The sequence below is a fragment of the Schistocerca nitens genome, chromosome 3, assembly GCF_023898315.1.
Source record: "Schistocerca nitens isolate TAMUIC-IGC-003100 chromosome 3, iqSchNite1.1, whole genome shotgun sequence".
Lineage (NCBI taxonomy): Eukaryota > Metazoa > Arthropoda > Insecta > Orthoptera > Acrididae > Schistocerca > Schistocerca nitens.
The window spans coordinates 31,657,760-31,729,848 of record NC_064616.1 but is presented as its reverse complement, the minus strand read 5'-3'; the positions used below and the strand labels follow the sequence as shown (position 1 = coordinate 31,729,848).

The 72,089-nt window shown below is 46.3% G+C and overlaps 1 pseudogene; it reads left to right on the top strand.

Annotated features, from left to right (window-relative positions):
* Positions 1-45,982: 45,982 nt before the first annotated feature.
* Positions 45,983-46,100, top strand: LOC126250125 (5S ribosomal RNA; annotated as a pseudogene).
* The last annotated feature ends 25,989 nt before the right edge of the window (positions 46,101-72,089 follow it).

The following is a 72,089-nucleotide window of genomic DNA, read 5'->3' as shown; positions in this document are numbered from 1 at the left end:
CGTATATAATTTTTGCCGCTATCTGGAATGTTATTATTCTGACTGTGGTGTCACCGCCAGACACCACACTTGCTAGGTGGTAGCCTTTAAATCGGCCGCGGTCCATTAGTATACGTCGGACCCGCGTGTCGCCACTGTCAGTGATTGCAGACCGAGCGCCGCCACACGGCAGGTCTAGAGAGAGACGTCTTAGCACTCGCCCCAGTTGTACAGCCGACTTTGCTAGCAATGGTTCAGTGACAAATTACGCTCTCATTAGCCGAGACGATAGTTAGCATAGCCTTCAGCTACGTCATTTGCTGCGACCTAGCAAGGCGCCATTGTCAATTCCTATTTATCTTGTGATGCATGTACAGTCAGACCGATGTTCACCAATTATGGATTAAAGTTAAGTATTCCTGAAGCTACGTACTTTTCTTGATAGTATAATTACTTTACCTGTTCCAGACCTCACGACAGCCTGCGTGAGCTTAAACGCGTGCCTTTCGGCTTCCTCCAAGCCCCGTGAATTGGCTCCTGCCAATTCACAACATATGGCGACGAGCTAAATCGCGTTTGTACCAAATTTGCCCTGATTTATTTGTATCATGGCTTCGCCACAATCTCCAGATGTACTGTCCGACTTTTATCGCTTACAGAACCAGCAGACGCAGGCCTTGCTGGATGCCCCTGGACAGCTCGTCCAGGGCCAACGTGCAATGCAAACCGATGTGGCGGCAGCCGTTCCACCGCTACCGCAGCCACACCACGCAGTTGCACCACCTTTTCGTCCTTTTGATGCTGCACTGGAAAGCTGGACGGAGTGGTCACGCCAATTTGGATTCCATCTCGCCGCCTACAGAGTTCAAGGTATTGAGCGGCAGCCTTTTTTGCTTTCTTGTGTAGGAGTGTCCACCTACCGTGTGATAGTGAAATTGTTTCCCCGACGCGACGTAGCAACTCTGTCCTACGACGAAATTTTGTCTGCATTAGATGCATATTTCAAAGAATCAGTCAATGTCGTTGCAAAAACGTATACGTTCTTTCGTACAAAACGTACGGCCGGTCAAACTAATCGGGAGTGGGTTGCAACTTTGCAAGACCTTACTAGGGATTGTGCTTTTGAGTGTGAATGTGGCCTCCCTTATTCAGATACTATGGTACGTGATGCAATTGCACAGAACGTTTCTGATGTTCGTATAAGGGATCAGATTTTGAAACTAGTCAATCCCTCCCTTCAACAAGTGATAGACATATTGGATCGGCAGGACACACTTGACTTTGCTCAGGAATCATTTGACACTTCGCCAGTTGTGTGTCACATTAACCAGCCCGCCGGGCGCGCTGCAGAGAACAGTGAACAGTAAACAGCCCTCGCGCCCGTCTGCGCAACTGCCGCCAAGCTCTCCGCTACGTGTGCCGCGCAAGCAAGCAAATGCGGTGCTAAAATCATGTCCGCGGTGTGCAACTAGACATTCACGTGAGAATTGCCCGTCACGCCAGGCTATTTGCTTTTTCTGTAATAAAAAAGGACATGTTCAGAGTGTTTGCCAGAAAAAGCTTCGATCGGACACTCACAACCATTCCAGGCCCTTTGCTTCGTGCCGGAATCGAACCAAGAATACTCAGGCTCGTGAACCTTCGCCCATGGACATTCATGTAGTTAATTCCATTCCGCCCAGTGCCACTCTCTCTACCAGTGACTGTGTTCGTCCCACAAATAGTGTGCGTCGACATCGCAGGAAATCCCATCACGTAGCAAGTGCTTCTGTACCAGTGTCTGTTCACGTTGCACGAGACAGTCGCTCTTGTCGTCAGCAGGACAATAAACGTTTTGTAGATTTGGACATTCATGGCACTGTGATACCATGCCAGCTCGATACCGGAGCTGCAGTTTCATTGATCAATAAAGACACGTACACACAACTGGGCACACCTCTGTTGCATGCCGCAAGTGTTAAGTTACACAGTTATTCAGGACAAGCTATCCCTGTGTTAGGACAGTGCAGCCTTCTTGCAACATACAAGGGACAAACAAAACTTGTGTCATTTTACGTACTTCGTTCTTCTTCTGCAGTGAACTTGTTTGGTTTCGATTTATTTCAGTTGTTTAACCTGTCTATAGTCAATCAGGTCCTCTCAGTGAACCAGACTGTGCCTTCAGCCAGTGTTTCTCGTGTATGTGAAGAGTTTGCAGACATTTTTGCACTGGGCCTTGGTTGCGCTAAGAACTATAAAGCACATTTGGAACTGAAAGTCAACGCGCAACCGAAATTTTTCAGAGCGCGCAATGTTCCCCACGCATTGCGTGATGAGGTCGCAAGAACATTACACGAATTGGAATCACAAGGTGTAATTGAACGTGTGCAGGCTTCTCTCTCGGCCTCACCCTTAGTAATTTTGCCAAAACCTTCCGGAAAATTGAGACTTTGTGTGGACTTCAAGGCCACAGTGAATCCACAACTAGTGATTGCAACTTTTCCTTTACCCCGCCCGGAAGATCTTTTTGACAAACTGTGCCCGGGTAAATATTTTTCGAAGTTGGACCTCGCAGATGCGTACTTGCAACTACCGGTGGACGAAGACTCCCAGCGCGTTTTGGTGGTTAACACGCATCTTGGTTTGTATCGATTCAAAAGACTGCCATTCGGGTGTGCATCCGCCCCTACATTGTTTCAGCAATATCTGCAAACTGTTTGTGCCTCGGTCCATACTGCAGCAAACTATCTGGACGATATTGTGATCTCCGGAAAGACGGAAGAAGAACATTTAGCCAATCTCAGAACATTATTTCAGGTCTTGCGACAAAGTGGTCTTCGCTTGCGGAAGGACAAATGTGTGTTTTTGCTCGGGACTTAATGTGGTGTCACCGCCAGACACCACACTTGCTAGGTGGTAGCTTAAATCGGCCGCGGTCCATTAGTACATGTCGGACCCGCGTGTCGCCACTGTCAGGATCGCAGACCGAGCGCCACCACAAGGCAGGTCTCGAGAGACGTACTAGCACTCGCCCCAGTTGTACGACGACTTTGCTAGCGACTACACTGACGAAGCCTTTCTCTCATTTGCCGAGAGACAGTTAGAATAGCCTTCAGCTAAGTTAATGGCTACGACCTAGCAAGGCGCCATTTGTACCATTGCATGTATCTCAAGATAGTCTCACTTGTATCATCAAGAATGCTGTATACCAAAGGACAATATAAAAGTTAAGTGTTCTAGTAGCTACGTTCTTTTCTTTATCACATTCATTACGAATCCTGTTCCAGACTTAACGCCAGACGGCGTGAGTTGACGCGTGCCCTTTCGGCTACTTCACTGTGGACTGGCTGCCTTGTCAGTCCACTACACTTACCATACCTGGGCCATGTACTCAATACCCAAGGCATACATCCGAGTCCAGAGCAACTCCGTGCCATACAGGACTTGCCTTCGCCGCAGAATTTGAAGCAGCTACAGAGTGTGCTGGGAAAAATCAATTACTATAACAGATATGTGCGCCACGCCTCTTCCATTTCAGCTCCGCTTCATCGCTTACGCCGTAAAGGTGTTCCGTTCGTCTGGACGACGGAATGCGAACGCGCCTTTCGCCAGTTGAAATCGGCGTTGCTTTCCACTACTTGCCTTACGCCATTCGATCCCCAGAAACCCCTTTTGTTGATGGTAGATGCATCGGATTTCGGGATCGGTGCTGTGCTTGCGCACAAAGATTGATCGCATGATCGCCCTATTGCCTTTGCGTCCAAATTGCTCTCGTCTGCGCAAAGAAATTATTCCCAGATCGAGAAAGAAGCCTTGGCTCTCGTATTTGGTGTTACTAAGTTTCATGATTTCTTGTATGGTCGTCACTTTACCATCATCACAGACCACAAACCTTTGACATCGCTTTTTCACACGAACAAGCCAGTACCTCCACGTACAGCGCAGAAATTCATTCGCTGGTCACTTTTCCTCTCGCAGTACCGCTACAATATCCTGTATCGGTCCACTTCTCAGCGCGGAAACGCCGATGCGTTGTCCCGTTTGCCTGTTGCTGAGGATAGAGCATTCGATTCCTCCGAACTTGCTTGCATGTTCATTGATGCGGAAACCGATGACGTGGTCGAATCGTTTCCGATTGATTTTCGTCGTGTAGCTACAGCCACAGCTGCTGACCCTGTCCTTGCTACCGTTTTGCGTTTTGTTGCTAAGCAATGGCCCTTGTCACAGTCACGGATCGAGGATCCGTTGGTTCGCCGATTTTTTGCTCACAAGGAGAGACTGTTTGTTCGACGTGGTGTTTTGCTGTTACGTTCTGATAATGATCAGTCCCGGGTCGTGGTCCCACGTTCGTTACAGTCCTCTGTCTTACGGCTTCTCCACCAAGGACATTGGGGTATAGTGCGAACGAAACAACTTGCTCGTCAGCACTGTACTTGGTTCGGAATCGATGCTGCGATTACGAATATGTGCTCTTCTTGCATGGCGTGTGCCGAACAACAATCCGCACCGCCGCGGAAATTCTTTGCATGGCCAAAGGCCACTTCCCCTTGGCAACGCTTACATATCGATTTTGCTGGTCCATTCTGGAATGCTCGATGGTTGGTTGTGGTAGATTCATTCAGTAATTTTCCTTTTGTTGTCCGGATGTCTTCCACGACGTCATCTGCCACCATCCAAGCGTTATCCGCTACCTTTTGTATTGAAGGTCTTCCATAGACTATTGTTTCCGACAATGGTCCACAATTCATGTCCGCAGAATTTCAGTCATTCTGCAAGGCCAATGGTATTCAACATCTGACGTCCGCGCCGTTTTCGCCTCAGTCAAACGGTGCCGCTGAACGATTGGTCCGCACTTTCAAGTCACAGATGTTGAAACTGAAAGAGTCGCATTCTCGGGAGGACGCGTTATTGCTCTTCTTGTCCTCGTATCGCTCTCAGCCCCGAGATGGTCGCTCGCCGGCTGAGTTGTTGCACGGTCGTCCTCTTCGAACCTTGATGTCTTTGCTACATCCGCCGCATCAGGTTCCTGTGAAGCGGCAGCCACCTGCTTTTGCTCCAGGCGACGTTGTATACTATCGCAACTATCGCGGTTCACGGCGTTGGCTCGCAAGCGCATTCTTCGCTGCCTCGGCCGCGCTATGTATCTGGTTTTGGGGGCCTCTGGTGAGGTGCGTCGGCATCTCAATCAGCTGCGCCTCTGTCGTCGCACGGGTTCTGCCGCTCCCCGTCTGCTTTCAGCGACGGTGCCGTCCGGTCAGCGCCCTGGGGACCCATCTACTGGCTCGCCTCAGCCCCAGGTGTTACCGACGCTGCCTTCCATTTTGCCCCATGGCGACGCGCCGCCGCCGCCGCCTGTTCTCTCGCCGGCGACGCCCGCAGTGGACGCGTCGCTGCAACCGCCGGGTGCCTCCCTGGGTCACGCGCCGCCGATCGCTTCCCGTGATCAGCTGTCCTCCGTCATGGAACTCTCGCCCGTTCCGGACCAGATGTCGTCTTCGCCCGTCGGGTGCACCGCTCCGATGGAGGTCGACTCTTCGGCCCCTCCTGTCTCTCTACGGGCGCATACACCGCATGTTGGCGTGCACCCTGGACTAGGTTTTCAGGCGTTTCCTAGCTCCCCTCGGACCGAATGGCAGGGTGCGGGTGGCACAGCCTCGCCTGTTGTTAGGCTCCCCACCTCGTCGCATACGTCAACATGGTGTCCTCCCCACGGCGGGCGGAAGCCTTATAACACAACCGTACGCCGATTTGCGGGGGAGGAATGTGGTGTCACCGCCAGACACCACACTTGCTAGGTGGTAGCCTTTAAATCGGCCGTGGTCCATTAGTATACGTCGGATCCGCGTGTCGCCACTGTCAGTGATTGCAGACCGAGCGCCACCACACGGCAGGTCTAGAGAGACGTCCTAGCACTCGCCCCAGTTGTACAGCCGACTTTGCTAGCGATGCTACACTGACAAATACGCTCTCATTTGCCGAGACGATAGTTAGCATAGCCTTCAGTTACGTCATTTGCTACGACCTAGCAAGGCGCCATTACCAGTTTATATTGAGATTGTTATTAATGTATCAACAAGAGCGATGTTCTCCTATTATGGATTAAAGTTAAGTATTACATCAACTACGTACTTTATTTGCTACTATAAATTCCCTTAACTGTTCCAGACCTCACGCCAGGCTGCGTGAGCTTAAACGCGTGCCTTTCGGCTACCTCCGAGTGGCTTGGCTGTCTTGCCAAGTCACAACAAGTTTGGCGACGAGGATGGGACTCTTGCCCGCTCCGGACCAGATGTCGTCTTCGCCCGTCCGGTGCACCGCCCCGATGGAGGTCGACCCTTCGGCCCCTCCTGTCTCTCTAAGGGCGCATACACCGCATGTTGGCGTGCACCCTGGACTAGGTTTTCAGGCGTTTCCTAGCTCCCCTCGGGCCGAATGGCAGGGTGCGGGTGGCACAGCCTCGCCTGTTGTTAGGCTCCCCACCTCGTCGCATACGTCAACATGGGATCCTCCCCATGGCGGGCGGAAGCCTTATAACACAACCGTTCGCCGATTTGCGGGGGAGGAATGTGGTGTCACCGCCAGACACCACACTTGCTAGGTGGTAGCCTTTAAATCGGCCGCGGTCCGTTAGTATACGTCGGACCCGCGTGTCGTCACTGTCAGTGATTGCAGACCGAGCGCCGCCACACGGCAGGTCTAGAGAGAGACGTCCTAGCACTCGCCCCAGTTGTACAGCCGACTTTGCTAGCAATGGTTCAGTGACAAATTACGCTCTCATTAGCCGAGACGATAGTTAGCACAGCCTTCAGCTACGTCATTTGCTACGACCTAGCAAGGCGCCATTGTCAATTCCTATTTATCTTGTGATGCATGTACAGTCAGACCGATGTTCACCAATTATGGATTAAAGTTAAGTATTCCTGAAGCTACGTACTTTTCTTGATAGTATAATTACTTTACCTGTTCCAGACCTCACGACAGCCTGCGTGAGCTTAAACGCGTGCCTTTCGGCATCCTCCAAACCCCGTGAATTGGCTCCTGCCAATTCACAACACTGACTATTGTTGGTTGGTTGGAGGGAGGGGACCATACAGCGAGGTTATCGGTTCCATCAGATTAAGGAAGAATGGGAAAGGAAATCGGCCTTGCCCTTTCAAATGAGCCCTCCCGGCATTTGCCGTAAATGATTTAGGGAAATCTCGGAAAACCTCAATCAGGATGGCCGGACGCGTGTTTGCACCGTCGTCTTCCCGAATGCGAGTCCAGTGTGCTAACCACTGCGCCACTTCGCTCGGTCTGACTGTTGTCCTTCAGACTATTGTTCTCGTTACGATCATCTTGAAACTACTACAGTTCTATAAATATATTGTATTGTATCAGAAGAAATAAAAGTGCTCATCTCAGCTAATTAATAGGTGAGACCCGAAATTAATTATTCTTCTACAGTTACACATTCATAAATATCTAGAGAGTACCAGATATCTACGCTGACGTGCATTTGGAGAGACGCTGGAGTCGTGGCGAACGAACCTGCAATTACGCGGCGATTCTTTACAGACTCAAGAACTCGCAGTTAAATAGCGTTAACAGCGCTTTACCAAGATTTCTTCGCTCAACATATTACGCAAAAGACGAATTTAGTTAACAGTACATCACTTGAAAGCCAACAGTACAAACCAAAATCTCGTCCAAATAATATTGAAACACAACACAAAACATCACGACGAATAAAATAATATTACACAAGGTACGTGCCGTGAGTGCACGACCGTACTCAACCGAGTGAACAGCTTCTCTGACCTCTTGCGTGCTAGTTGCATGGGGACACTGAGATCCTGCATGATGTTGAGTTTTAACACATCATCTTACAGGTAATGTAAGGGACTTCCTAAGTCTCACTCTCCTGGTTCTTTTGAAAACCAACTGTAGTGTCACCGCCAGACACCACACTTGCTAGGTGGTAGCCTTTAAATCGGCCGCGGTCCGTTAGTATACGTCGGACCCGCGTGTCGCCACTGTCAGGATCGCAGACCGAGCGCCACCACACGGCAAGTCTAGAGAGACTTCCTAGAACTCGCCCCAGTTGTACAGCCGACTTTGCTAGCGATGGTTCACTGACAAATTACGCTCTCATTTGCCGAGACGATAGTTAGCATAGCCTTCAGCTACGTCATTTGCTACGACCTAGCAAGGCGCCATTATCATTTGCTATTTATCTTGTGATGCATGTACCGTCAGACCGATGTTCACCAATTATGGATTAAAGTTAAGTATTCCAGAAACTACGTACCTTTTTTTTACTAGACTCAACTCCTTTAACTGTTCCAGACCTCACGCCAGCCTGCGTGAGTTTAAACGCGTGCCTTTCGGCTTCCTCCTAGTGGCTTGGCTGTCTTCCAAGTCACAACACCAACAACTGCGTGGCTTGTGAAGAATAGGGTCCAGTTGCAGTATCCGGGCTATACTAAATGGTTCAAGGTCGTGAGACCTAAAATCAATCTTTTGGGGATATTTGAAGTCCTCAATATAAGGTTGAGTGAGTGACAAGGAGGAAATACTTCAAGATCATGAATTCTGGTGAAACCATTTGCTATCAGCTTGTGATTTTCGAAAGAGCGCAAGATTTCGTATACAATGAAACCGGTTTTGAACATTTTATGTGATTCATTGCCATAGTTGAATAGATGTTTTGTTCTGATGGTAAGTGCTCTGTACATAATTTTAAAACTCTGTTACATTGTTGCTATTGCACGTTCTTACATCTAGCTGGTAAACCACACACTTCTGGACATATGTTTAAATAATATTTCCTCATTGGCTTCATGTGAACAAGGTATTCTCAGTATCTGTACAGATACACATTTTTTTCTGATTTTCACAGTATATTGGAAAGATGGATTGAATACCAATGGTAGTGGTGTATTTACTGTCACACAAACACCGACTCTATTGTGTCCCTTTGCACCACAGGCACCAACTATACAGTTGTGTACTGCGGTTGCCACAACTTAAGCCCACTAACGACACTTCCTCTGAAAATCAGACAAAAACAATCTACATGTCAGGTTCTTGTCAACCGAACCTCCAGAAGCCACAAAAATTTTGTGTGGCGCCATACACGCCGCCACAGACATAAGCATCACTACAAACAGCGCTGCCATCATGGCACTACATCGCTTTCACGAGGCACATGCCTCTACCAGTATCCTTCCAAAGGGCGAGTGTTTAGGTTGTCGCCCCAGTGCTCTGTAACCAATTCACAGTCGGGCTTATGTTCGCTGTGCCTAGCAGACCCTCAAACAGAGTTCACATCACAGAGCCAGCAAACAATATTTCACGGCAGCTGCCACTTACTTCAACCATCCTCGAGCTGCTGCATCGCTGGACCTCATCCCAATTGTACTTTAGCTACTGCCTTGCTAGAACACATTTCAACTGTCCTTGTGATACCACCTGGCTGGACCTCAGCTTCACCATTCTCGAGCTCACCGCCTTGGACTATCTTGAGCAGTCTGCAGTCTACCACTGTCTGCCGACCACAGTCTCATAGATTTCGTTTGTGTAAGAACATGCCAGTGCAGCATAAATGATTGAATTTCAGAAAGTAGGGCTGGCGGACATCTCAAGGAAACTGTTATTGTATTCCGTTCCTTAGACTTAGTAAATGTACAATTGCTCTTTGCTATCTGGACGCCTGAAATGGAGGCGTTGTTTCCCGCAGTCATGAACACAACAATGGCGATGAGGATCATTCACTTAGGGACTACATCCCAATAGTGAGTAGCGTGCAGACTGTCAGATTTTTCGTCATCTTGTATTTGCCCTGTGTACCCTTCCACCCCTATGCAGTAATTCGGACTGTTGCTGATTACTCGCCACAGGCGTGTGTTTTCAGTGCCCACTGTCTCCTTTCAGTACAGCACCACAGCCCTCACATGTATCGACACAGGTCCTTCTTCACTTACAGTGCTTACAACACAATTCCCAGCTTCTCTTATAGAAGTTAACCCAACCACAAGTTGCCTTCACCCCAACACTGATGATGCTGTCATTGATACCCCAGGAATTCAATGAGGAGTTCGTGCCATGGCCTGTCTTCCCCACATGGTTGGAACAGTGTTTCAAGACCTCTGTGATTCACGATAACGTTCAGACATTAATGTTTTCCTCCTCACCTACTTAGATGCTCCTATCTATCGTGCTCTTCGGTTCCTTAACCAAGGTGCAGATCTTTCTACCCTGTCCTATGTCCACTTACAGAACCAACTCACACCCAGTATGACAATTTCTGTGCTTCAATGCACACTCACCATTTCAAGGCGTATCCCTCAATGCCATATAAAACAGATATCGTTCCTTGTACTGCCTATGTGTCCACTTCTCTGTATTTTTTGACAAACAAAACACTCTGCATCCCACTCTGCGCCACCCCTTGGCTCCCTGCCTGTCCATAGTCCTTAGGCACACACCAGCAGTTCCTCCACAGCTGGCCCAACTGCGGCTGGCTCCATTTCAACTAGTACAACGGCGGCCAGCGCCACCACAACCGACCCCACCACAGCTGACCATCAGCTTCCAGCTGTTCCTCGTCTTCACACACACGTCGGGCGACCAGCTGGACTTTGCACTGCTTCCAGTAGTGTATTCCTGGAAACTTCGACACAACCTCGGCCACACAGGGTCCTGCCTCCGTAGCTGCCTTCAGTGGACCGATTGACCTTCCACAACAATGGCGTCGCGGCTCTGTCTCTGCTCCCGGCCGCCAGGTCTACCTTCCCAGACAGTGACACTGTACATTTCTCTTTTTCCAGTCCACTCCCGACTGTCTTCGTCCAGGTCACACCCATTTAATGTGGCTGTGTCAGAGCCTCCTGCCTTAGGCCACTGCTCCCTGGGTCCAGACCTCAGCTGTCACTATCTCACATCCCAGGGCCCACCTACCCGATTCCGGGCTGCTTTCTCCCTTCTTCGAGATGGTTACACTATTTCTCCCTCAGTGGGGAAGTATTGCTGTGTCCCCCGGCTGCCACCTGCATCACAGTCACCAACCATAAAGTTGTGTATCGTGGGTGCAACTCAGGCCCACTGAAGACACTTCTTCTGGAGAGTAGGTAAAAACAGTCTACATCAACAGATATGTCGGGCTGTTTTCAACTGAAACTCCAGCAGCTGTTTCACGAGTCTCGCCACCAGAGGCATAAGCATTGCTGCAGACGGCGCTGCCACACGGCATTACCCCGCTTCTATGAGTCAGGTGTCTCCGCCGGTATCCTTCCGCCGAGCGAGTATTTGGGTTTGTTGCTGACCACTCAGCCAGTTCACGCTCGAGGCTTATGCTCGTCAATCATCCTCGAGCTACTGCCCCTCTGGAACCATTTTCACTGTCCTCGAGCTCACCGCCTCACTGGACTACACTCCTGGAAATGGAAAAAAGAACACATTGACACCGGTGTGTCAGACCCACCATACTTGCGAGAGGGCTGTACAAGCAATGATCACACGCACGGCACAGCGGACACACCAGGAACCACGGTGTTGGCCGTCGAATGGCGCCAGCTGCGCAGCATTTGTGCACCGCCGCCGTCAGTGTCAGCCAGTTTGCCGTGGCATACGGAGCTCCATCGCAGTCTTTAACACTGGTAGCATGCCGCGACAGCGTGGACGTGAACCGTATGTGCAGTTGACGGACTTTGAGCGAGGGCGTATAGTGGGCATGCGGGAGGCCGGGTGGACGTACCGCCGAATTGCTCAACACGTGGGGCGTGAGGTCTCCACAGTACATCGATGTTGTCGCCAGTGGTCGGCGGAAGGTGCACGTGCCCGTCGACCTGGGACCGGACCGCAGCGACGCACGGATGCACGCCAAGACCGTAGGATCCTACGCAGTGCCGTAGGGGACCGCACCGCCACTTCCCAGCAAATTAGGGACACTGTTGCTCCTCGGGTATCGGCGAGGACCATTCGCAACCGTCTCCATGAAGCTGGGCTACGGTCCCGCACACCGTTAGGCCGTCTTCCGCTCACGCCCCAACATCGTGCAGCCCGCCTCCAGTGGTGTCGCGACAGGCGTGAATGGAGGGACGAATGGAGACGTGTCGTCTTCAGCGATGAGAGTCGCTTCTGCCTCGGTGCCAATGATGGTCGTATGCGTGTTTGGCGCCGTGCAGGTGAGCGCCACAATCAGGACTGCATACGACCGAGGCACACAGGGCCAACACCCGGCATCATGGTGTGGGGAGCGATCACCTACACTGGCCGTACACCACTGGTGATCGTCGAGGGGACACTGAATAGTGCACGGTACATCCAAACCGTCATCGAACCCATCGTTCTACCATTCCTAGACCGGCAAGGGAACTTGCTGTTCCAATAGGACAATGCACGTCCGCATGTATCCCGTGCCACCCAACGTGCTCTAGAAGGTGTAAGTCAACTACCCTGGCCAGCAAGATCTCCGGATCTGTCCCCCATTGAGCATGTTTGGGACTGGATGAAGCGTCGTCTCACGCGGTCTGCACGTCCAGCACGAACGCTGGTCCAACTGAGGCGCCAGGTGGAAATGGCATGGCAAGCCGTTCCACAGGACTACATCCAGCATCTGTACGATCGTCTCCATGGGAGAATAGCAGCCTGCATTGCTGCGAAAGGTGGATATACACTGTACTAGTGCCGACATTGTGCATGCTCTGTTGCCTGTGTCTATGTGCCTGTGGTTCTGTCAGTGTGATCATGTGATGTATCTGACCCCAGGAATGTGTCAATAAAGTTTCCCCTTCCTGGGACAATGAATTCACGGTGTTCTTATCTCAATTTCGAGGAGTGTATATCTTCAACCTGTCCTTATTCTGCTCTCAGCCGACCACAGCCTCACGGACTTCGTTTGTGTAAGTATATTCCGTGCAACATAAGTGATTGACTTTCAGCGTGAATCAAGTAGCGTTGACTGACGTCCCAAGGAAACTCTGTATTGCATTCTGTTCCTTAGATTTAATAAATGCACGTTTGTTCCTTTCTACCTGCAGTTGTCAACTGTAGTGCGCTGTTCCGCTCAGTCGCGAACACTACAGACTCAGAATGCTAAATAACTGACAAGCACATAAAGCAACACAAAAATAGTAACTCAGTTAATTTTATCGGTTACTGATATTGTAGAACATCACAGTTGCATGTTGATACATACAGGGTGCGTCAAAAAAATGTATACACACTTTGAACTGTCATAGACAATTTATTTCCCGTTCTACAAGGTTAAATATCTGTGAGAAAGTAATGTTATGTTTCTTCAACAGGTGGCAGCAATGGCAAGAAAGTAACTGCAACATGGCGGACGTGCGTTTGAGCTTTGAAGCGCGGAAGCAGATAATTAAGTGGTACTGGAAGTTTGAGAATGTAGCTGCGGTTCGAAGACAGTGGAGTAGTGAGTATGGTACATAACCACCTTCTAGGTTAACAATTACACGTCTACGAGACAAATTCGAAATTCGTGGAACAGTGTGTGATGTGCATAAAGGTCTATCAGGGCGACCTCATACAGCTACAAGTGATGATTCCACAACTGCAGTCTTGAAAGTGTTTCAGCATTCGCCTTAAAAATCTTCAAGGTAAGCGGCACGTGAGAGTAATGTAAGTGCTAGTAGTGTGCTACACATTGTGAAGAAAGGCAAGTTTCGTGTGTACATTCCAAGGCTGGTGCAACAGCTAAGTGACGACGAACCAGATCGAAGGTTAGAATTTTGTGAATGGATTCAGGAGATGGTGAGACGTGAACCGGGATTTATGGCTAGCATAATTTGTTCGGATGAAGCCCAATTCAAACTCAATGGAACTGTCAATAGGCACAATTGTGTGTACTGGGCTGAAGATAATCCTCACATTACAGTTGAAAAGGCTGTGAATTTGCCTGGTGTAAATGTGTGGTGTGGTTTGTCTGCAAGGGGACTCATTGGGCCTTTCCGCTTTGAAGGTACTGTTATTGGAGAAAAGTACCTAACAATGCTTGCTGACTCCATATTCCCTGCCATTCGTGCATTATACGGTAATGATGAGTTTTATTCCCAACAAGATGGCGCCCCACCGCACTATCATAGGGACGTACGAGCATACCTGGATCACAATGTGCCAGACCAGTGGATAGGATGCAGGGGACCAATCGAGTTTCCTGTACGCTCTCCAGACATCACGCCGCTGGCTTTCTTCTTATGGGGCACAGTAAAAGATGAAGTGTACAAAAGTAAACCACATAACCTGGACACACTTTGGAATGAGATTCAGGCGGTGTGCCCAGAAATCTCATTGGACACTTTGGTACGATGTACGGAATCAGTGGTGACTCGTACTCAGAAATGTATTGATGCTGAAGGCCACCGGTTTGAACATAAATCACATTTGCAAAGTACATTTATTTTTACAATTGGACTTTAAGCTTTCCATTTCCAGAAATTTAACATTGTGGAACGGGGAATAAATTTTCTATGACGTTGCAAAGTGTGTATACGTTTTTTTGACGCACCCTGTATAACTGCAAGCAGTCACTCACGAAAAGTTTATTTATTACACGAAGTATTTTTCGAGCATTTTCAAGCTTATCTTCAGATGAAGCATGCAGAACGTTTCGTATTCACGGCTTTAGGATTCTGCTGCGTACTGGAGGTTACTTCACAGACATAAGAAGATACGAAACACCGTAATGTACCATCCTAAACGTTAGTTATTAGGTAAGTTGTGTTGAAAAACGAATTTTACGAACGATGTGGTTGTTACCATCAACTGGGCAATGAAACTGGAAGCTGCTATGTGGGTGCTAACACCAACACCGGTCATACTGCTGCAATATTAAGTAAGGAAATTCGTTTTTCGACAGAACAATGTTTTGTAGACTCGCATACGAGCCGAGCTGAGGGCGATTCACCAGGAGCACAAACAGACCTTCTTCGATTGCATGGCGCGACATTTACAGTTTATCATTACACAACGTAGAGGCACGATGCCACACTGAATTCTCAAAGACAGATGTCATGTAGACTTTCGTAACGTTAACAATTTATGTGTTGTTATGTACCTAATCTGTAGCATAAAGTTCATTTCAGTCACAAAGACCCTTCCTACGTTTCAAAATTTATAGTAATTTATGTGTAAACACGAGCCATCATTGTGAAGAATATAAAATAATCGTCTATCTACTTATATTTTATTAATTCAGCATTCATACATATTTAAAGACGATATTTTCTCACTCAGATTGTAATAATTATTACGACCGTAATTGTACCGTTATTTTGTAAACTGTCACAAACTGTACCACAGCGCATGAATTCGCTGTTCCTTTCGTGTGTCTGGCACATCGCTGTCGAGTATGTTGATGTGTGCTGGTATGTAAGTACCGCAGCAGCTGAGCATAACCGTTACTCGTGTTTTCTGACGCCCATTTGTGCTGTAGGAACGACTGTCTGGTGAAAAGGATGTGGACACCTGTAGTGGACGTTAATGTCGGATGAGTCCACCGTTAGCCTATATGACGGCTCCAACTTTGCTGGGGACACTTTCAATGAGGTGTCTCAATGTCTGTGGGGGAATAGCAGGCCATTATTCTTCGAGACCAGAGAAGGTAGTCACGCTGGACCCTGGTGTCTGGGGCAAAGTTGACGTTCTCAGGCATCCCAAAGCTGTTCTATTGGTTCAGGTCGGGACTGTGGACAGGTCAATCCATTTCAGGAATGTTATGTCCACAAAGCATTGCCTCATATATGCTGCTTTATGACAGGGTGCGTTGTCATGCTGATACAAGCAGTCGTCATCTCTGAACTGTTCCCCTATTGTACGCAGTACACAATGCTGTAAATGTATTGATATGCTTCTGCACTAAGGGGACCACTAAGAAAATCACCTCCATACTGTATTTTACTGCTGACATTATTAGTGTTGGCAGGTAACGTTCTCCAGGCACTCGGCAAAGCCAAACACTTCCATCGGATTGCCATAGGGTGTAGCTTGATTCATCGCTCCAAATTTGTTTCCAGTCATCCACTGTCCATCCCTACGCTCACTCATTGTGCTAGCTGGGCTGCTGATAGCACTTTGGAACTCACGGGTAATTCCTTCCACCGATTTGACGCGAGTTTTTGCAACCATCCTCGTCAATACTCGGCGGTCCTTGTCCGTCAGAACATGATTCCGTGTAGCCGTCGTTTAGGTGTGGTTGTTCCTTCGCTTTTTCACTTCACAGTCGTATCACAAACTGTCCGCCAGAGCAGCTTTAGAAATATTAAAATTCCCCTGGCGTATTTGTTACTCAACCGACATCCACGTACGAAGTCGCTGAGCTCATTCTGGTGTTAATGCTTCTCTACTTTTGTACTGGCGGCTCCGCCTCTCGTCACAAATGCATTATACAGGGGTGGCCTCATACTACTGTTCACATTGTGTATATGACGTAACCGAGAAGAGCTCGTAGTAAATATTAGAGACTGAGTAGAAAATGTCGATTACATTCGATAAATTTTTGGTTGTGGTGCCCACCAGGAGGAATGTTCGTGTTTTATGATAACAGCATCAGCCTTTCCGTGCGTAAGGTCATTATCAATACGGAGGCGCTGGGATGCGGAGGCTGCTACTTGCAAGCACGATACTGGAAGAAACTGATCGGTACGGGTTGGAGGCTTGTTAACGCGCTGTTCGCGAGCACACGTTCGTGCGAAATCACCCTGGATTAAATTGGAAACCTCTTCACAGCGACTTATAGGATAAGGCAATAATACACTGTTAATGATATTTCGTTAGTCGGGTGCGGACATTAAATTCGGCGACCTATTTCGTGTTGTTCGAGAACAGAAAACTGTGTGCAAGGACAGGGTTCCGCCCTTTCCTTCGTAATCGATGACATAAATAATACAACAACCGTATATGCACTTACCACAAACATCTACGCTAAACAGACACGCCTAAGATATAATATTCACAAACCTTGAAGTGAAATGCCAATGTTCCCGAAGGAAGAAATCCGTTTTATTCGGGGGAGTCAACATTCTCTAGTAGTGAGGGTACAGTGCCACGCAACTTTTTCTTTTCTGTTCATTTTTTTGTGACGTTGTACATGTGACGACGTGCAAGTATATTGTTAAAAGTTGTTATAAAGCACGGTGCGTTAAAATCACAACAGTTTTACACTGAACTACTGTGGAAGTAAGCGAACTGCAATGATCGTAGCACTGGCTCGTATTCGGTGTTATCGAGTTTTATATATCCGTTGAGCCATCGAGATTTACGTTTTCCGTGGTTTCCTCAAGTCACTCCACGTGAATGTTGGGATGGCCCCACTGAATAGGTCACAACATATTTCCTTTCCCAAATTTGTCCTAATGATCAACCGTAGTTAATAAAATGTATACTTGGAAGGATTGAGAATGATGTTATGACTGCTCTGGATAGTCGGACAGCGATGCTCAAATGTCAGTCTAAAAAAGTGGAAGTAATGACGATTGGTGCCTTATCCGAAACCAGATTGGTTTGAAAATTAAAAAAAAAATATAATTGTTTTTGTTATTTTTTCACTATCTGTTCCTGTGGACGGCTGTGTCTTATGCTATTGCCAATTACGGTGCACAGCAGAGTAGTCGCGAACAGAAATGTTGAAAGCTATGAACGGAATAATCTGGTGGGTTTTATCCTGTTCTTTATTAGCAAGTGCGTGAGACTTTTTACAACATAAAGCTGCACAACCACTCGTCGTAGATATTCACACGATGCAGTTCTAAAAGTCAACCGCAGCAATGATCAACTATCTGTGCCCCAGCACGACGTGGCATGGTTTCGACTAATGTCTGAAGTAGTGCTGGAGGGAACCGACACCATGAATCCTGCAGCGCTGAGCATAAGTCCGTAAGAGTACGAGGGGGTGGAGATCTCTTCTGAACAGCACGTTGCAAGACATCCCAGATGCGCTCAATAATATTCATCTCTGGGAAGTACGATGGCCAGCGGAAGTGTTTAAACTCAGAAGAGTGTTCCTGGAGCCACTCTGTAGCACTTTTTGACGTGTGGGGTGTTGCATTGTCCTGCCGGAATGCCCAAGTCCCTAGGAATGCTCAATGGACATGAGTGGATGCAGGTGATCAGACAGGATGCTTACGTACGTGTCACCGCTCAAAGTCGTATCTAGACGTATCGGGGGTGCCATACCACTCCAACTGCGAACTCCCTACGCCATTGCAGAGCCTGCACCAACTAGAACAGTCCCCTGCTGACATGCAGGGTCCATTGATTCATGAGGTTGTCTTCATACCCGTACACGCCCATCCGCTCGATAATGTAAAACGAGGCTCATCCGACCTGGCAACACGTTTCTAGACATCAACAGTCAAATGTCGGTGTTGACGGGCCCAGACGAGGCGTATAAAAAGCTTTGTGTCGTGCAGTCATCAAGGGTACAGAAGTGGGCCTTCGGCTCTGAAAGCCCATATCGATGATGTTTCGTTGAATGATTCGCAGGCTGACACTTGTTGATGGCTCAGTATTGCAATCTGCAGAAATTTACGGAAGGGTGGCACTTCTGTCACGTTGAACAATTCTCTTCAGTCGTCGTTGGTCCCGTTCTTGCAGGATCTTTTTCCGGCCGCAGCGATGTCGGAGATTTGATCTTTTATCTGATTCCTGATATTCACGGTACACTCGTGAAATGGTCGTACGGGAAAATCCACACTTCGTCGCTACCTCGAAGGTGGCTCGTTCACCAACTACAACACCATCTTCAAACTCACTTAATTCTTGATAACCTGTCATTGTAGCAGCAGTAACCCATCGAACAACTGCGTCACGCACTTTTTCTCTCATATAGGCGTTGCCGACCGCAGCGCCGTATTCTGCCTGTTTGCATATCTCTGTATTTGAATACGCATGTCTATACCAGTTTCTTTGGCGCTTCAGTATATGTGAATATTGCGTTTATATTCTAATTTCGCCGATGACTATATAATTTATAGTAGATTGTAACACAAAAATCAGTGAATACTAAGGCACCATATTTTCACTTTTAATTTCCACTTCCCTAATTTCGTCGTTGTCCTTGTGGTAGCACGTACCACAGCTTTATGCATCAATCTCTGCTGGAATACCTAAATCTATATCTACAGCTACACCCATACTCTGCAGACCACTGTGAAGTGCATGGTAAATGGTACTTCCCAACTTGATCAGTTATTAGTCCTTTTTCCCGTTTCATTCACGCTGAAGAATGATTGTTTAAACGCCTCTGTGCGAGCTGTAGTTAGTATAATCTTGTCTTCCGATTCCTACACGAGTTATACGTGGGCGGTTGTAGTCTACTCCTGGATCAATCACTTTAAGTTCGTTCTTGAAATTTACTAAGTAGGCTTTCACGGGATACCCAATTCCTTCGGCGTTTGTGTGGTGTATGAGGTATGATTCCTATGTTTAATACGTTCGGTGCCCCCGCCCCGTCAGTCGTGGAAGCAATTCCCCGAGATACCACGCCGGGCGGGGCGGGGCACCGAACGTGTTAAAGTAGCTCATTGGTATTGTACGAACACATGAAATACAACACTGTCTCTGTGTTAGTTCTGTCAGTTCAGCATATTTATTTATATACCACAATTGCTTCACGTGTAAGTTGATATTGCTACTGGGAAGCACGACGTCTGAGAGACATGCGCAGCGTTAGATTCATCTAGGAGTGTTATGTCGGACAATTTGCTTATGAACAATCTGATATTATACTCTGGGCCCAATACTTTTTGTTTTGTTCGTCCTCTAGTACTTTATGAGTATGTTTATCATCAGAAATGTATTACGGGTTCGGTACTAGTTCCTGGTGCACCTTATTTGGAACTGAGGTGAGACTCATCTCATTTTTTGTTCTTGTCATACTTCTGCAGATGGCTCTTACGCGCTGTATCACTTTTCCAGTAGTGCAGCGATATAAACAGATGTTGGTAAACCCTAGATTACGAAACCGTAGCAAAATTTACAAATGCAGTCAGTACCAATTTGCGATTCCCTCCAATCTGGCACTGCCAGTATAGAATGTAAAACGGAACATTTTGTACCTATTTTGCATGTGACACACAATCGGAGACCTTATAACTACTGTGTAATTAACTAGTGCCTAAACTATAAATTATGACTTCCTTTGAATAAAATATGAATTAGTAAAATTTACGGTGGCTTAGTAACAGTGTAACATTTAACTCCCCTTAGTGTTCTATGGTTAAAATAACTATTTTAACTGATGTGAGGATACTGTTATCTTTGTACTGCAACAGGAATTTGAATCAAACAGGCAGGTATTTCTTACAACGCCATTTTTAAATCTGCGGTTGCATTGCGAAGGCCGTAGTCTCAAGATGGAACTTGTACCTTAAGAAAGTAATCGCGACTTTCTGTTTCGAAAGTAAGACCGCTGAAAAACCGTAATCTTTATACGGAAGAGGAGGCGAGAACGCTTAGCAGATTCGTGACCTGTGGTTTGTGATGAAATTTCCCTATCCGCTCGCAAATAGCGCGCAGAATTGCAATTAGTCGTAGCTATGCGTTAACAGAAAGACGAGAAAGTTGATGATTATGACATTTGTGACCTAACCGCAGAGTACTAAATGGTGCTAGTGCTCTATGAGGGACGCGCACTACAGCGTTCAGAATAAAGACACCTCTATTGTCACAATTTTATCAGTAAACCGTCGAAGTATTCGTAATCAAGTTCCCGAATTTTCTGCCCTCCAGGAAAGTCTCGCGCTCAAATTATTCTTGGGACTGAGAGTTCATTGAAACCTGAAGTGGAAAGCCCTGAGATATTTAGCGAGCCGTGGAATGTGTATCGGAAAGACAGATTAGAGCCCTTAGGAGGGAGAGTATTCATTGCAGTGAAGTTATCTGGTCATGTGTAACACGTGTAGGTAAAATTGATTGTTGGATGTTTTTATCGGCCACCCGATTCTGCTATGGAAAATGTAAGTTAATGGCGATGAGTAGTAAGATCAAACCTGTAATGTTCGGATACAGTATTACTAGTGTCGTGATTGACACAGTCAAGTCGTTTAAATATCTGGGCATAATGTTGCAAAGCGATATGAGATGGAACTAGCACGTGAGAACTGTAGGAGGGAAGGCGAATGGTCGACTTCGGTATATTGGGAGAACCTTAGGAAAGAGCGGTTCACTTGTGAAGGACACCGCATTTAGACGCTCGTGCGACCTAGTTTTGAGTATTGCTCGAATGTCTGGGATCCGTACCAGGTCGGATTGAAGGAAGACATGGAAGCAGTTCCGAGGCATGCTGCTAGATATGTTACCGGTGGGTTTTAACAACACGTAAGTGTTACAGGTATGCTTCGGAAACACAAAGGGCAATCCATGGAGGGAGGGCGACGTTCATTTCGAGAAACACTATTGAGAAAATTTAGAGAATCGGCAATTGAAGCTGACTGCCGAACAATTCTACTGCCACCAACATACAATGCGCGTAAGGACCACGAAGATAAGATACGAGAAATTAGAGGTCATATGAAGGCATACAGATAGTTATTTTTCCCTCGCAAAGTTTAAGCAGAAATGACAAGTAGTTGTACAGGTACCCTCCGCCATGAACCGTACGGTGGCTTGCGGAGTAGCAAAGGGAAGGGTATGTCAAGTCATAAGAACGGTACAGATATTTCTATTTCCAGAGCCACAGCCGCCAGCAGGGTGTATTTCCGATACTTTGCTCATTGTCGAATGTCATCCAACTTGCTACGGTCGCAGGTTCGAATCCTGCCTCGGGCATGGGTGTGTGTGATGTCCTTAGGTTAGTTAGGTTTAAGTAGTTCTAAGTTCTAGGGGACTTATGACCTAAGATGTTGAGTCCCATAGTGCTCAGAGCCATTTTTTTGTCATCCAACTGAGACAGCGATCGTAATATTTAATTGCAAGTACAAGAATAAAATATATGTGAGGCCGGTTTTTTTCCTCGGACGATTATGTATATGCGTGCTTGGCATGCAGCACCGGAGACCTGTGGCGGGATTCACGTTTCCAACTAACGGTAGGGGCTCTCCAAATGGAGAGGCCTGTTGGGGTGTAGGAATGTAGCTGACAACCGTGTCGTCCTGTAGATGACGGAATAGCGAACTAATACTTAGTATATGTTGGATAACTTTCGTGATCGCGTGGAAATTTGAGGAGATTCAATATGAACTTCTCTTTCAATGCATTGTTATTCCCTCCCATGTAAATTGTTTGGTTGACTTCTTCTGCACATTTCGCGCCTTTATTTGGTTGAGGGAACACCGATTGTGGTGTGTGCATCTAGCAGGTGAAAGACGGGTGGAAAACAAGGGCACCTTAGTTGACTTTGTAAATTATAGGGATAATTTAGAATCTGTTACATCACCGACATCGGTATTCGCGAGTGGAAATATCAGTTTCCTCTATTTTTTAGAGGTCTAAAATAAAGGTTTTCGCACACAGGGTAAGTTTCTAGTTGCTCTGTGCTTTACAGCATGCTCCACCTAGCTAAAGTTTCGGGTTTGTAGGGAAATAATTTCCAGTCTATATCTTCGGAATTATGTTGTGTGAGCGACTGGTAAGATACTGCTATGTGCTTGATATCGAGAAGTATCACGTAAATGGTATAATATTATAGCAAACCATGTGTAAATACATGTGTTTTTTTAATCCCAGAGTCTGGAGATGTGTTTTCAAAAGCAAGCAATCAAGCAGATCAGGTCCAGGAACAGTACCGCGTTTGTGTCGAGGGGAGCAAACCCCGAATTTGTAGAAAAGTTCTGAGAGTGACTTCGGTCCACTGAGGGCGCTCTGGTCATGCATCGTGAGTGGATGACTTGTGACCTTCGGCTATGGGGAAATACACTCCTGGAAATGGAAAAAAGAACACACTGACACCGGTGTGTCAGACCCACCATACTTGCTCCGGACACTGCGAGAGGGCTGTACAAGCAATGATCACACGCACGGCACGGAGGACACACCAGGACCCGCGGTGTTGGCCGTCGAATGGCGCTAGCTGCGCAGCATTTGTGCACCGCCGCCGTCAGTGTCAGCCAGTTTGCCGTGGCATACGGAGCTCCATCGCAGTCTTTAACACTGGTAGCATGCCGCGACAGCGTGGACGTGAACCGTATGTGCAGTTGACGGACTTTGAGCGAGGGCGTATAGTGGGCATGCGGGAGGCCGGGTGGACGTACCGCCGAATTGCTCAACACGTGGGGCGTGAGGTCTCCACAGTACATCGATGTTGTCGCCAGTGGTCGGCGGAAGGTGCACGTGCCCGTCGACCTGGGACCGGACCGCAGCGACGCACGGATGCACACCAAGACCGTAGGATCCTACGCAGTGCCGTAGGGGACCGCACCGCCACTTCCCAGCAAATTAGGGACACTGTTGCTCCTGGGCTATCGGCGAGGACCATTCGCAACCGTCTCCATGAAGCTGGGCTACGGTCCCGCACACCGTTAGGCCGTCTTCCGCTCACGCCCCAACATCGTGCAGCCCGCCTCCAGTGGTGTCGCGACAGGCGTGAATGGAGGGACGAATGGAGACGTGTCGTCTTCAGCGATGAGACTCGCTTCTGCCTTGTTGCCAATGATGCTCGTATGCGTGTTTGGCGCCGTGCAGGTGAGCGCCACAATCAGGACTGCATACCACCGAGGCACACAGGGCCAACACCCGGCATCATGGTGTGGGGAGCGATCTCCTACACTGGCCGTACACCACTGGTGATCGTCGAGGGGACACTGAATAGTGCACGGTACATCCAAACCGTCATCGAACTCATCGTTCTACCATTCCTAGACCGGCAAGGGAACTTGCTGTTCCAATAGGACAATGCACGTCCGCATGTATCCCGTGCCACCCAACGTGCTCTAGAAGGTGTAAGTCAACTACCCTGGCCAGCAAGATCTCCGGATCTGTCCCCCATTGAGCATGTTTGGGACTGGATGAAGCGTCGTCTCACGCGGTCTGCACGTCCAGCACGAACGCTGGTCCAACTGAGGCGCCAGGTGGAAATGGCATGGCAAGCCGTTCCACAGGACTACATCCAGCATCTCTACGATCGTCTCCATGGGAGAATAGCAGCCTGCATTGCTGTGAAAGGTGGATATACACTGTACTAGTGCCGACATTGTGCATGCTCTGTTGCCTGTGTCTATGTGCCTGTGGTTCTGTCAGTGTGATCATGTGATGTATCTGACCCCAGGAATGTGTCAATAAAGTTTCCCCTTCCTGGGACAATGAATTCACGGTGTTCTTATTTCAATTTCCAGGAGTGTATATAGTCCTGCGAGGAGTATATGCTGTGCTGTCTGCCTTCTTGGTATATGTACGAGCGTTGGTGGTCGATATCTATACGAGTGATGTAAAAGGGACGGTATTGTACGATGTAGGATACGAATTGTATGTTTACTACATCGACATGGTACTCGGTGATATATATTGCCTAGTTGGAGATCGTTTTTACGGTCTAATATTCAAGCTTCCGCCCTCAGTGGCAGAGCTGTGTAACTGAGTAAGCGTCTTTCCATATTTGACAATCTGTAGGCCACTTTGCAGGGTTTAATTGTCGGTGCAATATGGTAATCTGCAGAAAATAGTTTTTGCCGCTGAAACTCTCGTCTGCAGAAAGAAATAAAGGCTGACAGTGATTCCACGTCACTCATCCGCTACTGTGGCATTAGGACATCTCCAGACCAGTAGCTGTAGGATACCAAAAATTCCCGCCATTTTTCTCTTCTGTAGGACAGTGCTTCGAATTCTGTTTGCATAATTGTTCTGATTTGCACCCAGTCTGCGCTTAGACAGTGCTCTCTTACCAAACAACAAGAATGCTTTTATGATTAATAGCGTTTTATTGAGCGTGCATAGACATGATGAAGGGTTTTAACAGTGAGAGCGGTTGACGTTTCTGAGACATATGTTGACAGCAGGACGTCACGATTTCCAGGAAGGGAACACGTGGTGCCTAGTTAGGACCATCGGGAGTAATGCAAATGGTGTTATTCTGGGCTATTTACGTAAACAGGTCCTGGTCGCTGTGCGAACAATTCGTGGGAATGCGTCAGCCATGCTGGGCAGGTAAGCACTCCTGCACGGCTAGACACATCTCGCATGTCCAGTTAGGATCGTGATGGAGAAAGCAGTCCATTTTATTCTGGGAAGCAATGGAATGGATTTCTGCAGTGTCTGTGAGTGTGAGTCGCTCGGCAATTAGTTCTTCGCTGGACCGCAGAAAGAGGGAGGGATCACGCCAGCAGCGGTGAACACGTGACCGTGGTCCAGAGGGTGACTTGGGGCTTGTTTACTTAGAGATGTGACGTCATTATAACATTTGAGGAACTGTAACTGTAGATGCAACTTTCACCTGCCGTTGGCAGCAACACAACAGCAAATGGCTAGCGTTCCGATGCTGGCTTGCGTCCGACTGGCCCTGCAAAATGTGTGAGCGCATTGGAATCTGTGATAGTTGCTGTTGATTATAGTTCGAAAGTGTTTTTTATGTGCACTGAGTATTTATGCACTTAATTACTTTCGGCTGATTAAGCGTTGTGAGCGTGTTTACATACATGCATTATCTTTTGACAATATATGGGTTGTTTTGGTTTCTGTTGCATTATTTTGTGAACAGGTGTGCAGTGCATGATTTTGACAGTTGACAATTAGCAAGCGTGTTTGCAGAGTCTTTTAGATGCATTATTTTGACAATTTACGAGTTGTTTGCCTCTCTGCACATCAATGTACTGCATTATTTCGGTGATTTACGAGTAGTTTGCATGTCTGTAGGCTATTTACTTACACCCTAAGCACGCTGGGGTGAGTGTTTTGTAACAATGTAACAAATAAACTACGTGAAATCCAACCCTAAATAAATTGTATGCATTATTCCGACAGTTGACGAGTTGTTTTCGTGTCTGTACATCTGTGTACTGCATTATTTCGGTGATTTCCTAGTAGTGTGCAGGTCTGTATGCTCTGTACTGCATTTTTTTCGGGAATTTACGAGTTGTTTGCGTGTCTGTACATCAGTGTACAGCATTATTTCGATGATGCCCAAGCAGTTTGCAGCTCTGTGTGCTGTGTAGTGTGATCCTGAGCTCGTCAGAGCAAGAGTTTTGTGTCAGTGTAATAAATATACTATGTCAAATTCGTCCATAAGTAAATTGTTCCAAAAATAAATTAAGTACACTCCTTCCTCTCTCCTGCAGCCCAGTGCAGGCTGCGTCATTTTCCCACCATTTTCCCCCTCGAGATCGCTATTTTGGATTACGTCATGGGAGGGATGACAGTGCCCTCTGGTGGCAGTACTGTGTACTAAAGTGCGCGTCATTTATGTTGGCGGCCGAGTTTAGGTTCGTTCTGCGCATCTGACTTCACAAAACACAGTCAGCCAATGAACAGAGAACGACGTTGCCAGATCTCGACTGCAGAGCAGAGCACGGACGAGTGTCTTCAGTTTTAGAAACGTTCAGTCATAAATAAAGTAATGGAACAAAAGCAATGTCTTGATAGCAGACTTTCTTCTATAGAAAGTTTGGAAAAAGCATTCTTTATACCAATTGCTTCATATTCTATTAATTAGTTAAACCAAACAAGCAATAAGACTCCTAATTCAGGCGATAGCAAGGAAAGGTGTTTATATCAATCTCACGAACCGCTTTTTCGCAATAAAGAACAGCGGTAATTGTTTATTTCCTATTGTACTTCGACGAAGTCTGAGTAATTCATAGTCATACCAACAGTGTTTGTCAGTATTTTGCGTGACCTGTTAGAGCCCTCATGGAGTTACATTATGAGACGAGCTACGTTAGCGTAACGCTTAAATCGGTTCCGCTTGGGACGCGACAGCGATCGGACGTGTCGGTACTTCCGCGTAGTCGTAGCGCCGCAAGTCGTGTTTATAATAATTCTTGGATTGTGACCTGTGATATTCTCAGTGCTTCTTCACTACCGTCGTACACAAGCTTCTTAATTTACTCACAGCGGTCCCGACCGCTCATATAGTGCAGTTATGGCTCCCAGTGTACCTCGTAAGAATACCTTGTGTTTTGCATTTGAGAAATCTTCCAGGAATGTGCAACCGAGTTCTCTAGAAATCCATGACTGGATAGTAGATATTATTGGCATCACATCCGATCAGGTCCACACAGCATATTATGACATGGCGGAATACTGTTTCTTTGTGAAGTTTTTAGACCAGATACAACTGGAGAAAATTTTGGTGAATACTGCTGGGAAAGTAGATTTCCGACATCGTGATCAGTCGGTGAGTACAGTTTCAATAACTAACATTGAGTATAAACAAGTGCGAGTGTTCAATTTGCCACCTGAGATTGAGAATTGTTTTCTTACAAGGGAACCTCCCCATCGCACCCCCCTCAGAATTAGTTATAAGTTGGCACAGCGGATAGGCCTTGAAAAACTGAACACACATCAATCGAGAAAACAGGAAGAAGTTGTATGGAACTATGAAAAAATAAGCAAAATATACAAACTGAGTAGTCCATGTGTAAGATAGGCAACATCCAGGGGGGTGTAAACACATGAGCGCCGTGGTCCCGTGGTTAACGTGTGCAGCTGCGGAGCGATAGGTCGTTGGTTCAAGTCTTCCCTCGGGAGAAAACTTTAACTTTTATTTTCAGACATTTATCAAAGTTCAGGCACTCACATATAATCATCTTCGCTCTCCAAAATTCCAGGACATGTTCAGATTTGCTTGGACATATGCAGGATTTGAGGGTTTACACACGGAGAAATTTGAAAACGTTAAAAACATATGTTTTGACAGAGCACAGACAAAACTGTGCGACTGTGAAACTGTTGCATTCATTTGTTGCAGTTTATGTGACAAACTCTTATGTTTTCACACTTTTTTGGAAGTGATTATCACATCCACAAGAAAACCTAAATTGGGCAAGGTAGAAGAATCTTTTTACCCATTCACCAAGTGTACAAGTTAGGTGGGTCGACAACATATTCCTGTCATGTGAAGCACATGCCGTCACCAGTGTCGTATAGAATATATCAGACGTGTTTTCCTGTGGAGGAATCGGTTGACCTATGACCTTGCAATCAAATGTTTTCGGTTTCCATTGGACAGGCACGTCCTTTCGGCTACTAATCGCACGGGTTTGCGGTGTGGTCGCAAAACACAGACACTTAACTTATTACAGTGAACAGAGGCGTCAATGAACGAACGGACAGATCAGAACTTTGCAAAAATAAAGAAAGAAAAATTTTCACTCTTGGGAAGATTTGAACCAGAAACCTCTCGTTGCGCAGTTGCTCACGCTAACCACGGGACTACGGCGCTCCTCAACGCAGATTGTCCTATCTTGCACATGGACTATATAGATTTTGCTTATTTTTTTCGTAGTTCCACACAACTTCTTCCTGTTTTCTCGATTGATCTGTGTTCAGTTTTTCAAGGCCTATCCACTGTGCCAACTTATAACTAAATCTGAGGGGGGTGCGATGGTGAGGTTCCCTTGTTAGAGATGTCCTCGCCAAACACGGTGACATCCGACAGATTAGAAACGAAAAATGGTCGAGCCGTCACAAACTCCAATGTTATAGTGGGGTTCGCTCAGTTGACATGGCCGTTAAAGTCAATATCCCATCCTATATAATGGTTTGTGGTTATAAGGCTCATGTCATTTACGAGGGGCAAGTAGGCACTTGTTTTATCTGTAACACGAGTGGCCATTTACGAGAGGATTGCCCACGGCGAGTTGTACTTCGAAACAATCTGCAACAACGACAGAGATTAACATTGGCTGATGTCCTAACTCAAAATCAGACTCCTTCTGTGACTGAGTCCCAACCGAGTGCATCTGTGTCACAGGACAACGATCTCGGTAACAGCACCTTCCCACCCTTGCCTCAAAAACCCGTGGCCAGTCACCCCTTAGCCACCGGTGTTGCATTATCTGTCAGTAACAAACGACGACGTACTATAAGTGACGGTAGTGGTTCCGGCGACCAGTTAGTAAAAAATCAAACCGATGACGCGGAGCCACGGGCCTCCACACAGGACACGAATGTGTCGGATGGCTCAGTTAAGACCTGCCAAATTCCCATTCAACCGCCCGACGCAGAAACTGTCAATACGAGTGCAGCCGAGTGTTTACAGCAATCCGTTCCGATGCCGCTTGCCGACTCGCCGCAGGTGGCCAACACACAAGAGGCAGCAGTCAGTCAACTGTAACTCGTAAACACTGCGGATGAAGCACGCGGTGTAGGGCATAACATAAACAACCGCCACCTCGAAACTGCTTCCAAACAACACGAGGACCCGGACAGCTGTATACAAATAGCCAGTGCGGCTCCAAACAAACACAGTGAGCCTACTGAAGCCGTGTCTTCGGACTTGCCGTCGCCCGTTCCTAAGCAAGGACTTTCACATACTGCTTACAGCCATGACTCGCCGACTCCGCCGTCTTCAATGACACTTCGGACGACTTTGCGACGGCAAAATAAAGTCAAACCAAAGGACTCCGTGGCTGGAAGTAACTCAAAAAGTAAAGTCAGCGCAAAAACTGGTACAAAACCTGCGGATGTAGGTTCGAAGTCCGACGGTGAGATGGACTGGGCTTCCTACGCTTCCCATCACCCACAAGTCTCGGACGATAATGAGTCAAGCTTATAAGTTTTTGTCCCTGAACATTAATAGAGTTAGGACAGATTTAAAATTAGCAATGCCACGGCAGTTTATCTATGAGTCCGAAGCTGATATAGTTCTGTTACAGGAAGTGTCTATCTTAAGTTTTCATGTATCAGGATTTGCAACAATCGTAAACACCGTGGCGGACGGAGGTACAGGTACGGCCATTCTATCACGAGACGGAATCCCAGTGAGCAATATCGAAATGTTGGACTCCGGTAGAGGCATAGCTTGCCAAATTTTTGACGTCACCCTCGTCGATATCTATGCTCCATCTGGAACGACCTTAAAATCAGAAAGAGCTAACTTCTTTAAACAAGACATCATATACTTGCTACGCCGCAACCCAACCCAGTTGATAATTAGTGGTGATTTCAACTGTGTGATCCACAGGAAAGACCAATCGCCAAACTTTAATTACTGTAAGGAACTACATGATCTGGTGCGTCACCTGCAGCTGAAGGATGCGTGGGAACTAAAATTTCCTACCCTGGTAAAGTACACGTACCTGACCACCACCGCATGTAGCCGTCTAGACCGTTTGTACATCTCTGAGAACATTTGCCAACATGTTCTGGACGCCGATGTCATTCCGGCTAGCTTCTTCGACCACTGCGCCCTTTGTGTCACGATAAATCTAGCCAAACAGCATACTAAATGGCATAGGATTCCGTGGAGCCTAAAAATTTCTATTCTTGCCGATGCCTTGCTACAAGATGTCATCTCCACGACATGGGCGGATTGTCTCAAACAATGCTGCAGGTATCCGAGCAAGATAGCCTGGTGGAATGCTGTGGTCAAACGGAAAATGCGATTATCCTTAAGAAACTGCAGTTGGCAACGGGCGCAAGATGTCAAACGCACGATTGATTTTTACCAAACAGTTCTGCGAGAGTTGTATGCGACTACGACACCAACCAACACACAGCTGACGACCATCAAACAAATAAAGGCGAAGCTTATAGGCATAAAGCGAACGCAGCTTGAAGGACTGAAGATCAGATCTAAAGTAAAATCGCTTCAAGAGGACGAACTTGCATCGCTGTATCACCTCATAAAACATCGTGCCCATCGCAAGCGAGCTTTTATCGGGGAGCTGGACACAGATGATGGACTCCGTTTGACCCGACAGAGTGATATTCTTACTGCAGTTTACCGGTACTTCACGGATCTGTACTCGCAATGCTATACATATGGTGATGACGGCGGCGATATCGTGAGTGCTCTGCCCACCGTAGTCACGCCTGCGGACAACTCGGCGGTCGTACACGATTTTGCTCCAGACGAAGTCCTTGAACTGATTTCTGGCTCGCCATCGAATAAATCCCCTGGCCCTGATGGTTTGCCACGGGAATTTTATGTGCGCTTCTGGCCCATAATCGACACGCATTTACAGATGTTCTCAATGAAGTGATGCGAGGGAGTGACGTGCCGGCCGAAATGAAGGAAGGCCGAATTGTATTGATACCAAAAAGCAAACACCGAAAAACCTTAGAGAACTTCCGACCTATTACTTTACTCAATTTCGATTACAAAACCTTCGCCAGAGCACTCAACAGCAGATTGTCTCCGTTAATGAAGCAAGTGATTCACAACCATCAATCATGCATCCCTGGTCGCACTATTATGACGCCCCTTTCGGAATATAGAGATGTAATAGCCATAGCGTAAGTCACTAACGTGAATCTCGCATTGCTGTTTATCGACTTTTGCAAGGCTTTTGATCGCGTCCGCCACCAGTACCTCCTACAGCTACTGCAGCGGTGTGGTTTTGAGCAACGGGTTATAAATGTCGTGCAAAATTTCGTCACGGGCATTACAACCAGAATCAGCGTAAATGGACAGCTTACTCAACCCATCGAGGTCCAAAGAGGAGTGCCGCAGGGGAGCCCTCTCTCCATGATATTTGTTTTATCACTCGAGCCGCTCTTACGCTCTATTCGTGACAAACTAGCAGGCCTTTCGATCGCCGGGACGTCCTTCGTGGTTCGTGCTTACGCCGACGACGTCGGAGTGTTACTGCGCAACGACGGAGACGTATCAACCCCCAAGACCGCGGTAGACGAGTACTGTCGTGCTTCCGGTGCTAAAATCAACGCCGGTAAATGCACCTTTGTCAACATTCGAGGATTCGACGCAGTTATTATACCTTGGGCGAAGCGTGTCGAAACCCACACCACTCTGGGGATGATTATCGATAAATGCCCGCTAAAAATGAATGCAAAAAATTGGAAGCACGTCACCAATAAAAGCAAGGTGCCATCTATGAAAACAATTGGCGGTCCGTTAACATTCTCCAACGCATACGACTCCGCAGCAGTTACATATTCAGTAAAGCGTTCTATATGGCCCAACTATTTCCAGTCCCCAAGATGCAGGCCAAACACGTGATGAAACTCTCTAATAGATTTATCTGGCAAGGGCATCTGTTCAAAGTGAAATACACCACGCTGACATCTTCCAGACAGGCCGGCGGACTAAACATGCCTGACATTAACTGAAAGTGTACTGCGTTATACACTCCTGGAAATTGAAATAAGAACACCGTGAATTCATTGTCCCAGGAAGGGGAAACTTTATTGACACATTCCTGGGGTCAGATACATCACATGATCACACTGACAGAACCACAGGCACATAGACACAGGCAACAGAGCATGCACAATGTCGGCACTAGTACAGTGTATATCCACCTTTCGCAGCAATGCAGGCTGCTATTCTCCCATGGAGGCGATCGTAGAGATGCTGGATGTAGTCCTGTGGAACGGCTTGCCATGCCATTTCCACCTGGCACCTCAGTTGGACCAGCGTTCGTGCTGGACGTGCAGACCGCGTGAGACGACACTTCATCCAGTCCCAAACATGCTCAATGGGGGACAGATCCGGAGATCTTATTGGCCAGGGTAGTTGACTTACACCTTCTAGAGCACGTTGGGTGGCGCGGGATACATGCGGACGTGCATTGTCCTGTTGGAACAGCAAGTTCCCTTGCCGGTCTAGGAATGGTAGAACGATGGGTTCGATGACGGTTTGGATGTACCGTGCACTATTCAGTGTCACCTCGACGATCACCAGTGGTGTACGGCCAGTGTAGGAGATCGCTCCCCACACCATGATGCCGGGTGTTGGCCCTGTGTGCCTCGGTCGTATGCAGTCCTGATTGTGGCGCTCACCTGCACGGCGCCAAACGCGCATACGACCATCATTGGCACCAAGGCAGAAGCGACTCTCATCGCTGAAGACGACACGTCTCCATTCGTCCCTCCATTCACGCCTGTCGCGACACCACTGGAGGCGGGCTGCACGATGTTGGGGCGTGAGCGGAAGACGGCCTAACGGTGTGCGGGACCGTAGCCCAGCTTCATGGAGACGGTTGCGAATGGTCCTCGCCGATAGCCCAGGAGCAACAGTGTCCCTAATTTGCTGGGAAGTGGCGGTGCGGTCCCCTACGGCACTGCGTAGGATCCTACGGTCTTGGCGTGCATCCGTGCGTCGCTGCGGTCCGGTCCCAGGTCGACGGGCACTTGCACCTTCCGCCGACCACTGGCGACAACATCGATGTACTGTGGAGACCTCACGCCCCACGTGTTGAGCAAGTCGGCGGTACGTCCACCCGGCCTCCCGCATGCCCACTATACGCCCTCGCTCAAAGTCCGTCAACTGCACATACGGTTCACGTCCACACTGTCGCGGCATGCTACCAGTGTTAAAGACTGCGATGGAGCTCCGTATGCCACGGCAAACTGGCTGACACTGACGGCGGCGGTGCACAAATGCTGCGCAGCTACCGCCATTCGACGGCCAACACCGCGGTTCCTGGTGTGTCCGCTGTGCTGTGCGTGTGATCATTGCTTGTACAGCCCTCTCGCAGTGTCTGGAGCAAGTATGGTGGGTCTGACACACCGGTGTCAATGTGTTCTTTTTTCCATTTCCAGGAGCACTCCTGGAAATAGAAATAAGAACACCGTGAATTCATTGTCCCAGGAAGGGGAAACTTTATTGACACATTCCTGGGGTCAGATACATCACATGATCACACTGACAGAACCACAGGCACATAGACACAGGCAACAGAGCATGCACAATGTCGGCACTAGTACAGTGTATATCCACCTTTCGCAGCAATGCAGACTGCTATTCTCCCATGGAGACGATCGTACAGATGCTGGATGTAGTCCTGTGGAACGGCTTGCCATGCCATTTCCACCTGGCGCCTCAGTTGGACCAGCGTTCGTGCTGGACGTGCAGACCGCGTGAGACGACGCTTCATCCAGTCCCAAACATGCTCAATGGGGGACAGATCCGGAGATCTTGCTGGCCAGGGTAGTTGACTTACACCTTCTAGAGCACGTTGGGTGGCACGGGATACATGCGGACGTGCATTGTCCTGTTGGAACAGCAAGTTCCCTTGCCGGTCTAGGAATGGTAGAACGATGGGTTCGATGACGGTTTGGATGTACCGTGCACTATTCAGTGTCCCCTCGACGATCACCAGTGGTGTACGGCCAGTGTAGGAGATCGCTCCCCACACCATGATGCCGGGTGTTGGCCCTGTGTGCCTCGGTCGTATGCAGTCCTGATTGTGGCGCTCACCTGCACGGCGCCAAACACGCATACGAGCATCATTGGCAACAAGGCAGAAGCGAGTCTCATCGCTGAAGACGACACGTCTCCATTCGTCCCTCCATTCACGCCTGTCGCGACACCACTGGAGGCGGGCTGCACGATGTTGGGGCGTGAGCGGAAGACGGCCTAACGGTGTGCGGGACCGTAGCCCAGCTTCATGGAGACGGTTGCGAATGGTCCTCGCCGATAGCCCAGGAGCAACAGTGTCCCTAATTTGCTGGGAAGTGGCGGTGCGGTCCCCTACGGCACTGCGTAGGATCCTACGGTCTTGGTGTGCATCCGTGCGTCGCTGCGGTCCGGTCCCAGGTCGACGGGCACGTGCACCTTCCGCCGACCACTGGCGACAACATCGATGTACTGTGGAGACCTCACGCCCCACGTGTTGAGCAATTCGGCGGTACGTCCACCCGGCCTCCCGCATGCCCACTATACGCCCTCGCTCAAAGTCCGTCAACTGCACATACGGTTCACGTCCACGCTGTCGCGGCATGCTACCAGTGTTAAAGACTGCGATGGAGCTCCGTATGCCACGGCAAACTGGCTGACACTGACGGCGGCGGTGCACAAATGCTGCGCAGCTACCGCCATTCGACGGCCAACACCGCGGTTCCTGGTGTGTCCGCTGTGCTGTGCGTGTGATCATTGCTTGTACAGCCCTCTCGCAGTGTCTGGAGCAAGTATGGTGGGTCTGACACACCGGTGTCAATGTGTTCTTTTTTCCATTTCCAGGAGCACTCCTGGAAATAGAAATAAGAACACCGTGAATTCATTGTCCCAGGAAGGGGAAACTTTATTGACACATTCCTGGGGTCAGATACATCACATGATCACACTGACAGAACCACAGGCACATAGACACAGGCAACAGAGCATGCACAATGTCGGCACTAGTACAGTGTATATCCACCTTTCGCAGCAATGCAGACTGCTATTCTCCCATGGAGACGATCGTACAGATGCTGGATGTAGTCCTGTGGAACGGCTTGCCATGCCATTTCCACCTGGCGCCTCAGTTGGACCAGCGTTCGTGCTGGACGTGCAGACCGCGTGAGACGACGCTTCATCCAGTCCCAAACATGCTCAATGGGGGACAGATCCGGAGATCTTGCTGGCCAGGGTAGTTGACTTACACCTTCTAGAGCACGTTGGGTGGCACGGGATACATGCGGACGTGCATTGTCCTGTTGGAACAGCAAGTTCCCTTGCCGGTCTAGGAATGGTAGAACGATGGGTTCGATGACGGTTTGGATGTACCGTGCACTATTCAGTGTCCCCTCGACGATCACCAGTGGTGTACGGCCAGTGTAGGAGATCGCTCCCCACACCATGATGCCGGGTGTTGGCCCTGTGTGCCTCGGTCGTATGCAGTCCTGATTGTGGCGCTCACCTGCACGGCGCCAAACACGCATACGAGCATCATTGGCAACAAGGCAGAAGCGAGTCTCATCGCTGAAGACGACACGTCTCCATTCGTCCCTCCATTCACGCCTGTCGCGACACCACTGGAGGCGGGCTGCACGATGTTGGGGCGTGAGCAGAAGACGGCCTAACGGTGTGCGGGACCGTAGCCCAGCTTCATGGAGACGGTTGCGAATGGTCCTCGCCGATAGCCCAGGAGCAACAGTGTCCCTAATTTGCTGGGAAGTGGCGGTGCGGTCCCCTACGGCACTGCGTAGGATCCTACGGTCTTGGTGTGCATCCGTGCGTCGCTGCGGTCCGGTCCCAGGTCGACGGGCACGTGCACCTTCCGCCGACCACTGGCGACAACATCGATGTACTGTGGAGACCTCACGCCCCACGTGTTGAGCAATTCGGCGGTACGTCCACCCGGCCTCCCGCATGCCCACTATACGCCCTCGCTCAAAGTCCGTCAACTGCACATACGGTTCACGTCCACGCTGTCGCGGCATGCTACCAGTGTTAAAGACTGCGATGGAGCTCCGTATGCCACGGCAAACTGGCTGACACTGACGGCGGCGGTGCACAAATGCTGCGCAGCTAGCGCCATTCGACGGCCAACACCGCGGTTCCTGGTGTGTCCGCTGTGCCGTGCGTGTGATCATTGCTTGTACAGCCCTCTCGCAGTGTCCGGAGCAAGTATGGTGGGTCTGACACACCGGTGTCAATGTGTTCTTTTTTCCATTTCCAGGAGTGTATATAAGTCAAATATGATAGTATTGTTCATATCTCTCTGCAAGGGTATAGCGTCTTTGATTCCTAGATACGTCGCACGTTGTCAAGAAGTCATTTCACTATTAAAATTGTTCGTATTAAATTGTGACATTACAGTTGAGTGAGGACCTTGAACTGTTTGCAGCAATATAAGTATCCAGAGGGATAGTGTAACGTTGTCTGGAACACCACCGACTGCCATCGGGAGCGGAGAGAAGTGGTACGCCTGAGAACAGCACCGGACACACGAGTGGCAACATGCCGTCTTGTCAGACGAGTGGCGGTCCTGCGTACAGCATAACGATGGACACGGACCTGTGTGGAAGCTCCGAGGAGAACCAATGTCGTCACATTGCATTCGTCATCGACATACGGGTCCAGTACTTGGTTTGGAGGAATGGGAAGACATTGAGTACGTAACACGATCTCCTCTGGTTCACATAGCCACTAATTTCAACAGCATCCGTCACATTTATGACGTGTTAAGGCTGGTTACTGTGCTGTATCTCCGAGATTCCCGTAACATATTCTTTCAGCAAGGTAACGGGAGACCGAACATTGCCCGTGCTAGCCTGCCATACATCGACATGTAGTGTGTCCGGCTTGGTCCCTCACCAGCACTTCATGTAGATCTCTCACTCACTGAAAACCTGTGGTCACGTGTTGCCGAGATACTGCCACTACGACTGATCAACTCTGGCACAGAGTTGAAGTAGCGTGGAATGACGTTCACGTATCTGTCATCCAAGTTCACTTCCACTGGATGCTCAGCCGGGTTGAATCCACTGTTGCTGCCAGAGTTATCAGCTCTCTGTACTAAATTTGGCCCTGTATACTCAAAGTTGTCTACGTATCTACTCGTGAATGCTTCCTACTACACTGACGGAAAAAAAAATCGCATCACCAAGGAGTTGGGCGGCATAAACGAAAGTTGGTAGGCGTGTTTCTACATCTGAAAAATAACGTCTGTTCAAATTTCGCCCCAGCCGCATAGGAGTGGTCTTAGCTGCGCCACTCTGAGGATGCGAGTCAGGTTTGCTTTAAATACACGTTGTAAAGGTCGTACGCGTTAGTTACCTTTGAGATTTAACTTGGTGAGTTGATGTTGTTCAAGAGTGACTTTAAAGCGACTGAGTTTGAATGAGGTCGTGTAATAGGGCAACGAGAAGCTGTATGGTCCTTCGACGATACTGCATAAGACTTGTCAGGAATGTAGCCACTGCACGTGATTGCTGGCAGCAGTGTTCACGAGAATGTACGGTCGCAAGAAGACCGGCCCCGGACAGCCACGTGACACTACCGAGAGGGACAACCATCGTGGGGCTCCGGCACATCGTACTGTATCTACAGCAGCAATTTGAGCAGCAGTTGGTACCACAGTGACACAACGAAGTATTACAAATTGGTTACTTCAAGGACAGTTCCGAGCCTGACGCCCAGTAGCGTGCATTCCACTGACCCGAAACCACCGCCTTTTGCGACTTCAGTGGTGTCATGCGAGAGCTCATTGGAGGGCAGGGTGATGGTCTGATGTGCCTTCTGATGAAAGCTTGTTCTGCCTAGGTGCTAAAGATGGCCGTGTGCTGGTTAGAAGGAGGCTAGTTGATGACCTCCAACAAAACTGTAAGTGTGCTAGACACACTGGACTTTCTATACGTGGAGTTACGGTCGGGGTACGATTTCGTGTGATAGCAGGAGCATTCTGATGGTCATCCCACGCACGCTGACTGCAAATTTGTCCGTCAGCCTGATGATTCCACCTGTTGTGCTTCCATTCGTGAACAGCGTAACAGGAGGTGTTTTCCAACAAGATAACGCTCACTCATATACCACTGTTGTACCCCAATACGCTCTACATTGTGTTGACGTGTTGCCATGGCCTGCTCAATCATCAGGTCCGTCTCCAATCGACATATGGGACATCATCGGACACAACTCCAGCGTCATTCACAAACAGAACTAACCGTAATTGTATTGACCGACCAAGTGCAACAGGCATGGAACTCCATCCCACAAACTCACGGCTGGCAGATGAACAACGCAATGCAAGAACGTCTGCATGCTTGCATGTAACGTTCTGGCGGTTACAGCGGTTATTAATGTACCAGCATTTCAAATTTGTACTTACGTACCTCACGCTTACATTAACCAATGATTTTGCAATGTAAATCACTTAAATATGTCACCTAGACAAATGTATTCCCGACATTTCATTAGTCTACATTAACTGTTTTTTAGTGTTGCAATTTTCTACAGTCAGTGTATATTTTACACGCAGAGCTGCATTATCTCGTTACTGGCTATCCTTTGTGGATTTACTATTTTAATGGCCAGGAGTGTATATGGTCAGGGGCATGGAAAACTTAGCAAAACGCTACGGTAAAATTCCTTCTGGGACGACGCACTTTAATGCTAGGTTTCCGTGTAGAGACATCGATGTAAGCCTTCTTGAGAGACAGTTTGAGGCAGCTTGGAAGTTGATCAGTACATTCATTTGAAGTACAATAATCGTCTGCGGGTCGTAGCTAGTAAACACCAGCTTGGTTACAGCCAACAGATATGCGCTACTTGCTGCATCCATGCCGTCTGTTGGCAGAGCTGTCGATAGACGGAACGCCGCGTGGCAGGTGACATGCACTTCAGCGCTCGTGCCACAGTGCTCTGAGTAAAAATAATAACCCAGGAAACCGACTCTGACAGTTATCATTTATGTAAGGAGCACATTATAGTTTTAGTATTTCTATACTAGTGTTTTGTAATTCTATTTTGTAATCCGTAACTAAAATTTGTTTGCCGCGTTACAAAGTAGAGCATTTTAAACAAATAAAACTTTATAAGGTTTTCTGTTTGCATTCCTGCAGTTGGTGCTCCTAATTCTTTTATTTGTTATTAATGTAATCAGGTTTAATTAACTCAACAATGCGAAAAACTTTACCTAACTAAGACCTATCGCTGTAAGATAACAACGATCAGACACTTAACTCGATGGGTCTTTTAAAAAATTCAATTTGTATAGGACACAGTTATTGCCATGAAAGACGTGTGAATGACATAGTAAATAGGGTAGCGGGGAACAACAGCTCAGCTCTTATATGACGGGTAGTTGTAAAGTAATACACTGAGGTGATGAAAGGCATGTGATACCTCTTAATATCGTGTCGGACCTCCTTTTTCCCGGTGAGTGCAGCAGCTCGACGCGACATGGACTTAACAAGTCGCTGGAAGTCCCCTGCCTCTATAGCCGTCCACAGCTGTGAAGCTGTTGCAGTGCAGGATTTTGTGCACGAAGTGACCTCTCGGTTTTGTTCCATTAATGTTCGATGGCATTTATGTCAGGCGATCTGCGTGGCCAAACCATTCGGTCCAATTGTCCACAATGGTTTTCAAACCAATCACGAACGACTGCGGTCCGGTGACATTGTCACCCATAAAAGTTCCATCGTTGTTTGGGAACATAAAGCTCATTAATGGCTGCAAATGGACTCTCATCGCCGAATGTAACCATTTCCAGTCAATGACCGTTTCAGTGGGACCAGAATTCTCAGTCTATTCCATGTAAATGCAGTCCTAAGAGCCCAAGAGAGGCGCTGCAGGCGACGTCTTGCTGTTAGCAGAGCCACTCGCGTCGGTCGTCTGCTGCCATAGCCCATTAACGCCACTGTTCTAGCGAATACATTCGTCGTACGTCTCACATTGATTTCTGCGTTTAATCTGGCGCAGTGTTGCTTGGTGTTAGCACTGACAGCTTTACGCAAACGCCGCTGCTCTCTGTCGTTAAGTGAAGGACGTCGGCCACTGCGTTGTCCGTGGTGAGAGGTAATGCCTAAAATGTGGTATTCTCGGCACACTCTTGACACTGTGGATAGCGAAATATTAACTTCCCTAACGATTCCCGAAATGGAATGTCCCATGCGGCTAGCTCCAACTACCATTCCGCGTTCAAAGTATGTTATTTCTCGTCGTGCGGGCTTAAACACGTTGGAAACATTTTCACATGAATCACCTGAGTAGAAATGTCAGCACCGCCAATGCACTGCCCTTTAATACTTTGTATACGCGATACGACCACCATCTATTTATGTGCATATCTTCATCGCATGACTTCTGTCAACTCAGTAAAAATCACGGAGTTAATTTTTGTTATTATATATTTTTGGTGTATGTATACGCATTGACGGCAAGTTGTATGTAGTGCGCGACATATCGGAATTAGGGTTGGATGAGAAGCGTGCGCTAACAGCCTAAGTTGTTAAAGCGACCGCTCGCGATAAGCGGGATATCCGGGTTCGATTCTCGGTCTGGTACAAATTTTCACTTGTCACATTGGATATATTTCAGTGCCCGATTGCAGCTAGCACACAAGATTTCAGTGTGGTCAAATCGAAACAGGAAACAGCAGATCGTCTCTGTATGAAGATCAGGGAATCCGAAAAGAAGTGGAGGCCCTGATGTTCGCAGATGTGTGACAATCGAGGTGATAGTGGAAAGAGTGACATCAGTCACGGATCAGTTTTAAACATCTTGCTGGACAATTTGAGTACGACACATGTCGCTGCCCGCTGGATTCCGCGACTGACCAGAAGCAGCGGTGGTAATGTTGCAGCTGCGTTAGGCCAGTCCAGATGGATTCTTCAGCACGGACGAGTGCTGAGTATATCAGTATAACGCGAGACAAGCAGTGGGGACGTGAGGATTCTCCACCTCCGGAAGAGGCGGACACCCAACCATCATCGGGCGAGGTGATACAGAGCGCTTTTTGGGGCTGCCACAATGTAACGGATTATGTTCGTAACGAATAAACCGTCGAAAGAGCACACTACCAAAATCCTGTTACAAAGTTACGGGGTATTGTCAGGACGAAACGTCGCGGGAAGATGTCGGGGTTGGAACATTTGCACGCAGTGACACTTGCACGGATCCTGGGGCTGTTGCCTGGCTAACCGGCTTTTCACAAGTACAGGCGCACTAAACATCTAAGAAGTCTAGCAGTTCAGCTCGTGCTCACACCGTAGCAGTGAGCAACCATGTATCGCTTTAGGGTGGCTCATTAACGTGTTTCGTGGTAAATTTATTTTTAAGACTGCTGTATTAATGAGAAATGAAAATGAAATTGAACATAATGAGAATTGACAATGAAATTCAACATCTCTTAATATATTTTGATGATGCAAAGAACGGTGGCCAGCTAACTAAGAGAGAAGATATTTCTTAAGACTGTTGCAGCCTTATGATGACTGACGTTTTAGGATGAAATTAATTTACATTTCGTTACCATTTTATTTAAACGTTAAACATAAAAACACAGTATGTCAATGAATATTACTTAGGCTTATTTTGCCTTTCATTAGGTGATCAATGTTTAGTACCACTTTTCGAGTAATACTAATTCGAGGACAAGCTCTTAAGTTGAAGTCTGCCAGTGAACTTCTGTGGGTGGATTTCGTTCTCTTCATTGCGTATAAAAGCAGGATGTAGGAAGTCTAAACATCGACATAATCGTAGCTATAGACTTGTAAAGTTTTGAAAATTTACATTGAAGAAACAGAAGTCTAAGAGATTAATTTTGCTATGAAACTAATCACGCAAACGTTACACTGCAGGTGTATATGTTCTAGTTGTAGCCGAGTTCCCACACTGTCAACATAACCCGAAAATCAGTGAAACTGCGCAATCCTTTTTTTCACATCGCTGTTCGCCTTCCAAGTGTCCATAATCTTTTGCATGTAGTCTATTGTACTATTGCTGTAAACAGAATTTTTTAGTTGTGTTCAACGTTTTGAAGCGCACTAAGCGTATCAAGACACCATTAAATATAATGAATCTATAGACTAGGCATCCTGCACTGATACGTTGATGTCGATGTGTCTGATCGCTCTGAAGTTCCTGACCTGAGCATCATGCTACTTTTCGTCCCCTTAAAAACAGCTACCCTGCATTTTAAGGGGAGACCACACCCTAAAACTTCAATTTTTTCAAAAAAGATTTAATGGCTATTTCATCTTTGGAGTGTTTACCTTTAGATCCCAGAATGATATGGAAGTATTCGAATTAGAAGTACTTCTAAGAAATGTTTGAAATACGGATTACTTAAGGGGCTGTGGCACAATGAAAGATGCCAAATATAGTTTTTGATTTCTATCACCATCAAACAGAACCATGTTTATTCCGAACTTAGCATAAACTCAAACTGGAAAAAGCAAGTTGCAAGATTTCCAGGAAAACTGAAGTGCAACAACTGACAGCTAGTCGTTGGAAATCAATTACTTTGCCTGTTGTCTGTAAATATGAGTTTAGGGAATATACTGAAGTCCTGTTCAGTTCAATCAACAAGCTCCAAGGAAACAGACGTTGGCTTACAAGCAGATATCACTACCACTGCACCTCCTCAAGAAGACGGGGAGATTTTTATCCAGTAAATTCAAGACAAAGCCTGCCCTATCTTGAGATTACAAGAAGCAGCCTCATATAAGCAGGAAGGAAACACCTTATATGATGTCATTGACTTTTAATCGGTATGTGTCTTGTAGTAACGATCATTTTTTGATATAATGTTGAAAGCTATTTTATCAAGAGTTTGTTTTTCTAAGCTTAGAGACAACTTTTTAATCATAAATATTAACCAATCAGAAATAAATTTTAGCAGGATGTAGTCCTGATGTGTTTGCATTCTTCTATGCATTAATATTATCGAAAATATGTTATTTATTTTATCGTCACATTTATATACCGATAGTTAAAGAAAATTTAAGACTGAAATTTGAAATAAACACTGAAAGCAAATTACTAATATTCCTTATTAAACGAATGCACAGAACCCTTGAACTTCGACTTGTGAATGTACCTACAAAATCTGACATGTGAAAATTGCGGTGTAAGTACCAAAATTTAATTTTCAAATATACCATTAAAATCATATTAACAGTTCAAAGACGGCCGCTGGTGGCCGAGCGGTTCTCGGCGCTTCAGTCTGGAATCGCGCGACCGCTACGGCGCAGGTTCGAATCCTGACTTGGGCATGGATGTGTGTGATGTCCTTTAGGTTAGTTAGGTTTAGTAGTTCTAAGTTCTAAGAGACTGATGACCTCATATGTTAAGTCCCATATTGCTCAGAGCCATTTGAACCATTTTGAACAATTCAAAACTCGAAAACCAGTGAAGTTATGGACTGGACTTCAAAACTTGGGTATCGCCACAGCTTTACATAATAGATGCGATTTTAAAATCTGGTTGCTATCGTAAAAGTAGAAGAAAAAGTTAAATTTTTGGGTTTAATCTCCCATTAACGCTTTCAGACCAGAATTTTTCCTGGAGGAAGGAGAATTTTTCTTTATGCTGTAATGCTCTTAGGTGATTTTTTAATGATTTTAGATGCAAGATTTATACAAAAATATTTAGCCATTTTCAAAATATACTTCATATACTTGCCTTCCATTTATTGAGGAAAAGAACGAATTTTGAAATATTCGCTGTTGTAATAAACTGATCATTCAATAATTACCGTGAAATATAAAATTTTCAAAATATATATCTACTTGCCTTATTTTTATTGGCGAAAAGAACGAATTTTGAAGTATTCACTGTTGTAATTAATAAACTTATCATTCATGCAATATAAAAATAGTGATAATATTAATTTAAAAGTGGAATAAAATTAACCAACCCCTTCTGTGTATTCTGGTGGTCACAAGCTATTGCGCATTGCTACATTGACCTGTTGATGTTTTTTGTTGTGAAGCCCAAAAGTTGGCAGCATTTGTACATGATAAAAAGACTGAACATTCACAACTGCGTGAATGAGGTTTCCACAGGGGAGAAATATTTCTATTAAAACCAAGAGACAGTAAAATTTAATACACACCATTATAGCCAGTGGGTCTGAATGGGTTAAGCACTGCGCCGTACACTGTTGAGCCAAAACATTATGACCACCTGCTTAATAGCTTGTTTCTCCATCTTTGGAACAAAATACATAACTGATTCTGCGTATCAGGGATCTGACTGTTGATGGTTTTGTGGAAGTATATGGCATTACATGTCTACACACATAATGTAATTCGCATAAATAATGGGCATCTGATTTGCATGTGCGGTGATGGAGGCCAATAGAGACCAAGATGGGTTCCATAGGACTTACATCAGGCGAATTTGGCCACTGAGATATCAACGTCAGTCCTCTATAATACTCTTCAAACTACTGTAACACGGTTCTGACTCTGAGACAAGGACAGTTATACTGCTGAAAGATGACATCGCCGTCGAGGAAGACATCAAGGATAAAGGGACGCAGGTGGTTCACAGCTGTCAGCGTGTCTTCGATTACTACCACAGGTCCCATGCAAGTACAGGAGAATGTCTCTCATAGCATAATACTGCTCCCACTAGCCTGCGTCTGTGGCGCCCTGCACATTTCGAGCCGCCATTCACCTCGATGACAGCGCTTGTGGAGATGACTATCGACCTAGTGTAACAAAAATGTGATTCACCCGAAGAGCCGACATGTTTCCACTGATCGTCGGTCGAGTCCCGATGATCCCATGCTCACTGTAGTGGTAATTGACGATATCGTTCATTCAACATGTCCGCAGCTCGTGGTCGTGCGGTAGCGTTCTTGCTTCCCGCGCCCGGAATCCCGGGTTCGATTCCCGGCGGGGTCAGGGATTTTCTCTGCCTCGTGATGACTGGGTGTTGTGTGATGTTCTTAGGTTAGTTAGGTTTAAGTAGTTCTAAGTTCTAGGGGACTGATGACCATAGATGTTAAGTCCCATAGTGCTCACAGCCATTTGAACCATTTTTGAGTCAACATCTGAACACATAGGGGTGGTCTGCTGCGGAGCACCATGTTCGACGATGTATGATGAATGGTGTACTCCGAAACACTTGTGTGTGCACCAGCTCTTTCTGCAAATATGTCACAGATCGGCATTTATCCTACTTCACAGAACAGATAAGCCTCGAAACTCCACGTTCTGTGAAGAGTCGTGGCCGTCCAACCATTTAGCGCCTCTACCTCTTTCCGCAAATGCTAACAACAGTAGCACGTGAACATTCGACCAGCTTCGCCGTTTTCGAGATACTCGTTCACAGGCTCCGCTTAGTAATAATTTGCCTTCTGTCAAAGTCGCTTATATCAAGGGATGTCCCCATTTGCAGCTAGGGTGATCCCCCGTCCATATCTGCTCCACTTACATACTTTTGTCACCGCGTCACGTGGCCGCACCGTCGCGGTGAGCAGTGGTCATAATGTTTTGGCTTATCAGTGTATATGCTGTATGTTATTATCTAAGGCTGCGCTGAACCCAACTGCGTTCTTTCTTCTGAAGGCTGCGCTGCTAGGCCTTGCTGCGCTGTGTAATGACGTCTGATCGTCCCATTAAACAGCGAGCGCTCATAACCTAGGCGGCGAGAGAGCATAAGTGCTCTTGCCCGCCTAGCCCCATCCTCAACAGGCCTGCTGTAGTCTACGACAAGTGTTGCTAGAAATTAGTTATAACCTATGTTGAAAGGTTGCAAAACTGCGACCAGTCACTTTTTTATGACACTTTATTTTGTTTCTACCAGTTTCATGCTGGCAACGGCCTTGCCGCAGTGGATACACCGGTTCCCGTCAGATCACCGAAGTTAAGCGCTATCGGGCGTGGCCGGCACTTGGTTGGGTGACCATCCGGGCCGCCATGCGCTGTTGCCATTTTTCGGGGTGCACTCAGCCTCGTGATGCCAATTGAGGAGCTACTCGACCGAATAGTAGTGGCTCCGGTCAAAGAAAACTATCATAACGACCGGGAGAGCGGTGTGCTGACCACACGCCCCTCCTATCCGCATCCACCACTGAGGATGACACGGCGGTCGGATGGTCCCGATGGGCCACTTGTGGCCTGAAGACGGAGTGCTATATAGTGCTATAGTTTCATGCTGGTCTACTATCTTCTAACGGAGGGAGAAAGTATGGATTTTATTGCGTGTCATTTGCCTGCGTCTCCGCTGCAAAGATTTTGTTTCGGTGTCCGCCCATGCAAATCTTGATTCTAAGAACCTCTCAAGGCGAATGCTGCGATTATTTCCTAGAAAAGTCTTCATTAGGGTATATTTTACAAATATATATTTTACAAATTTCAAAAGACGTTTAGGCAACTTTGTGTCGTCTCTAGGAAACACCACGAGGAGGTAGTCTCTTTTCGTCACCCATTAAATTTATTTAGAGTATTTATAAGATTGCCAATGACTGTATTAAACTACTTTTCAATATTTACAAATTTTTCAATGATTCTCACGTTTTCTTCGTCATTGTAACTTCTGTGCGTAGGCCACACAAGTCATAAATGATTTTAAGGTACCATCAGTTTGGCCTTTCTTTAAAGCCTTTCCAATCATTTCGTCAATCTTCATTGCGACTTTTCTTCTTCTACCACTAAAGTTGAAAATTAGTCGGTTAAACTGGTGGCCGTGGTACTCTGTTCTCCTCGAAGATTTTTCACTAATGAGTAAACATTTAGATGAACTTTTGATATGAATGTATTTATTGTTCGGTTCCATCCTTCGGAGACGTTATTAATGCAATGGCGTCTTCCATTGCAATTCTACATCTCAGCATATTTTCATTATTAAGTCACTGGCCCACAAAATTGTCATAAAAGTCCTGAACTTTCTGGTTTTTAGGTGTACTCTCCTGAATACACAGCCAACTATCATCCAACATTTCCAGGGGAAGAGGTTCCACAGCGGAACACATTTCTATTTGACAGCGTATTTCCTCGTTTCATTATAAGAGGGAACGAGGCTGCAACACTGAACTTGTTTCCACAAACGTTGATTAAAATCATAATTGCAATCAGTAATCTCTGTTCCGGGAAACAAACTGTTAGCTGCTTGGACGATGGTAATTTCGAAGTCCATCATCAGAGATGCAGGGTTCCATCCAGGCACGTTAGTTTTAATAGCTTTAAAAAATAGGTTCATAAGTTTCTCGCTTTTTATTTGGCAGCAAAGCATAAACAACTGGAATGGTGTTTGTTTCCTCCGAAGAACTATTAAACTCGGCGTGGAGTATAAACAGCTGTCCAAACTGCTTGCTCGAACTCTTGAGCGTTCCATCCACAAAGAATGATTCGCAGTTTGAGAAACGCGCTCTTCCCTTTTCGCTGTCATTGGATCCTCTGTTATCGTCTGGAAGTAAAAAGTTGCTACCATCATTCATCAGTAAATTATTTCTGTAGAAGAATGTTCCTCCAGAATTTCCCAGATATTTTTGACTAATTTGATGTAACGGCCGGCCGCGGTGGCCGAGCGGTTCTAGGCCCTTCAGTCTGAGCTCTAAGTTCTAGGGGACTGATGACCTCAGATGTTAAGTCCCATAGTGCTCAGAGCCATCTGAACAATTTTTTTCGATGTAACGGTTGTTTCGCACTTCTGTATGAAGGTAAGATGTCATTAAGTCGTAACATCGATTAAAGAGTTGCCCTGTTTTTTTTTAGATAGCCTTCTTTTGCATTTATTCTTTTTTAAGTTTACACAACGCCAGTAAGTGACTTCTTGATTGTTTGTGTAGTCCACTATATACTGGTGCCCGTTGTAAATCAGTAAAGGCTTCCCTTTGGTGGTCTCGGTGAACTCCATTATCTCAGCTCTAAAACACGGAACTCTCCTTGCCAGTCAGAGGTCAGCTGCGGTGCTGAATCCTGGGAGAAAGCCACGCACGCTATGAACTGATGCAGGGACGGGGAACCTTGTGCAGGAGACGGGCTTTGGCCTACCCAGAATACGCCGCAGAGAGCGGGGGACAGGCCGCTGTGTCCTACTTCCGCAACACCCCGTCCACTACCTAGTGTCCTGGGCTCCCTGCAAAAGTCAACACGTTCTCTTACCGTATGTGTCACTCTGTGCAAGTGTCACAAACTCTAAGATGTCCAAGGAGGTATTTTAGTGCAATGGTGACGCCTCAACTCAGTCACAGATGCTCCTTATCTGTGCTACCAAATGGCCGGCCGGGGTGACCGACGGTTCTAGGCGCTACGGTCGCAGGTTCGAATCCTGCCTCGGGCATGGATGTGTGTGATGTCCTTAGGTTGGTTAGGTTTAAGTAGTTCTAAGTTCTAAAGGGACTGATGACCTCAGAAGTTAAGTCCCATAGTGCTCAGAGCCATTTGAACCATTTGTGATAAAAAAAAATGTTGCCAAAAACCGCCGCCGCTACGCTCGTATTTTCCAGACGTGCGAGCATCACCCAGCGACGTCTTCCTCTTTCCTTGGATGAAGGAACTGTGGCAGGCATTTCGAAAATGACGACGAGGTACACCGTCCCTGAACAGCCACACTGCATTCTTCTATAACCAAGGTTTCCACCAAGTCATTCATCGACGGAAAAAAATGTGCCGCGTTAAAGGGTGAATATTTAGAGACCTAGTAGCAAGGCTCATGGACGCAGCTTGAAGGTTTCGATGCAATAATTAAAACTATGTCACTACCCCTCACTGTAGTGCGACAAAACAAAGTGCGTACAGTTTCTAAGATAGAACGCCCATAAAAGCGAAGTTTTAGTGTTACACTACGATCAGATTAACAGCGAAGGCAAAGATAAACAAAACACATTCTTAAAAGTATGACTTTTAAGATTATATTACTTTTATTATTATTACTCATATATATATATATATATATATATATATATATATATATATATATATATATATATATATATATATATATATATATATGTGTATGTATGTATATATATATATATATTACTTTTGTAGATTATACAGGGTGAATCTTATTAACGTTTGAAAACCCGCGAAGCGACAGATGTGACGCCGAGACAAGTAATTTAATATAAGACACGTGCTTGCCAATACCGGGAAATAACCCAAAAATGGATGAGAAATGTTGAACATGTGACGTCACCAGATGACGTACACTGCCGCACGTGCAGCGGTTGGGCTTGGGCGCGAAGGGATGATAGAGCGACGCAATACTTGCATTCCAACAAAAGTTGAAAATTTCGAAGTGAATATTTAGTTTTTTATTGAAATAAACGACTTACAAATGTATCAACAACGTAAGCGAAAAAGAGCTCTGCAAAAATATCTGTTGTACACTACACTCTAAAGACCTATTCCTCTTCGGTTTCTGACGGAGTTTTATTCCTCAACGATTTCATGTAATCCTTTAGGAGAGAGATCGGTCGATCTTGCTGACAATGGAATAGGCACTTCTATAATGTGACTGTTTTTCAGGTGCTCACGAACCCTGATATCGAAGTAGGATGCTGCACCGTCGTGTTGAAACGACTTTCTCTTGCAGACCACAAGAAGCGCAGTTTCCAACAAGTATGAGAGCGCGTATCATATTCGAGAAACATTTCAAAAAATGGCTCTGAGCACTATGGGACTTAACTTCTGAGGTCATCAGTCCCCTAGAACTTAGAACTACTTAAACCTATCCAACCTAAGGACATCACACACATCCATGCCCCAGGCAGTATTCGAACCTGCGACCGTAGCGGTCACGCGGTTCCAGACTGAAGCGCCTAGAACCGCACAGCCACACCGGCCGGCCGAAAAATTTCAGTAAAAGTGTTTGTACACTGCTCAAAAGAATTGGGGAAACATGAATTTGGGCTCCTACCGTACTCCACTGAACAATAATTGAGGACTTCATATGTTACAAAATTATACCTTTATCTTTCACAAATTAAGTACACAACAAAAAGTTCATTACATTTTCAATTGTTTACATAAAAAGGACTATATCCTACACGTGTCGAAAGACAAAGTGGAAACAGTTACTCATCCCATTATCCTGTGTGCTTTTCATTGGACTTTGAGGGCTTGAGTAATGTGTATGCCACCATGAGGGTTTATCACTATCTGACACCTACAGTATGAGTCTACAGGGGTCACCCTGTGGAATCCGTTTCCATTCATTAAAGAGAGCTAATAAGAGTTCTTGGAGATTCTGAGGTGGTACAAGACAATCATGAACGCGTCTGTCAAGCATGTCCCAGATATCCACGATGGGGTTCAGTTCAGGATTCACTGCCAGCCATTACTTCAATGTCCGGGCTTCACAAAACATTGCTGCTGACGTCCGCCACATAGGCCGTGAGGCCGTGGCGTTAGAAGGAATTCAGGGCCACCGTATGTAGCAGCTACCACATGGTCCAACAGGATCTCTTCGATGTACTGCCTGGCGGTAAGGTGACCTTGGACAACGAGAGACGTATGTCAACACTGAAGCCTTCCCACATCACAGAGTCATGGAAATTTATATTCTTCCTGGACAACATTTGGCAGGAACCGCTGACCAGAGGTCTCCTTACCCAAACACGGCCATCAGCTTGCGTCAGAGAGTATTTGGACTCGTCTGTGAATAACACGTTTCGCCAGTGACGAGGTTGCCAGTTGACACAGGAACGGCAGAGTTGAAGTCGAGCTACAAGATGTTGTCGTGTCAAGCAGGTTACTCGAACACGATATCTGGGTGGTAATATCCTTTCTCGTAACCTGTTCATTACAGTCTGATCGGACACAGCGGCTCCAGTGGCCCTTCTGAAATCATCTTGCAGTGCTCTGGCGGTATCTATACGATGCCGCATCGCAGATATGGCCAGATATCGGTCTTCACGTGGGGTTTTAAGGCGTCGGAGACCTTGTCCAACTCTGACCTGTCCCCCTGTAGTGTGTCCACAACCTATGGATGACACATGGAGAAGCATTGGCATCTGCAGCAACACGACCAAAAGTCCATCCTTTTTTTGCTCAAACAGACCACCCTTGCCACCTTCACTGCAATAATATGTCACACTGCAAGTCCTCGGTTGGATACAACGTCCTTAAAAAACAACTGCCATCTGTGTATCTCGCTAGAAAACACTGAGACACCGATAGTCGCTTCCTTCTGAGGGGTCGCGTGACACCGTAATCCACAACACAGCCACTAGATGACGAATGATTATAATTGTTGCCTACACTGAAAGCGAAGATCTCAAGTCATGCAGTAAGACTAAGTAAGGTACCGCCTGTATCAAAATAGATTTAACATACCGGAGGTTGATACACATATTCCCCTAATTCTTTTGAACAGTGTGTTATTACAGAAACAAATTCCAACTGTTTGAGCTAGGAGCGTAAAAACTAAGAGTTTCGAAAATAACAAGGAATTGTAGAAAATAGAAGCTACTTTTCAGTCTGTGGATGGGCTTGCGTCATGACCGGCTGTAAAGAACGTTCCAGTCAGGAAAAGGCTCCCATTCACAGGCTCAGTGTCCCTGTCGTCGACAATGAATCCGACATGGTTCCAGAGTCCTCGGCCAGGACGGTAAATCATGGGAAGTTGAGTAAGCAGAGAGAGATGGAAAGGTCGGCGTCCCATTACAATGACAGAACGACCAGCTTCCGGGACGTATGCGGAAATCACTGCAGGACCCTCATTTAAACGCTCGCATTGTCGTAGTCTGCAAAACTGTGCGGAGTGAAACATTTCTAATGGTGAATCAATGTTTTGATTTTGCATTGTTTAAATTCTGACGTTGTCGAAATTGTGAGAATTTGTTGCTATTATAATTATTAAATCAACTGCGTAACACCTGTACTTCTAAAACGTTTGGACGAATGCTTTTCAAATGTTGTACAGCTACATGGCTGCTCGGCAAACCACATTTCAGTGTCTGGCACAGCTTTCATCGAACTACCTTCACAATAATGTTCTGTTATTTCAATCTCGAACAGCTCGCGGAAAAAACGAACACTTATACAGGGTGTTTCAAAAATGACCGGTATATTTGAAACGGCAATAAAAACTAAACGAGCAGCGATAGAAATACACCGTTTGTTGCAATATGCTTGGGACAACAGTACATTTTCAGGCGGACAAACTTTCGAAATTACAGAAGTTACAATTTTCAACAACAGATGGCGCTGCAAGTGATGTGATAGATATAGAAGACAACGCAGTCTGTGGGTGCGCCATTCTGTACGTCGTCTTTCTACTGTAAGCGTGTGCTGTTCACAACGTGCAAGTGTGCTGTGGACAACATGGTTTATTCCTTAGAACAGAGGATTTTTCTGGTGTTGGAATTCCACCGCCTAGAACAGTGTTGTTGCAACAAGACGAAGTTTTCAACGGAGGTTTAATGTAACCAAAGGACCGAAAAGCGATACAATAAAGGATCTGTTTGAAAAATTTCAACGGACTGGGAACGTGACGGATGAACATGCTGGAAAGGTAGGGCGACCGCGTACGGCAACCACAGAGGGCAACGCGCAGCTAGTGCAGCAGGTGATCCAACAGCGGCCTCGGGTTTCCGTTCGCCGTGTTGCAGCTGCGGTCCAAATGACGCCAACGTCCACGTATCGTCTCATGCGCCAGAGTTTACACCTCTATCCATACAAAATTCAAACGCGGCAACCCCTCAGCGCCGCTACCATTGCTGTACGAGAGACATTCGCTAACGATATAGTGCACAGGATTGATGACGGCGATATGCATGTGGGCAGCATTTGGTTTACTGACGAAGCTTATTTTTACCTGGACGGCTTCGTCAATAAACAGAACTGGCGCATATGGGGAACCGAAAAGCCCCATGTTGCAGTCCCATCGTCCCTGCATCCTCAAAAAGTACTGGTCTGGGCCGCCATTTCTTCCAAAGGAATCATTGGCCCATTTTTCAGATCCGAAACGATTACTGCATCACGCTATCTGGACATTCTTCGTGAATTTGTGGCGGTACAAACTGCCTTAGACGACACTGCGAACACCTCGTGGTTTATGCAAGATGGTGCCCGGCCACATCGCACGGCCGACGTCTTTAATTTCCTGAATGAATATTTCGATGATCGTGTGATTGCTTTGGGCTATCCGAAACATACAGGAGGCGGCGTGGATTAGCCTCCCTATTCGCCAGACATGAACCCCTGTGACTTCTTTCTGTGGGGACACTTGAAAGACCAGGTGTACCGCTAGAATCCAGAAACAATTGAACAGCTGAAGCAGTACATCTCATCTGCATGTGAAGCCATTCCGCCAGACACGTTGTCAAAGGTTTCGGGTAATTTCATTCAGAGACTACGCCATATTATTGCTACGCATGGTGGATATGTGGAAAATATCGTACTATAGAGTTTCCCAGACCGCAGCGCCATCTGTTGTTGACAATTGTAACTACTGTAATTTCGAAAGTTTGTCTGCCTGAAAATGTACTGTTGTCCCAAGCATATTGCAACAAACGGTGTATTTCTATCGCTGCTCGTTTAGTTTTTATTACCGTTTCAAATATCCCGGTCATTTTTGAAACACAGTGTATCTTTCCGATCCAGCTCTGATTTCCCTTATTTTATTGTGATGATCGTTTCTCCCTATGTAGGTCGGCGTGAACAAAATACAGAGTCCGCCAGAAAATTGTATACACTCTTTGTTAGGCTCTATGGAGATGTCGATATTGTCGTTCAATTTGACATACAAGTGTGTTGTAGTATGGTCTTTGGCTCAACAGATGTTAGTACTTTCATCTCGGTATTGAGAAAACAAGATGGCTGGAGCACGCTTGACATTTGAGCAACGAAAAAGTATTGTGAGGTGGTTTTTCAAGTTTGATAATGCCATTGACGTGCAACGTCAGTGGAGGCGGGAGTTTGAAACAGAACGGCCAACCCGCCTAACAATTAAACGCATCATTAACAAGTTTGAATTGCATGGAACGATTCGTGATATTCACAAAGCAAGATCAGGAAGACAACGTACAGGTTCATGTCCTGCTTCGTCAGCTCTCGTGTTCTAAACGTTTGTTAATTCCGCACAGAAGTCTGCTACGTAATGTGCACTTGAAGTGTGGGTTAGCACTACAAGCATACGAAGAATTCTGAAAGCTGCAAAGTGGAAAGTTTACATTCTACGATTACTGCAAGCGATTAATGATGACGATCCTGATAGCCAAATGCAATATTGCGAATGGTATCAGCAAATGGTAATTGATGACGAACAATTTGTGATGAAGGTAGGGTGGAGTGACGAGGCACAATTTAAACTTAGTGGAACCGTGAATAGGCATAACAGTGTGTACTGGGCACCGGAAAAGCCCCATGTTAATGTGGATAAAGCAGTAAATCTACCAGGGGTTCATGTGTCGTGTGGACTAGGGGCTTAGAAGGACCCTTCTTCTTTGATGCTACTGTCACTGGAGAAGTGTACCTGGAGATGTTACGCACATCAATTTTGCCAGGTATACGTGCGCTTTATGGAACTGACGAAGAGGTCTTCTACCAACAGGACAGGGCGTCGCCACACTACCACCTAGCCGTACGAGCTTTCCTGGATGACAATTTTCTGTTGCATTGGATTGGACGAAGAAAGCCCATTGAGTTTCCTTCACGGTCGCCAGGTCTAACACTTACGAGATTGGAGCGACATGTGTCCGCAGCTCGTGGTCTTGCGGTAGCGTTCTCGCTTCCCGCGCTCGAGGTCCCGGGTTCGATTCCCGGCGGGGCCAGGGATTTTCTCTGCCTCGTGATGACTGGGTGTTGTGTGTCTTTCATCGCCATTTCATCCCCATCGACACGCAAGTCGCCGAAGTGGCGTCAACTCGAAAGACTTGCACCAGGCGAACGGTTTACCCGACGGGAGGCACTAGCCACACGGCATTTCCATTTCCACAGCGACATGTGTAGCGATCTCCACCGTAACATTGACTGACGTAGTTGCGGCGACCGCTCCTCGTTCTGTTATGTGTATAGCCGCCAACGGTGAACATTCTGAACATTTAAAGTAACCATGCGCTAAACTGAAGGTTGCAAAACATGCGTGATCAATTATTAAATGTAAAATAAACACATAAGTAGTACTTTTCGTTCCTTAAAGTGTGTGTACATTTTTCTGGCGGACTCCGTATTTTCGCATTCGGAGGAGAAAGTTGGTGATTGAAATTTCGTGAGAAGATCCCGCAACAACGAGGAAAGCTTTTGTTTTAGTGACGTCCACCCTATACCCTAGATCCCGCCACAACGTGGAAAGCTTTTGTTTTAGTGACGTCCACCCTATACCCTATATCATGTCCGTGACTCTCTCTCCCCTATTTCGCGATAGTACAAAACGTGCTGCGCTTCTTTGAACTTTTTCTGTGTACTCCGTTAATCGTAGCTGGTAAGGATCCCACACTGTGCAGCACTACTCCAAAACAGGACGGATAGCCCTAGCGTAGGCAGTCTCTTTAGTAGATCTGTTACATTTTCTAAGTGTTCTGCCAATAAAACGAGGTCTTTCGTTCGCCTTCCCACAACATTTTCTGTGTGTTCTTCCCAATTTAAGTTGTTCATAGTTGTAATTCCTAGGTACTTAGTTGAATTTATGACCTTTAGATTTGACTGATTTATAGCCTAACTGAAGTTTTAACGGATTCATTTTAGTACTCATGTGGATGACCTCATACTTTTCATTATTTTGGATCAACTGCCAATTTTCACACCATACAGATATCTTATCTCAATCGCTTTGCAGTTGGGTTTGATCACCTGATGACTTTACTAGACGATAAACGACAGCTTCATCTGCAAACAACCTAAGGTGGCTGCTCAGATTGTTTCGAAAATCGTTCAAGTAGAGAAGGAACAACAGAGGGCCTATAACACTACCTTGGGGAACGCAAGAAGCGACTTCTGTTTTACTCGATGACTTTCCGTCAGTTACTATGGATGCACAACTGAGACGATATTCCATAAGCACGCAATTTGATTACAAGCCACATGTGAGGTACGGTTTCAAAAGCCTCCTGGAAATCTAGAAATACGGAATCGATTTGAAATCCCCTGTCGAATTTTCTAAATTTTCTAATTTTGCTGCACATCGACGTGAATTATATGGGCCAGTAATTTAGTGGATTACTCCTATAACCTTTCTCGAATATTAGTGTCACCTGCTCAACTTTCCAGTCTTTGGGTACATATCATTTGTCGAGCAAGTGGTTGTATGTGATAGTAGTCAGGCAACAGGGGTATCACACCACATTGCGGATTGCATACATCCAGGGGCACGCATACATCCAGGAGCAAACTTGATTGATTTATGACCCCCTACCCCTTCCCTTAACCTATTGCTCTGTTAATTTATTTATGACCACACAGGGGTTGATTTATGTCTCCCTGTGGATAATTTGTCCTTCTGAGAAACAACTACACCCCTCCCCATCCTCCTCCTCCACCTCTCTGGAAACCTCCAACCCTCCTCCCTCGCCTTCTCCGATACAAGCATACATTCAGGCCTGACTTGTTCGAATAGCCACTTCCCACTATATCAATTTGATTGACTAATTAATTAAACCAATAAATTAATTAACCTCTCCCCTTCTGGTGAATTCCCCACCCCTCCTCCCCTCTCCCACTGGGAAACTGGTGGCAAAAGGATTCAGTCTGTGCTGCAGAGAAAGGACCTCATGACAGGAAATTCAAATAAATATCAATTACATAGCAAAGGATATACTGTTTATTTATAAAATTCAATTTGCTGGGGTAGGATCTCTTTTTTTATATGGTGGGAAAAGCTCATTATTCTCTGTTGTATTGGAAGATGCGGTTCTTGTGAAACACATTGAAAAGAATTAAATAGCTCGCTTTTTTTCTGAACATGCAAAGAATACCGTCACGAAATCGCTGTCAACATTCTCACCACGTGTAATTACACTGTTAAAAATCTTTCGATCGCATGCACGGCGCATGTGCTCGGGCACTGTGACTGCTGTTGGTCGGCGCACCGCTGGCCGTCTAGCGGAGTTAGCACACCCCGAGTGGCTGCTTCCTGTTGCATGTCACTCTTTGGGGGGATTCCGACCTACCTGTCCAAACCAGCAGACCATAGTGGCTCAGAGTACTGCGCTCATTTTTTTGTGACCATCTGACAGCCTGGTCTGCCCCACAATCCTGATCCTCTTTGTTCGCAGTGGTGTCCTTTGCCATCTCGAGTGGCTACTTCTGGTTGCAGCACCTGCACAATCTGCTCCCAAACAGACACTTTCCATGCCAGGTCAATGGAAGCAGCTGCTCTATCGCCTCGCAGTGCTGTGCAGATACTGACTGAGTTAGTTCACAATACCACCACGCTGGGAGAGGCAAACCCCCACCTTTCCTCCCTCCAATTCCCTTCTCTCCTCACCGGCCGCGGTGGCCGAGCGGCTCTAGGCGCTTCAGTCCGGAACCATGTGGCTGCTACTGTCACAGGTTCGAATCCTGCCTTGGGCATGGTTGTGTGTGATGTCCTTAGGTTAGTTAGGTTTAAGTAATTCTAAGTCTAGGGGACTGATGACCTCAGATGTTAAGTCCCATAGTGCTTAGAGCCATTTGAACCATTTGAACCCTCCTCTCCTCCCCCTCACCCCTCCAGTTACTTCCAGTTGGACAAAGCATCAGGTGGTGCCAACTCTTTGATACATGTGGTGGCAACTTTTTGATACCGATACGTGGGAAATTACTCTCGAAACATATGCACTCACTCTCTCTCTCTCAGGTGGCTGCTTCCTGCCCAGCGAGCATTTGTCAAGTGCCACATTAACGAATTGTTTGTCCTAAACAAAGTAGTGGACACCTGCTAAATCCCCAGCTGTGAATGTCTTGGAAATATCCCCTCATTCTATCAGACTGACTGACTAATTAATTAACTAAATCAATATCCTTTGTGTGTGGGCAATTTTCCTTGCATCCTGTTGGTGGATACTAGGACTTGTATATGTGGCAGGATTCGATCCCACAACTGCCCAGTTTCCATATCCTTCCATATTTTGCCCCCTTGCCTCTTGTTGGCGTATGATGGCACAGTTAGGTCATTTGGCAGGAGGTCCATTATGTTGGAGGTAGCTGAGAATTTCAAATTTTATCTTAGTTGCTCTCCTGCCTCGAGCTGGCCCACAACTGTAGTAACTGGTCCTCAATATCCTGGCAATGGGACAGAGTTGAAATCTGAGATGTTTGTGACCAGATCTAGGGATCTTGCTGACCACAGCAGTACCTCTGCATCACAAATAAAACTCGTAGACACACGTGCCTTTTGTGAACGAGCACTGTCCTGTCGCAAAATGGCACCACAATACTGGTGCACGAGTGGTAACACACGAGGAAACAGAACATCCCTGACGTGCCGTTACGTTTGCAGAATTTCCTCAGTCACGAACAGCCATGACCTGAAGTCGTACTCGATGGCTCCCCACACTGTGACTCCAGGAGTAACACCACTCCGCCTCTAAAAAACATTGGCATAATGGGACCTTTCATCAGGTCGCCACCGTACTCTCCAATGGTGGTCATCTGGGACAGTGTAGAACTGTGATTCATTGCTGAACACAATGCAACACCATTCATCAGCATTCGACGCTTCCCAGTTATGGTACCTCTCCAAACGCATCAGTTTGTATTGTAGTGTTAACGGCAAGCCTATGCACGGGAGAGTAAATTCGTATCTGGTTGCTGCTAGTCTCTGACTAATGGTGTGGAATGACACAGAATGTTGCAGGGAGCCAATTTCTTGTTCTCAGATAGCAGGACAGATGTGAAGGAGTTACGTTTTGGTCGGCACACAATACATCGATCCTCCCTTGTCGTGATTAGATGCAGTCCACTGGAATCTTGACGATGAGTATTCCTGCAATCACTTTCCCGTGTTGTTCGACCCTGGGCCACTCACGTGCAAATTTCTCACAGATACTCGTCGGCACTGTGTGGGTTCTTAGATTTACATCTGGACGAGGCCGAGTGGGTGTTACAACATCAAACACACAAAATACACTCCTGGAAATTGAAATAAGAACACCGTGAATTCATTGTCCCAGGAAGGAGAAACTTTATTGACACATTCCTGGGGTCAGATACATCACATGATCACACTGACAGAACCACAGGCACATAGACACAGGCAACAGAGCATGCACAATGTCGGCACTAGTACAGTGTATATCCACCTTTCGCAGCAATGCAGGCTGCTATTCTCCCATGGAGACGATCGTACAGATGCTGGATGTAGTCCTGTGGAACGGCTTGCCATGCCATTTCCACCTGGCGCCTCAGTTGGACCAGCGTTCGTGCTGGACGTGCAGACCGCGTGAGACGACGCTTCATCCAGTCCCAAACATGCTCAATGGGGGACAGATCCGGAGATCTTGCTGGCCAGGGTAGTTGACTTACACCTTCTAGAGCACGTTGGGTGGCACGGGATACATGCGGACGTGCATTGTCCTGTTGGAACAGCAAGTTCCCTTGCCGGTCTAGGAATGGTAGAACGATGGGTTCGATGACGGTTTGGATGTACCGTGCACTATTCAGTGTCCCCTCGACGATCACCAGTGGTGTACGGCCAGTGTAGGAGATCGCTCCCCACGCCATGATGCCGGGTGTTGGCCCTGTGTGCCTCGGTCGTATGCAGTCCTGATTGTGGCGCTCACCTGCACGGCGCCAAACACGCATACGACCATCATTGGCACCAAGGCAGAAGCGACTCTCATCGCTGAAGACGACACGTCTCCATTCGTCCCTCCATTCACGCCTGTCGCGACACCACTGGAGGCGGGCTGCACGATGTTGGGGCGTGAGCGGAAGACGGCCTAACGGTGTGCGGGACCGTAGCCCAGCTTCATGGAGACGGTTGCGAATGGTCCTCGCCGATACCCCAGGAGCAACAGTGTCCCTAATTTGCTGGGAAGTGGCGGTGCGGTCCCCTACGGCACTGCGTAGGATCCTACGGTCTTGGCGTGCATCCGTGCGTCGCTGCGGTCCGGTCCCAGGTCGACGGGCACGTGCACCTTCCGCCGACCACTGGCGACAACATCGATGTACTGTGGAGACCTCACGCCCCACGTGTTGAGCAATTCGGCGGTACGTCCACCCGGCCTCCCGCATGCCCACTATACGCCCTCGCTCAAAGTCCGTCAACTGCACATACGGTTCACGTCCACGCTGTCGCGGCATGCTACCAGTGTTAAAGACTGCGATGGAGCTCCGTATGCCACGGCAAACTGGCTGACACACACGGCGGCGGTGCACAAATGCTGCGCAGCTAGCGCCATTCGACGGCCAACACCGCGGTTCCTGGTGTGTCCGCTGTGCCGTGCGTGTGATCATTGCTTGTACAGCCCCCTCGCAGTGTCCGGAGCAAGTATGGTGGGTCTGACACACCGGTGTCAATGTGTTCTTTTTTCCATTTCCAGGAGTGTATTAGCTCACTTTATTATAACTTGAACAAGACGAAATACTTATCTCCGAAACAACCCATGTCCACAGGACTGTCTCTGTATAGTTGTTACTGTGACTGAATGCTAACGTAACAGTTGATACAGTACAGAATAATAGTCATTTCTCTGAAATTAAAAACCGAGCGAGGTGGCGCAGTGGTTAGCACACTGGACTCGCATTCGGGAGGACGACGGTTCAATCCCGTCTCCGGCCATCCTGATTTAGGTTTTCCGTGATTTCCCTAAATCGCTTCAGGCAAATGCCGGGATGGTTCCTTTGAAAGGGCACGGCCGATTTCCTTCCCCATCCTTCCCCCACCCGAGCTTGCGCTCCGTCTCTAATGACCTCGTTGTCGACGGGACGTTAAACACTAATATCCTCCTCCTCCTCCTCTGAAATTAAAACTGACTATAAACTTTGCTACATAGTTCTACCTAATACATCTCTCACGCTGCTGACTCTGTAGTGAGACGATGCTGTCATCATCGGCGATTACTGCAGCGTAGGCTGAGCGGCACTCTGTTATGACGTTAGTCAGTCTTGAGCAGCGGCGGCCTACGAAAACTCTTGAGGGCTGTCTACGCTGACGTCTCTCATTCGTTGCTGCGCCTGGCAGTGACTGTGCTACCTGTGGTTCTGTGAAGAGGCACCAACATTGTCACCGTACCTTGTTCTTCGGACGACCTGCCTTCCAAATGGAGAGTCACAATGGAGCCCTTTTCAACAGATGATAACATTGTCTCACATCTCTGTGTCCTCCACTGTGATCACTCAACACCAGACACTGCTCACGTTCCTTCTACAAGGAGTATTAAAAGGTATTACAAGGCGTGCTTGTTGGTAGATGGATATTTTGCTAGTAAACTGATGTTCCTAAACGCTTCGTTTGTGTGCTAGCATCTCTTAAATGTGGAGTATGTTGGCAGATTGGACCACACAAGGTAGACATGGAGTAAAAGAGACATGTTATTTACTGCCAGTGAATACCATTTTAATTCACGTCCAGGTGGTGCTCACTATGACCACCCCCCAACTGCGATACTTTTTGTGTATCGCCTGATGATGTGGCCCCTTCGCTCACCGGACCTGACACCAATGGATTTTCATTTCGGAGGGTACGTGAAAACCATGGTGTAGAGAAACCCGTGAAGTCACCACAAGACCTTGTGGCAGGAATACAAGTAGCAGGTGGAGTCAGCCGTGACATACCGCGAATCTTTGCAAGGGTTCAGCAAGACATCGTCAGGCGATACACAAAATGTAACTACGTTCGTGGCAGTCTGCTGTACATCTTCTGTAAGTGACTTAGAGTAGTGTTTATTGACATTAATATACATTGTCTTCTTTACATATTGCGTAGCTTGTGAGGTCCAAACTGCCTACATCTTCCTACACATTTCAGAGACGCTGTTGCGCAAAAGAAACGTTTCTGAACATAAGTTTATTAGCACAATATGCTTGCATTGTACCCATATACAAACACCACGCCTTGTATCACACTTTTTGATGCACCGTGTACATCCTACCAGTGCTATTAACAATACTAAACACGAACAACTCTAACGCTAACTGTCGGCCGTTCTACCTGCCACAGAGGACTGCAGCTCCAATCACTTACGTACCCGCCGATAGTGCATATGTGTATGAAGTTACATTGACATCCGACAATGTGTTCTTAATTTTTCTTGGCAGGCTGCATACATCGAGATGCTATTTTCAATAAGTTATAGCGTAGGATGGGGGTAATTTGTAATTTTTAACGCTTATATAGGCTTCGATTTTTTTCTGGAACTATACAATTTTTTCTGTGGCGCTGGAAAGAGACAGCCAAGATGACTGCAACGACATAACGTGTGTTTGTGTTTATCAAACAGTAACAAGATAACAGCGCTGCCCACTGCCGGCCCACCGTCACTAGAAAAGCTACCACATACGTCCTAGATAATTGGAGGGGGTACTGGGGCACTCCCGTTGTGGAAGCTACTCGCAGACTTTTGCAAGCCCCAGTATCGAAGCGCCAAAATGGAGATAATAACACATGAAACTGGACAGGAGGTAGATATCAGCTCAGAATCTGGATTCGAGCACTGCAAAACGGAAATACGGCTATGAAGCCTTGAGCCCATCGTTGACCCCGAGTGACTAGGTGAACTGAAGGCACCTGGAGCCAATTGTTCTCCATCGCCCATGGAAAACCAACCTTCCTGATACTGCCGAGAAGACAAAAAGAATTTCTAAGCTATTAATGGGGGTCATATGAAAGTAAGGTTGGGGTTTAACATTCCGTCAACAACGAGTTCGTGAGAGTGGAGCATAACCTCGGATTCTGGGAGTATGGGGAAGCAAATCGACCACCTCGTTTTCAAAGGAACCATCGTGCCAGTGCCTGTAAGTGGTGTATGGAAACCACAGATAACCTAAATCAGGATGGCCAGATTAGGAGTCTGACCTGCTGTCCTCCCAAAATCATATCCAGTGTCCTACTACCGCATCACCTCGCACATTGGAGTCGTATGTGACGTCTCCTGGTTTCTGGAGAAAGAAGAAGAAAACTGAAAACGGGATAGATACTAATACATGCAAACGGAGGAAGATTAACGACAAGCACGCGGTCCAGTCGAAACTGGCACAGTCTGCTCCTGAATGAGGCGTAGGCCAGGGTTCAACTGGGCAGAGAACAAATACGGTGGAAGGGAGAGACAACATCTTACACCAGGTGACTAGGTGAACTGAAGGCACCTAGGGTCAATTGTTCTCCGTGGCCTGTGGAAAATCAATCAGCTGCAGTATAATTCACCCTCATCGGACGCTCCATCGACTCTGGCGGTTAAGATCTCATCTCCCAGTTCCAGCGACAGCTGTGTGTGAGGGGGTTACGTTCTGTCCATTTTTATCATCAGTATGTTACAACAATACTTATAAATATTGAAAAAAAGAAAACGCTGACAGAATCAAAAGCAGTGTGCAAAGTGTTAAGCTAGGAACTGAGCGTCAGGATAGGAGGATTTATGGTTAATAAGGATGCATACTGAAGCACAACTGATTTCGTCACACAGGGTAAAGGGGCTCTACGTATGGGGAGACATGATGAAAGGCTTCAGTCTCTTAGGATTGGTCCATCGCGGGTAATAGCCAGGAACATGGAGAGCGAGCAGCTTCCCACGGCTGCTGCAGTAAACCTCAAGTGATATGATCAGTGGACTGTGCTGCGTCGCACCATCAGGTCAGCGCTGGCGGTATGGCGAACAGGGCCCCGCTTCCCTGCTACAACCTGGAAAACAGGATGAATTTCTGATCTCTGTGCTTTTTTTCGCGTGTGTCGGCACCTTGCTGTATTAAGCGTCGCCAAGCTCGAGAGTGACGTCACAGGCCGCCACACTTTGGCACCATTACAGTGGAAGGTTGTAATCACCTCTGAGCCAAGTTTCAAACTTCTACATCGCAACACTTGTGCAGTCGAAATAAAAAAAGTTATCAATTTAATTACTTCTTACAAGACCTGCATCTTCCCAGACAGCAGAGAATGATGAGCAATAGAAATCCAAACCCTGCAAACTGAATTTTTTGTAAATAAATAATATACTTTTGAATTACCTGTCATGCAATCATTCCTCTCCACCACAGAACCACCAATTTCCAGGTAGGGGATGGGAGGGGGAGGGGAACTATTCTAATAACTCAGGCCTGAAAGTCTACCTTTATCAGCGAGGGGAGCGGGGCGGGTTGGAGGTTTCCTGAGGGTTGTGAGGATTAGGGTTAGGGAGAGGCGTGCGACAACAATAGGTTAAAGACCTGTCAATCAAAAGGATAGATGGTCTCCAGGGGGTCATTAGCTGTCAATCAAAACAATGCATAGTTGCCCCTGATGTAGGCAATCCACACTAACAAACTGTCTCAGAACATAGTTTGTCCCAAATACTACCAGGCTCTGGATAGATATTTTCAAGCTAGAATAGTTTATGATGGGAGGAAACCTCCATAGTACCCAGTCATTGTAATGAAACTTCTAAACAACGGAGATTACTGCATAATAAATGTACAACAAAGAAGGGGGCTATGAATAGAGAGGTAGTGAATAAAACGCTTTGGCTGTTAGGTGGGCAGCGAGTGAAACTTTCATTGACTATAGTAGCAACATCTTATCGAAAGCTCTCTCTTAATAAAAATTCTTGTCTTATCTTAATGATGTTGATGGCACCAACGTTAGCTTCCAGGCACTCATGAATGACACAGGAATTGAAACTGAGTATAGGAAAGCCGGTCATAGTGGCCGAGCGGTTCTAGGCGCTACAGTCTGGAACCGCGCGACCGCTACGGTCGCAGGTTCGAATCCTGCCTCGGGCATGGATGTGTGTGATGTTTGTTAGGTTTAAGTAGTTCTAAGTTCTAGGGGACTGATGACCTCAGAAGTTAAGTCCCATAATGCTCAGAGCCATTTGAACCTTTGAGTGTAGGAAAGGAAAAGCAAAAAGGCTGAACTCCATATTCAAATGTTCTATTACTAAGGAAGTTGCAGAAATAGTAACCCCGTTTACATTTCGCACCAGTGCAAAGACAAGTCATACATATATTAGTGTCAGCGCGCTGAGAAACTGCTGAAATCGCTAAAATTAAACGGGGCTCCAGGGTCCAGGGAATTCCATGCAGAATTTTCGGTTAAGTTAGCTCCCATTTTAGCCATCAAATACCTTAGATTTCTTGAACAAAAATTGCACTCTGTGATTGGAAGAAAGCACAGGTCAGACCCTTCTACAAAGAATGTAGCAGAAGTGGTCCACCAATTTACAGTCCAGTCTCATTGAGATCAATCTGCTGTAGAATTCGAGAAGATATTTTGAGCCCAAAAGTAATCAGCTATCTCGAATAAAATGACCTCTGCCATGTAAACAAGTGTGTATTCCGATAAACACAGATCAGGAGAATCTGAACTTGCTCCTTTCTCTCATGACACCCTGAAAGCCAAGGATCAATACAGTAAGATTGTACACTGTTTTTTGACTTCTCAGAATCATCTGAATCGGTAAAATATTAGTGTTTATTAATTAAGGTTGAATTATATCAAACAAAATTTATGAATGGACAGACGATTTCACATTAGGGGGGACGTAGCGTGTTGTCATGGATGGAGAGTTATCGATATATGCAGAAGTAACTTCACGTGCGCCCCAAGAAAGTGTGTTGAGTCCCTTGTTTATGTTGTATATTATTGACCTTACAGGCAATATTGAAAGTAATCTCAGACCTTATGCAGATGACGTAGTTGTCTATAATGAAGTACCATCTGAAAAACCTTGTACATATTCCCAGTCAGATTTTGATTACATTTCAAAGTAGTGCAACGATTGGCGACTTGTTAGAGATATTCAGAATTATATATCTGCACACTTCACAAAAGGAAAAAGCGTAGTATCCTTCGATTACTCCCGTATACCAATGATTCAGACTTGGAATCATACAAATGGCTAGGTTCTGTAGATATAGGAAATGGAATGAGCACACAGGTAAGGTGTGTGACAAACTGCTGTTCGTCATAATGAGTGACGAATACAGAAATATTCTTCAGCCCACAAAGTATCGATCCCGTAGGCACTGGGAAGACAGCGTCAGACGAGGTATTTCAACAACCATTTTCCCGCAATCCATGCGCGATAAGAACAGGAAGAAACCTTAACATGCGGAACAATGATAAGTATCTTTCACCATGCACTTCTCAGTTGTTTCCAAAATATACATGTAGATACAGAAAACTCACGTTATTAAACTGATATACTCAATGACTAAGAGCAAAACGCAATTTTAGAAGTGAAAGTTGTGGCCCAAAGAGATGGATTTACGATCCAGTTGTCCATAGGGAGTGTGTTTTCACGATTACGTTTCTTTATGGATGCGAGACTACTGTGAGGCAGCCCTGGATCTTAGTAACCAGCTTGAGGAGACTTTGGTTTGCAAAGAATGGATTTGACGATGTTGAATTAAATGACAGAATTACGTTGTTCGAGGGTTTAGTTTCACAAGGCAGTTTTTATTATCCTGACAATTAACCTGTCCATATCCAGGGTGTTTCAGAATTCGTGTTACACACTTCTAGAAGTTGTAGAGGGGACTTAGAAGATCAAGTTTTACATAGGAACTCTTGTCCGGAAATGTCATCCAACAGACAGAACGTCAAGGTTATAGGCACCGGCGCCTGTATATCTGTTTCACAGCAAATTCTTTTTCTTCTTCTGCTTCTTCTTTTTCTTTCCATATTTTGGGAGGTGGTTTTATGGATCAAAGCAAGGAAAAATAATTCAATAAACATGGGTTCTAAGATGCCTGCCTTAACAGCTATGACCACTTGTTCAATAGAGACGTGTCTCACAGTAGTTCTCGTAGCTTGTCAGGTATAGATTTTGGAGCCCATGTTTACTGGGCATTTTTTCCTTATTTTGGTCCATACTACCACCTCTGAAAGTTGGCTACCCTACAAACTTATCTTACCAACAACAATACCAATACATGTATTCCATTTTCAAAGATATAAGAAAGGTTTTCCCTTATAACTTCCGGCTCATTCGTTCCTGGCACAGGGACATTTACTCCAAATTAATATATTTATCCTCTTCCATCATCCTAGAAAGTTCGTAACATCATCACAGAATCTCCCTGTATGTACAGTCTGAGACAAAAAAACTGACCGCCGGCCGGCCGCCACAGAGACTAAGACCGAGTCGTTCACTTAACGTGGCCAATAAAACTGACCGCCCCTGACAAATCTAAGTCCGGCCATCTGCACAATCTGGCAACACCGTAAGATGCGGAAGTGTTAGGAGGAAGTGTTATCTACTTCCGAGATGATATGGTTGGAGTGAGCCTGTGGTCTTGCGGTAATCGTCGTGCATTCGAAACTTAGATTCGCGTGTTCGCGTCCAGCTGATTTAATTTTATTTATTTATTTATTTTTAACCACATTTCGGTCTAAACTTATGAGTCTGATTGAACACCGAAGACAATTCGCTTAACATTCTACCCACCCGCAATAACAAGTACTTCCAGAAACAATTCCGCAGGACAGCTCGTGGCTGCGTCGCGATCATAACAGCTTACGCTCGGGTGTTTCCTCGCGCTGCAGCGGCTACCGGCCACCGGACAGACGCCACCCGCCGCCTGAAATCCGGCGCCGCCCATGTGAAAACGGCGCCACGCTGTCAGTGTATGTATCAATGCCATTTTCGAATTTGAAGTTCTAGTTAGTATCTTGCAGTTAAGCATTGGATTTTGCATACCTGAAAATCATGAACTATGGTTAAGCATTGTAAAATTGAGTCGCAAGTGGAAAAAGGTGTAACATCTGCAACACAATATTTACTTTGGTATAGCAGAGGGTTGAATGTAGAGGAGGCAGCTAGAAAGATTTGAACTGTGTTTGGAGCGAGTGCTTTTGGGAAAAATACGTCAGAAAAAGATATTCTTGTTTCAACAAAGATCGTTCTGGCATGAATGATTTTCCACATTAAGGAAGTCTCGACTACTGATATATGTGTTAGATTACCATTTTACCATCATGCGACATTTGCATTCAACAGGCAAAGTTCAGAAGTCTCATGTAGGAGTACTGCATGCTCTAATTCGAAACAACAAAAATCAACGGAGTGACTATTATTGAACATCATCAGGTCGCTCATTGAGCATTCCTTTGCAGTACTGTTACTGGTGACGTGTTATGATACCTTTATCGTTATCTTCATAAGAAGAAATGAAAGGCTGAGCCCCACCAAAAGACGTAGACTAGAGCAAAGAGTAGTGTGAACATAATGCTTTACATTTGATAGCTCCAAAAGTGTGTTTTGGACTACAAATTCTGCCCCAAGGGGTGTGTGCAACACAGCTGGAATTTGTTGTCAACAATTGAAACACCTCTCGGTCGCAGTGTAAGAAAGTCGAGCAACAAAACTACATCACCTTTGCTACTGCATGATAACTCACTCTGTTGATTTGAGAAACAAAACTATCCATGAGATTGATAGGAAAATCGAGTCTCAGACACTTGTATTGTTAGGGAAGTCCTCTCTCAAGCACTTGTCCCTCTCGTCATGTATTCGTAAAATATTACCTTTCCCGCTCTTGATCGATCAACCGTCAAGGCAATTCATTTCTAGACGAAAATACTCCTAAAACTACTATGGTTTAACGACCTCGTTAAAACAAGTAGGTTTCTACGGGCGTAGAATTTGTAAACAACTGTAGCATTGTCAGATTGTTTTAGATGTCGTGAAAGAAAATTCAGCTGCTGATTAATTTCTCTTTGATAATTACTGTTGCGTTTAGAAAAGTAATGGAAAATGAAAATAAAATATTCATTTTACTAATACAAATTAAATTCAGCTTACTACAGAAACATCACGACAGCAGTCTATCTTAATAAAGCATTAAGTTCAAAAATGGTTCGAAGGGCTCTGAGCACTATGGGACTTAACTTCTGAGGTCATCAGTCCCCTAGAACTTAGAACTAGTTAAACCTAACTAACCTAAAGACATCACACACGTCCATGCCCGAGGCAGGATTCGAACCTGCAACCGTAGTGGTCGCGCGGCTCCAGACTGTATCGATGCATTAAGTGTCTGTAAGACGATTGATCCTATTTTAACACGAATTAGTAGGATATTACCGACTTTTGACTTCGAAAAGATCTGTATTTACTTCATTTCCTGTATCATTCGCAAGTCTTATGAAAATGTGGCATTTCATAGATAAAATTATGAATTAACAACAACAAAAAATATGTCGGCAGAAAACAAAAGTGGCATTATGAAATTGGCAGTACCGTAAGGTTTTCGCTCTGACACTAAGGGTTACTGTAAGTAGCAGGACGAATTTTGCTCGAGCGTTATCTTACGATTCCCTTATTGAGTTTGTATCTGGCTGCTTGTAGCTCTACTACAAAGGAATTAAAAATCTGGCTTTCAGCGAGTCTAGAAAGGCGAACGACAGCAGCTTGCACCTGGTAGCCAAGCATGTTACCTGAGAAATGGTATTTTCCTAAAGTGGGAAGACATTCTTTTGTGGTTGAATTGTTGGCAAATATCAGTCAGACGTGTGCCGCTGGTCTAAGCATTTCGGTGTGTTGAATTTGTACCAATGATTTTTCTACAGGTTTTTTCTGTCCCAAATAGAGAGTTGAAGTCTCCCATTAGTATTTTCACGTCATCTTGGTGAATTTTGCTCATAGTATTTTCGAGTGTGTTCCAGAATTTTTCGACATTTTTGGTGTTTTTCTTAAATTTCGATGTTGGTGGGGGCATGTGCATTGATGAGTGCATATTTTTTACTGGGGCTCTGAATGAGCATAATCCTAAGTCGATTGTTGATGGCTGTGATTTCTTTGACAGAGTTGATGATAGATCTGTGTTCGAGAAAAGCAATGCCGAAGATTGGTACGCCTTTCGCTACCTTTTGTTGTATTTTGCTCTTGAAGATGAAATGTTTTCCGTAATGCAAGGTTTCATTGTCAGTTAGTTGTGGTTCTTGAAGAGCAATGATGAGAATTTTTTGTCGGTCGATTTATTATGTGAGATTATTTAGTTTCCGTATTTGGATCAATGTATCGATGTTTAGTTATAAAAAAAAAAGTTCTTGTGTGTGTGAAATCTTACGGGACTTTACTGCGAAGGTCATCAGTCCCTAAGCTTACACACTACTTAACCTAAATTATCCTAAGGACAAACACACACACACCCATGCCCGAGGGAGGACTCGAACCTCCACCGGGACCAGCCGAACAGTCCATGACTGCTGCGCCCTGGACCGCTCGGCTAATCCCGCGCGGCGTGTAGTTTTCAAATGCATGTTTTCTGCTTGTAGGGAAATTTACAGGAGATCTTCAATATTCTCTGCCGTGCTAACCTGGACTCCCCAGAATCCGAAATTCCAACTGCCGCCTGTCGACAGGCGGGTTGTGTACCACCTGGGGTATAGTTGACTTTGCTTGCACAGTTCATGTTTGCTTGTGTTCCATTGGTTTGGCCTGGGTGGTTCCAGGACAGGACACGACCAGAGGCTGTTGATGCCTTTCGAAGCAAATATTTTCAGCCGAGCTCATTGAGCTAACAGACGGTGACCAGAGTAGCGGTGGTTTTCACTCAGACGTGTCTGGATTTTGAGTTCAACGGATTGAGTAGCCGTTCAGGATTGTGTTAGTATTTGGTTCGCCCCAAGTATTTGATTTCTTCGGTACCACCCATATGGGGGAGGGTTTCCCCTATCGGCCCCATGGGATTACTATTATTATTATTATTATTGTCATTATGTCATCAGCAAATCCGATATGGTGCATCATCCCACCACTGAAATAGATGTGCATTGTTCGATTCAGTATTTCCGTCACATAAATATGGGTTATAATTACGTGACATTGCTGCTAGTAGACATATTTCTCACCTTTTCTTAGGCAGTTCCTACCTGTTACTCCATCATAGGAATTTATGTGCGCAGCATTGTTGCAATACAGACGTTCAAATTATCCGATTTCTGTAATTTCATTTCGATACCAGATCGTTCTAATCGGATGCAGACAGTCAGGCTTAATGTGGATATCCGAATACGACTCTCATCATTTGATAGACTGGGCAAACCACATTCTTAATCGGACGGTTGAATCTAGATCACTTATTTATGACAGGGCCTGAATTCTTAAACACTGTGGAAAATAATAATACAATGTGCTTATTACTAATATGTTATTTAAATATGAATATATGAACGAACGAGATAACAGTTTATTTAGAGGAGCAGAGCCCCATCCATCATAGCAAAGCAGTGCGAGATTGGTTTCAGGGCCAAGAGAGGATAAAGCTGTTGTCGTTTGTTCCACGATCACCGAACATCAACCAGATAGAGAATATGTGGCCAGAGGTAACAAGGTCATTGCCATGTGGACCTACAAATGCAAGCGACCTTTGGACGAATATAGAAAACGTATGGTGGGAAGTAAACCATCACGCTACACTGTCGACGTCTTGATGAAATCAATGCCCCTACGCCTTCGAGAAATCTTACGTAATGATCGTGGGTGGGTTGGTTACTAAAAGTATACTCGTCCACAAAACCCATGTGGACAATTATCTGATAGTAAAAAATGGTTCAACTGGCTCTGAGCACTATGGGATTTAACATCTATGGTCATCAGTCCCCTAGAACTTAGAACTACTTAAACCTAACTAACCTAAGGACAGCACACAACACCCAGTCATCACGAGGCAGAGAAAATCCCTGACCCCGCCGGGAATCGAACCCGGGAACCCGGGCGCGGGAAGCGAGAACGCTACCGCACGACCACGAGCTGCGGACTAACTGATAGTCGGTCAAGCTTTGCTTTGTCGCAGTTCTTTAGATACAAGTCCATTTGCTTTCAGTCTCCTCCTTACAATTCTTGCAATGCAAGGTAATTGAAAAATATCACCCACTTGACGCCAACTGAGGAATTGACTGGTGCATGTGTTGTTCAAGA